At 34.4% G+C, this 52,899-nt stretch overlaps 3 protein-coding genes across 12 annotated transcripts in view; 2 read left to right on the forward strand and 1 right to left on the reverse strand.

Moving 5' to 3' along the window:
• The window catches only part of LOC125650329 (kelch domain-containing protein 2-like), a 28,128-nt gene extending 23,983 nt beyond the window's left edge, over window positions 1–4,145 (reverse strand). For 5 of the 8 annotated variants that reach the window (XM_056164951.1, XM_048878515.2, XM_048878512.2 and 2 more), the window contains exon 1: window positions 4,020–4,145. In XM_056164951.1, coding sequence (XP_056020926.1) covers window positions 4,020–4,127 — 108 coding nt within the window. In that variant the 5' untranslated portion in view covers window positions 4,128–4,145. The remainder of the gene's footprint in view (window positions 1–4,019) is intronic. The other 3 variants (XM_056164950.1, XM_056164952.1, XM_056164953.1) reach the window with 3 other exon arrangements.
• Window positions 4,146–14,656: 10,511 nt separating this feature from the next.
• LOC125651907 (ADP-dependent glucokinase-like) lies at window positions 14,657–20,768 on the forward strand. Its single transcript, XM_048880750.2, has 5 exons — window positions 14,657–15,178; window positions 16,278–16,468; window positions 16,563–16,659; window positions 16,807–16,943; window positions 17,232–20,768. The coding sequence occupies exons 1-5, from the start codon at window positions 14,847–14,849 to the stop codon at window positions 17,900–17,902; spliced, it is 1,428 nt and encodes a 475-aa protein (XP_048736707.1). The 5' UTR covers window positions 14,657–14,846; the 3' UTR covers window positions 17,903–20,768.
• Window positions 20,769–26,873: 6,105 nt separating this feature from the next.
• On the forward strand, window positions 26,874–50,730 carry LOC125650556 (WD repeat-containing protein 20-like). 3 transcript variants are annotated; one of them, XM_048878935.2, is made up of 5 exons: window positions 26,874–27,143; window positions 31,601–31,783; window positions 33,231–34,466; window positions 35,515–35,560; window positions 47,706–50,730. In XM_048878935.2, exons 1-5 carry the CDS (start codon window positions 26,898–26,900, stop codon window positions 47,723–47,725), a joined length of 1,731 nt encoding a protein of 576 aa, XP_048734892.1. In that variant the 5' UTR covers window positions 26,874–26,897; the 3' UTR covers window positions 47,726–50,730. The 3 variants fall into 3 exon arrangements, with proteins under 3 accessions (XP_048734892.1, XP_048734894.1, XP_048734895.1); XM_048878937.2 differs by lacking the exon at window positions 47,706–50,730 and adding an exon at window positions 37,705–39,660 and having other exon boundaries at window positions 35,515–35,578; XM_048878938.2 differs by lacking the exon at window positions 35,515–35,560.
• Window positions 50,731–52,899: the final 2,169 nt, after the last annotated feature.

The following is a 52,899-nucleotide window of genomic DNA, read 5'->3' on the forward strand; positions in this document are numbered from 1 at the left end:
TAATTTTTATGCCCCCGAGATCGAAGATCAGGAGGCATATTGTTTTTTTGTCCTGTCTGAAACTTTAACCTTGTTAATAGCGAGCGCAGCGAGCCAGCACAGAGCGCTGGCTCGTACTGCGAGCTCTAATGACTAGAGCGCGGGAAATAATCCGAGCTAAATCTCAACCTCTAACAAGAATTTTTTTTTGACGCCAATCCCAGAAGTCCCTCGTACAAAATGGCGGATGGTTCGATTCGTAAAATAATAATAAAAAAAATCTTTGAAGTATTACAAACCTTTCTTATTTGAAAGGAAAGGATGACAATCATATTCTCCCCCTTTCTTTTTCTTTTTAAAATATTGTCTAAAGAAATGTAAACAGTTACGTCACAACTACCAGGCTACGTCACAACACGCTCGTTGCATTTCCCGCTAAACTGATTCCTACATTGGCCAGAAGAGCAAGACAGTATTTAATCCTACGTATTGACAGTGAACCAGATCAGTTTTCCTTGTTTTCAATATAAATTTTTTGAAAATGTATTCAGATATGCTGCGCTCGCCCCAACGGTCACACCGTAATCATATTACTGAGCGAAGCTCGGACGGGCAGAAGGCCCGTCCGCGAAGCAAGGCTCTAAAGGTAACACGTATACGTAAAATAAAGAATGAGAAAATCTGTACAGATAATCTCTATATACATTCACTGAAAATTTTGTGATCCATATGGGCGCCGCCTTATGCTTTGTTCATTAGTTGCTTCTACAGTTATTCGTGTTTTAATTTTGAATGCCAAAAATACAAGACTGACATGCAATTTGTAATTCAAACACCCAGTTTGTTAAAAATGAATGGTATGATTATTATTGTTACAGTCTTTAGCCAATCATCAAACAGTAATACGACTAAATAGATGAACAAATTCATGAGTTTCTTTAAATAAAAATATACGGTATATTTACGCTTACTTTTTACCACTTTGAATTTATTGGTTAATTTTGTTTTGTTTCAACTGTCCTTTAAATTGCAAACGGGGTTTATTGTTGTTTATAATTGTTTGATTTGAAAGAGAAAAATGTTGAGGCTAAATGTGACGTCACAATGCATGATTTACGTCGGCTGGCGTTATATTCCCCGCTTTAAATGAATAGGCGGATCCTGTAGAACTGTTATCCTCGTATATTCCCCTTTAATATTTAGATGTTATTGGGCATTTAGTGCAAGGAAAATTTCATAAATAATATATATTTTGAAATGAATTATTGTTTATAATTGTTTGGTTTGAAAGACGAAGAAAAAAGTTGAGGCTACATCTGACGTCACTATGCATGGTTTACGTCGGCTGGTGCTATATTCTCCGCATTAAAGGAATAGGCGAATCCTGTAATTATCCTCATAGATATCCCCCTTTGATACTGGGCGTTTAGCGCAAGGGGAATTTCATAAATAATACATATTTTTAAATGAATTGTAATTTACTGTACTGAACAGAATTATGACTATCACTTGGGACACGCCAATGACCATATCATGCTTCACTCGGTCCAACGGTCACACCATATATATTAACTTTTGAACAGTAAGTGCTAGAGCTTTGATATTTCACATAAGTATTCCTTGTGATGAGACCTTTCTGTGGGTACCAACATTTTTTACCATGTGACCTTGACCTCAGACTTTGACTTACTTTTAAAAAATTTGACATTTGTCATAACTTCTAAATGGTAAATTTATATTAGAGCTTTCATATTGCACAATGAGCATTTCTTGTGACAAGATCTTTCTACTGGTACCAAGATATTTGTCCTTGTGACATTGGCCATCTTTAGAATTGGCCATTATCAGGGGAATTTGTGTTTCACAAACACATCTTGTTTCTTCCTGTCTTCTGTCTGTCTACTTATAGTCGGTTTAAGAGCTCTGTAGAGCTCATGTTATTTGTTACTATTGTATACAGTGCCGACTTTAAATGAAATTTACTTACTTACTTACAGTAAACTTATTTGGAGAAATAATACAACCAGAGTGTAGCTTTCAGGTAGTTACTTCGAGAAGTTTAAAGCATTTGGTAATGAAGTTGGGGGCTAATTTGTACCATCTTGAAAAGCTAGTGCTTTTCTTTCCTGCTCCAGTTATATAAATTTACAGAATTTTATATGTAGTGTTTCAATCTCCCAATCTTTGACAGTTTCATAAAGGTCTTTGTCTTTATTTTGCAATGTGGTCGAGAATGTACCCCATATTTCGGAACCATAGGTCACAATTGGCTTAAGGAAAGTCCGTGCTTTTACGTATCCGGTTTTAAATTTTAAACACCGACTAGAAAGTTTCAGTTATAACTTCTATGTCTGATGTTTGTAGTTTACGAACTGTACGAGTCAAATTTAGCATTCAAATGTGAATCTTAAATATATTTACCATGAATTATTATAGTATCAAGTCCTCACTAGCTCCAATGGTACAAAACAATGTAATATCTACATTGATCTCTAAAAGGCTCATAGCTTGCAATCTAAGCCTGAACAAGTTAAAAATCATACATAGGCGTGACCCTCACAGTGGAATTCAAACTGTTTTTAGTGAGTTTGTGTTTGGTTCAAAGAAACCCAGAATTATAAATCCTCAGAAAATTATCAGCAAAGTTGTTGAATATTTGAACTCTTCTTCACAAGTACTTTCAAGAAACAAAATTATTTGTACATAAGCTGTAGTTGCTAGAATATACACATATGTTACACTATATTTATTTTTTCTATTACTATGAGATAGCATGTAGGTATTTTTATGTATGATATGATTGATAGCCAAAAAAAAAAAAAAAGAATAACACACACACCAAAAAAATTGTGAGAAAAAGGAAGGGGTGAGGGTGCCCCCCCCCCCCCCCCCCCCCCCTCCTACTCCTTGTGGTCTAATTGTCTAATTGTCTGGGAGGACAAAATTTTCAGTATGCAGGGCCGTAAATTACATGGAGGCGGAGGAGGCAGCTGCCTCCTCCAACTTTTGAGCCAAAAAAAATTAAAATTTAAAGTTCATTAGAATTTATGTTGTTTCCAATAACTAAGAACATGATACCTCCCTTAAAAAGCATTCCAAATCTTTCTTTTAGAATGAGTTAGTCAAGTAACATCTTAGAAGGCCCTAGAATCAAGGATTTTGCACGAAACGTGTTCAGTGTGCACAAAATATGCTCAGACCCCCGCCTAATTTCCTGCCTCCTCCAAATTGAAGGTTAATTTACGGCCCTGGTATGTTTTACATATATATATATATATATATATTGTCATATTCTGTTAATCTTGATTTTAAGACTGTATTTGCTGTTACAATTTACTATTTTCAAAGTGTGCAAAGAATAATTGTAAAACTTAAATTTAAAAATGGGGGTTTACAAATTCAAGTAATCAAGAGACCATTTTGCAAAATATCTCTGGTCAACTATGGTAAAATATGTTTTTTTGTTAACCTTAGATATAATTTTAAATATTTTAAAAGAAAAACTGGCATGTAAACAATTTAGATTTGGAGAATTTTTCAAAATTGCGATATTCTGTGATTTTTTTCTGAAGGATGTGAGCAGATTAAACAGCAATTGTGTATGTTTTCAATTGAATATCTTTAAAAATTCTCTCAGTAAATGAATAGCTATTGGTTTTTATATATTATAACTTAATATGATGTGCTTTGGTGCATATTTTTAATAAAACATGATATCATGCATTCTTGTGTTAAAATTTGGCTTTTGCATTTGGGGGTATATGTGCTCTGTAGCACATAGTATAAAAATAAACCCGCAAAGGTATGTCTAATATGGGTTTTTTAGTTAGTTTATGAGTTGTTAAAGTTATTTAAATGAAAAAAAAATTTGATTGACAGAAATTTCTAATAGTATTTACCTACCTTAACTAAGTGATCAAATAAATGTAGTAATGTTTTGATTGCTTGAAGTTGATATAGTTGTATAGTTAATATCAAAATAAATGTCAAATTAAAAAATTTGAAACAAACAACAAGCAATGGCAATATTGAATACATACGTTATACCCTCCCCATACTATCATGTATTTGTCTGTACAAACAGCCACGTGTCCAATACGTTCTAAAGGAATTTTCACTAAAACTGTTCCGTCACTTTCAGTTGCCATTGTTTTGATAGTGAAAATTATTAGAGTATCGATCCCGATGCTAGTAGATGTCTGTAACACATTCGTCATTTTAAAGAATTTAAACAGTATGTATACATTTTTATCAACTTATTTACTTACGTTTCGACCTATAAACGTTTCGACGTATAATCGTTTCGACGTATAATAACGTTTCGACGTATAATAACGTTTCGACCTACATTGTATAATAACGTTTCGAACCAAGACCCTAAAATATATCGGTCGAATCCTCTCTCTCTCTCTCTCTCTCTCTCTCTCTCTCTCTCTCTCTCTCTTTTTTCTCTCTCTTTCACGCACACACAACATACATTCATATATGTTTATATAATTTATTTTGTTTTACATGTATGTGTATTTATGAATTAATTTTGGAATGACAGTTTTATATACACATGTATTTATGATGTTAATAAATATGTTTGCCACTTATGTTGTTAGTTACGGATATTTTTTTAAAAAAACAACAGATTTTTGTGAACTTTGAAAACAAATGCAATTATATATGCTTATTTCTTCACTGGAATTCATTATTATATTATTGATTAATCGTGGCTATAACTACAAAGAGAAGCATGCAATATCTATATAACTGCAATCAAACGTGACAAAATTGGCGGTAATTGGTGGACCTGATAGCGAGGCCTTTTTTTTTTTTTTAAAGGGCAGTGTTTGGAGTGGAGACGATAATGATGAGATCAAAGTATACACATCCTAATACATATGAAAGTCACCCCAAACAATCTTCGTTACACCCAAAGAGTTTGTGCAGGAATTGCGGTAAAGGGGGGGGGGGGGTGCAACTGAGTCTGGGGGCCGGTGTACCAGTGATAACTGTCGCTAGCGTTCAGGGTCGATCTAAAAATAGAATTACCTAGCGGTAGCCCTGCTGTTCGACGCTCGCATAAGTAGACCCATTAGGTAGTTGTAAACATTTTATATGGATGTAATCAGCAATTCAAATGAAGAATGGTGATGGAGAAAAACAAAACACAATAAAAAAAAATCTGAATTATTGATTTTGTTTTTAATCCCGAAAATGCTTTGATTTTTAATTCTAATTCTGAAATTCTAATCGGCATATGGACTTCATTTCATTTATGTACATATTTTAATGACAAGACGTGCATTTTGACTACTTCATTATTAAATTGTATAACTAGTGTAGCTCCTGCAACCCTGGTGGGGGTCCAGGGGGCGAACCCCTCGAAAGCTCCTGGATTTTACAGATTTTATAAGGCTTGAATTATGTCTCCTATGTAGTATTTAATTATTCTGACTATTTTCTGTAATTTTTGATAAGGTGAAATTAATAAAATGACGCAAATTTTAAGGGTTTTTGGGAAAAATGTAAGTTCTCTCAATAAAAGTAATTCAGTAAATCAAAAGATTGTCATTTATTCCTCCGAGAGTGGAAGAAATTGTTGCTTCTTTTCTTGTTTACATTTTTTAAACAAGAGACCACGATTTACCTTAAATTTGAACATTTTAGGCGGGGGGGGGGGGGGGGGGGGGGGGGGGGCTGCGCCACTGGTGTGGACACCTTTTTAAAAGAACTTTAGAAAAATAAAGTTTTCAGATTACTTTTTAAAACAAAAGATTGTATTAAAGAGAAGAACATTCATATCATAAAATTTCAAAATATTAGCACCCGATAAAATACGAGAAAAAAATTTGCTCAGTGGATTATATCTCTTTGTAATTTATGTTACCTACACTGTTTCGCAAATATATATATATATATATATATATATATATATATATATATATATATATATTAATTTGTTGTATTTTTACACTAAGAAAATAACTTGGTTTTTAAGAATTTAGATAAACGAAAAATTATATATTATTATCTCTAGAATAATCACGCAATTCCTTATTCTATGTAGAATAATTGTTTCAGTTCAAAGCATTTGAATTCTTTAAATGTAAACACAATTTCAGCTGCAATTACGAATTTTCATAGCCTACTTTTGACACACACACCCCCCCCCCCCCCCTGTAGAAAATCAAAGGCGATGACCATATGGGTTGTTTTTTTCATGCGTTTTATCACACTAATGTCAACTTTACCTTATGTCAAATTTGAATAAAGTCTCTATTGTAGAAACGAATTAGGTCCGTTATATTTGTTTTCTTGCAGATAACTGTGTAGTTTGCGATCCTCGATCTTGGGGGCATAAAAAGGATTAATATCAGAAAATAATTTTAGTCCTTGGGTGTGTCGAGAACTCGAGGGAGGTGCTGCAGTCCACAGCAGTAGAGGAGACAGTCACACCACCCAGACTCGTTATTCCAGAAGCAGTAAAGGAGACAGCCACACCACCCAGACTCATTATTCCAGAAGCAGTAAAGGAAACAGCCACACCACCCAGACTCGTTATTCCAGAATCAGTAGAGGAGACAGCCACACCACCCAAACTCGTGATTCCACAACAGTAGAGGAGACAGCCACACCACCCAGACTCGTGATTCCAGAAGCAGTAGGGGAGACAGTCACACCACCCAGACTCGTTATTCCAGAAACAGTAGAGGAGACAGCCACACCACCCAGACTCGTTATTCCACAACAGTAGAGGAGACAGCCACACCACCCAGACTTGTTATTCCAGAAGCAGTAGAGGGGACAGCCACACCACCCAGACTCATCATTCCAAAACAGTAGAGGAGACAGCCACACCACCCAGACTCGTTATTCCAGAGGCAGTAGGGGAGACAACCACACCACCCAGACTCGTTATTCCACAACAGTAGAGGAGACAGCCACACCACCCAGACTCGTTATTCCAGAAGCAGTAGAGGAGACAGCCACACCACCCAGACTCGTGATTCCAGAAGCAGTAGGGGAGACAGTCACACCAACCAAACTCGTTATTCCACAACAGTAGAGGAGACAGCCACACCACCCAGACTCGTTATTCCAGAAGCAGTAGAGGAGACAATCACACCACCCAGACTCGTTATTTGAGAAGCAGTAGAGGACACAGCCACACCACCCAGACTCGTTATTCCAAAAGCAGTAGAGGAGAGAGACACACCACCCAGACTCGTTATTCCACAACAGTAGAGAAGAGAACCACACCACCAAGACTCATGATTCCACAACAGTAGAGGAGACAGCCACACCACCCAGACTCGTTATTCCAGAAGCAGTAGAGGAGAGAGCCACACCACCCAGACTTGTGATTCCACAACAGTAGAGGAGACAGCCACACCACCCAAACTCATGATTCCACAACAGTAGAGGAGACAGCCACACCACCCAGACTCGTTATTCCACAACAGTAGAGGAGACAGCCACACCACCCAGACTTGTTATTCCAGAAGCAGTAGAGGGGACAGCCACACCACCCAGACTCGTGATTCCAGAAGCAGTAGGGGAGACAGTCACACCACCCAAACTCGTTATTCCACAACAGTAGAGGAGACAGCCACACCACCCAGACTCGTTATTCCAGAAGCAGTAGAGGAGACAATCACACCACCCAGACTCGTTATTCGAGAAGCAGTAGAGGACACAGCCACACCACCCAGACTCGTTATTCCACAGCAGTAGAGAAGACAGCCACACCACCCAGACTCATGATTCCACAGCAGTAGAGGAGACAACCACACCACCCAGACTCGTTATTCCACAACAGTAGAGGAGACAGCCACACCACCCACACTCGTTATTCCAGAAGCAGTAGAGGAGACATCCACACCACCCAGACTCATCGATCCAAAATTGGATCGAAACGTCCAAGGTCGAAACGTCTTTTGGGTCGAAATACCGATACCCAACAGAATGTGAACCAAAGTAAATAATTGAAAAATATGTCACGTGCAGAAAAAAGACCATCGCCTTGCCGAAGGCTCAGGTGAGCTTTTCTGATCAAAAGGAGAAGGTACACTAATATTTTGAAAACTCTTTGCTAAATTGACAGACATTAAACTTGGTACACTGGTTTATCTTGATTTTGAGGTCACATGGTCAAGGGTCAAACTGGACATAGGAAGATACCGTCCAATCAATATTTTAAAAACCCTTTGCTTGACAGATATAAAAATTGGTACACCCTGAGGAGTAGATGACCCCTGGTGATTTTGAGGTCAAATGGTCAAGGGCAATCTACTCTGGATATAGGAAGATATTGTCTCTGCTCAATATCTTGAAAACCCTTTGTTTGACATACATGTACATCAAACCTGGTACACTGGTACATCCTAGCTAAGAAGTAAATGACCCCTATTTTTGGTTCACATGGTCAAAAGCCAAGGGTCAAACTGGACTTAGTACATGTTTCACACCTTGAACAAAAGATTTTGTGTGACTTGGTACACCCGAAGTCCAAGCTTTATGGTTGGGTAAACGTGCCATTGTATTTATAATACAGGATATTGGAACTAGAAAATTTTGGAACACTTTAGAAAAAGAAGTTACTAAAGGTATGCGTCGCTTGGGCAACTCTTGTGCATACAAATTATAGTAATGACTAAAGACGATTCATTTCTGATACAAAAATATCTGCCTGGTTTGAAGATTATTTTCCAGAATGTTGCGAGTGAATGCCCTAGTACCAAAATATGAGTTATTGGATTAAATTTCTGATGTTTGGTAGCAGAGATAAAAAAAGAAAAAGTCTATTTCCTACACTGTATGCACTTATGTGGATATTTACTTTATGAGATTTTCTCGAGTCATTAAAACAACTGACCGCTATGAAATGATATAATTAATCACAATAAATTATCTATAAATCGATTTCCAGAAACCGATTATGACCCCCCCCCCCCCCACACACACACACACTTCTGCGCCTACAAGTCGGTTCACCTATAAGTCGGTTGTATAATTTTCATGTTATTTTGGAGGGAATTGCCATTGACCCATTTATAAGTCGGTCCAACTTTTTTCAAGAATCGGTTGACAATTTCAAATTAATGCTCTAATGTTTTTACCTGTGTTTCAAATAATATTTTGAGAAATGTGCCGATATTTGATGTATTCTCCCCCAACAAATCAATTTCATATCAATACTCTTATGTATTTATCTGTGTTCCAATAATGTTTTGGGATATGACATCGATATTTCACTTTTTATTCTCAACAAATTAAACAGTTACTATTCTGTTTATTTTGTCCATGTTTTTGTTGTTTAAAAAATACTAAGCTATACATTAAATTACACCACCCAAAAAAATACTAATCTTCTTAGAACACTCCTATAAGTCAGACATAGAGTTTTGGACCAAAATTTAACTCCCAAAAAATCCGACTTATAGGCGAGTATATACGGTATATCTGATAGTAAATAAGTAGCATGTGCTTGTTTACTGAAAAGTTGCCCAAGTTAACACTGAAAACGTGATCTCGTTAAACATACTAAATATTAAAACCAGGAACGGAATCGGAGACATAATAACATGGTTCCAATATTCCGTATTATTATACCAATAATTATCAATGATTGGCAACAATCAAGGAAGGGCGTCGCGCTTTCTGAATATGGTACGTGCTTCAGTTAGCAGAATTGGTATGGAACATTGAATATTAAATCAAAAACACAAAAATTTGGGTGGCTTGGGCAGATATGCTGATAGAGCGATATAAATCTATTTAAGATATATATACTCTCCCTCTCTCTCTCTCTGAGGTATCTAACTAACACTTCATGAAAATAGTATAAGATATATACTATAAATCTATTTAAGATATATCTACTCTCTCTCTCTCTCTCTCTCTCTCTCTCTGAGGTATCTAACTAACACTTCATGAAAATAGTATAAGATATGTACTCACCATCTTGTGTTTGTGATTCTTGTCACAAAGCAACACATGCAGCAATCTATCATTTGTGTAACAGGAAGGGAGAAAATGCAATGGACCAGACCGGGATTCGAACCCGGGCCCCCTGAATCTCTAGTCAGGTGCTCTACCAACTGAGCTAACTGGCCACCGGCGATCGAACCCTGCTGACCGCTACATTCCTCCCTCCTTAAATGTCTTCACACCTGAAGACATCAACCCAGGATCTTTATCCCCTGGCAGGCATTTTCACCTGTCAGTTCCAGGGGCTGGTCTACGGCACCAAATGTAACAGGAAGGGAGAAAATGCAACGGACCAGACCGGGATTCGAACACGGGCCCCCTGAATCTCTAGTCAGGTGCTCTACCAACTGAGTTAACTGGCCACCGGCGATCGAACCCGGCTGACCGATACATTTGAAACAAATTCAAAAGACACTTGGGACAGTTTTATATAAATTTTTCAGCATATCGGATCCGTTTTTGGTGGTAACCCAAATATTCTGTTTTCAAGATCACTTTCAAAAATGATATCTAGAAAATGTATGCATGGAAGTATTTTCTATCATGCCCGAAAATGTCCAAAGGAATAGTTTAAGTAAGTTCTTAACTCCATTGGTACTCCATTTGAAAAGACATGACAGACACTCTTGAAACATAGATGAAGATATATTGAATGTGTACAAAATCCTAATAATGTAAAACTTATACGGTACCAATTTTGATGCACCAGATGCGCATTTCGACAAATAATGTCTGTTCAGTATACTTGAAAACTACTCACTGTGTACCCTCACCTGGCTGTTGAATACAGTTAAACTCCCCTTGAGGGCACAAATTATCAATACAAAGTCACACCAATCAAGATAAATGCTGATGATCTTGATTAAAGGATAAAAATACAGAAGGGTTATAATAAATCAAATATAGAGACCACAAAGAGTTTTCATTTCTCATGTGAAACATGCACTAAGTATGTTCAACTTTCCCCCTGCCACTTGATTTGGTCCCTCATTCACTCAACACCTAATATTTTGGCACTTGAAAAAAGTTTACCAACATATATATACATGTAGTAATATATTGTCTCCTATATTTTAAGAATCTTTAGCGTAATTGACACCAAACATGGTACACTGGTACATCCAAAGGAGTAGATGACCCCTATTGATTTTGAGATCACATGGTCAAAGGCCAAGGGTCAGTCTACTCTGCTCAATATCTTTAATTGTTTTGATACTACATGTACTATTAACAAGATATATGATTATAATCTACTGATTACAAAGTCTCCCAATCGAAGTACTATAAAAGTAGCTTTTTCTGAGTACTCCTATTTTCCTCCCTTGACAAAATCAACTCTCTTTTAGCATCTCTCAGAATGTTGAATTTGCGACGTAAACTTTATCTTAAGTTACATACTGTATTTGAAGATATCATCAATTCAATTATTTTGTGCAATAATGGAATTGATGTGTGCATAAAATCAATTATTGGATTTGCTCTCATCAATTAATGCGCGCATCAATGAGATGGAATTATTGCTCGCAAACACTTTCCCCAGTTTCTTTGACGTTTGAAAAAAAATACAGGTTGTTGAACACAGAACAGAGGTTGTCTATTTACCTAGCTCCTGTACCAGACACAGTAGTAGCTTATATCCATACATGTACGGTGCTTTAGAATGTATATATGACACAACTCATGATGGCTTTGATACTTATATGACTTATAAAGTAAACTTTTATAACTCGTGGCTTTAAAAAGAATGTACTGGCTTAAAAAATAAAAGATGTACTGTTTCCGGTACTCCTGGTTGTAAAATTTCAAAAGGTCAAAGTCTCCTTTTCACTGTATACTGTAGATTTGAGCTTGCCTCTAACTTTTATACATGTATACTTGCTGGTGCATGTTTATCAGACTTCAAATTCTGATGACATTCAAGATTCATGTTGCTTTTCAAATTCAAAGGTCAAGGTCATTATCATACTAAATCCCTATTGCGGCCATTCAAAGCTTCATACTTATAAACTATATAAAATGCGTGCATGTTTTACTTCGTGAATACAAGCGTGCATAATTTTCCAAACTGCAACTCGGCCATACGCATCTTTGATCCATAATATTTTGAAATTATATAATTTACAGCTCTTTATATTATACTACTTTAAAAAAGATGTCTGGCTTGTGGACTTGTATATTTATGATTGACAACCACATGTATATATCTTTCATTGCATAGGAAACTTCCAGTCCTAATGTGTATCCAAAAAAATTGAAATTATGTAAATAATTTGTTAAAATGCTTACAATTTACATTTATATATATATTTACAGTTCTAGTAGTTTAGAAACTATTTTATGCCCCCGAGATCGAAGATCAGGGGCATATTGTTTTTGTCCCGTCTGTCATTCTGTAATTCTGTCTGAAACTTTAACCTTTCTAATAACTTTTGAAGAGTAAGTGTTAGAGCTTTGATATTTCTCATGAGTATTCCTTATAACAAGACCTTTCCGTGGGTATAAACACTTCTGACCCTGTGACCTTGACCTTGGAGTTTGACCTACTTTTGGAAAACTTTAACCTTGCTAATAACCTTTGAATTTTATTTGAGTATTCCTTTATGACAAGACCTTTCCGTGGGTATCAACATTTTTTTACCCTGTGACCTCCACCTTTGACCTACTTTTTAAAAACATTAACCTTGTCAATAACTTTTGAACAGTAAGAGCTAGAGCTTTGATATTTCATATGAGTATTTCTCGTGACAAGACCTTTCTGTTTGTACTAAACCCTTTGACCTTAACATTTGACCTACTTTTTTACCCTGTGACCTTGACCATGGCGTTTGACCTACTTTTTAAAAACTTTAACCTTGTCAATAACCTTTGAACAGTGAGAGCTAGAGCTTTGATATTTCATATGAGTATTTCTTGTGACAAGACCTTTGTGTGGATATCAATATTTTTACCCTGTGACCTTGACATTGGGGTTTGACCTACTTTTTGAAAAGTTTAACCTTGCTAATAACCTTTGAACAGTAAGTAATAGAGTTTTGATATTTCACATGAGTATTCCTTGTGACAAGGCCTTTCTGTTTGTACTAAACCCTTTGACCTTAACATTTGACCTACTTTTAAAAAGATTAACTTTGGTCATAACTTCTAAATGGTAAATATGAGAGCTTTCATATTGCACTTGAGCATTTCTTGTGACAAGATCTTTCTACTGGTACCAAGATATTTGTCTTTGTGACCTTGGCCATCTTCGGAATAGGCCATTATCGGGGGCATTTTGTGTTTCACAAACACATCTTGTTTTATACAAGTTTGGAGTGTTTACATGTCCATCTCATTATAACCTTTTCTGTGATACTGAAAATAGCGATGAAAACCCAGCATTGCAATTTACTTAACCCTGATCAGGCATCAGTCTGTATTATTAACTCAAAATCTCACATTGCAACAGTATTATATTCTTTATACAATCATAGTTCACTGTTCTGTATCGATGTTATTACTATTCAACAGTAATGCTTTTACAATTGTTAATTGTCCAGATACTGGTATATGCATAATATTCTAACATGTCTGAATTTGCAGCACTTCATGTTATATTGTTTCACTTGAGAAGACAGTTGTCTGGCTTGTGGACTTGTTTATTTATGTTGGACTGTAGCATGTAAATATTTTTCAATGCATAGAAACGTCTAGCCCAAATGTATGTCAAAAAATTGAAATTACTATGTTACCAATGTTGTTACAATGTTTACAATTTACATGTTCTTGTTTACAGTTTTAGTAGTTTAGGAAATTTTCTTTACTAAATAAAGAATTGGAGTGTTTACATGTCCACTTGATTTTAACCTTCCATGTGTTATTGACAGGTTGTATTGTGTAATTCCAAAGTATGCCATTACCAATTTTATCTTTAACATTTGGTTTCATTATGTTGGTCCATACAAAATAAGCTATTAAACATATACTGTCATATGTTAACCTATCATATGTTATCTTTCTGTTCTGTTGACAGTATGAAACTTTGTTCCATACCTTTATCTATATTTCTTTTCATTTACTTTATTATAGCATTCATGCTTTTTCACAAGAGTACAGCACCTGACTTAGCTATGAATAGCTGAAGAGCTAAGTGCACAAGTTAAAATGTCACTATAAGATACAAACCAAGAATATTGAGGTTTAATAAGGAAGGAACTATCTCTGCGACATGATAACCAAGACTATCGAGTTCTGGATCATATTGATTAAACAAAACTGGCCACAAGACTAGGAGGTCACAATACAAGCATAATTCCTTTAGATATTCGTTTTGGCCTCAAACCGTGACCATAAAATAGGAACAGACTTCAAGAAAATTTCGAGTTTGAACATTTCTTTTCTTATATCAAAAACACGAATAGGAAGTTGTACGTAAATCTGGATTTCAAGACCTTTGTCTGATTAAAGTATTTGTCTGGAGAGTTTTCACGTGAATTGTCATATTAACATAACTGCACCATTTCTGAAAGTTATGCATTGAATAATTTGACCCCGTCTTTCAGTACTTTGATTACTCTCTGTATGTCTAAGCTTTAATAATTCGTTCATGGTAGATTTGATAATAAACCTGAGATTTGTACTATCACTTGAAATTTGAATAGCTATAGGGCAATTGCGCAAAACCCGGAGATGTTACTTTTACAGTCTTTGTTTTATGTTTAGTATGTTGAAAACTGTTTCCGGTATGTAGTCAACGTTGGCAAACTCAGACAATCGTTATTTTCTTTCCTCTAAGCCTAAGGATATCTTACGTATCATAGAAACAGAGAGTCTAAAACTAGGTGATTCTCGAAAAAAAAATTCGTAAAGTATTTGACTTTGGATTAGAATTTCATTGCAGTTCCTACAAAATGTCTGTGAAAAATTTTACTGTATTTTCTGCACTAGTGATTATCTTTGCATACCTAGCAAAACTTTATTTTGATAAAAGCTTAACGAGTGGAGATAGAATGAACCACATTTTGTCAGGGCTTCTGAGAGCAGAGAAAGAAATTGAGGCCCCTAGAACCCGCGTAGCTTTAGGATTCGGGGGTTGCGAGGATTTGATAGTAGATGGAATGACATTTATAGACAAGTTTAAACTGGAAGCACCGGGTAATCCTACACATTATGATTTTGTGACAACAAAGGACGAGGTGTCTCAACTGTTTGGCTACTTTTTTCAACATGGTGCTGCTGCAGAGTATGTGCACTTTTCAATAAGATAGTTTTTGGACCTTGAAGTATGGAAATGAAATTTTACTTAATTGCATAAGACCTCATATATGACGTTCAGTCTGAATTACAGACAAGTTGCCCCATCAGCAAATCACCCCAACAAGTCACTCCCACTTTTTATCAAGTCACCCCCACCTAAAAACCAACTTGCCCCACCTTAAAGCTAACTACCCCTACCTGAAAATTAACTTGCCTTTAGACAACCAACTCAACCCAATGCCAACTTGCTCTCCAACCAATACCCTTGCCAATATTCTTTAATTCCACACTCACACTACAGATTGATACTTTATATGAAACTGCACATCTTATCACCAGCTCACTCTATGTCTTAATTTTGAGTACCAGTACATACTCTTTCTTGTTTTGTTTTTTTTAATTTGTATATCAAAAGTGTCACAAAAAGAAATCTTGGGTGTCTGGATGAGCTATATGTAGCATGAAAGGAAGTTAGTAATCCAGTTGAGGAAAGTTAGTTTTAAGTGGGGCAAGTTGATTTTAGTTGGGTGAAGGGTTTGAAACTAAACTTAACTTTTTACATCATCAGTCCTGCTGAATTGATTCTAGTAGGTACAATTTAAACTAGTCCAAAGAAAAAATTTCCAGTCCAAAGTTTTCCAGAATCGCAAGCTCGGTCCGTCTACACGCCAAAAAACTCGGTCGTCATATTTTCCCATTCAAATTATATAACCTATAAGTATTGACTGACATTTCACAAAATCATGAAAAATCAATAAAATGTTGTTTTGATGAAAAATGTATGAACCTTTGCTAACCATTGTAATTGTCTTTTGCCAATAAATATTTCTATTGTATTCAAGTACTGATTTAATAAAATGTATGCTGTTGAAATTTTTATTTCAATGTATACTATACAGCCCTGGTGCCTTTGCACTTCATTTGAAATAAAAGATACCTTTGTCACATTGTAGAGAAATAAAATTAATGGCGAATACATAAATTGTAGAAGGTTGTGCTACTTTACAATGCCTGTAATACTTTTATTAAAAACAACCTTTGAACCTTTCATGAAGTAAATGTAAAGAAGCAGTATGTTTTTGTAGGAGGTTTGTTAGCAACAACACATTATTTAAAGAAATGACTGATACAGCATTCTCCATGGCTAACCATAAATCCATCCTTGGAGGAAATGCTCCAGTCATGGCAAGGAGGATGGCAAATGAGGGAGCAGAGGTGCTACTGGGGGCAAGGTTTACCAAAGAACTCAGGCAAACTCTACCTGACACTGTCAAAGGTTTGAGATGATTTTAGAAATTTCTTGAAGCTTCTTAAATTTGCAATGAAGTGTACCAAGTGGTATACCATATCTGATCTCATTTTACTTGCAGTGGTTGGAGATGATTTGGATGTAAATGATATTCATCTGTTACTGGAATATAAATCAGGTGATAAATGGGGCAAGTTTACCTCTCCAAGGGCTAATAGGTATCTAACATAAGAATAATATTCCTTTATAGTTTTGTAGTATTAAATTGTTCGATTGGAGTATAAAACAAGGTATTGGTAAAAAAAGAAGTAAATTTGTACAAATATCACCAGTGACTGAAATCAAATCGTAAAATTTGATTTCAGGTTGATTGTACACAGCGATGAGAGCAATCCTTATATAGAAACTTTGGAGGGGCTGGAAGCTGAGATCCAGTCTTTTAAACCTTCAGCACTGGTTGTTGGAGGCTTGCAAATGCTGGACAACTTCCCTTTTCAAGAAGGTATAAAAATAAAAATTTTGAGGGAAATTTTTTAATTTTTCAAGTTCCACACTCTGCAGATAGTTAAGAAATATCCAGTGATTATGCTAGTTACATACACATACAAATTGTGAATAAACTTTAAAGCAATGGTTTACAAAGAATATTTTGAATTATCAACTTTATTGTCAAGTACCCTCTCTATGTTTGAGATTATTTTGTGTATGTGATTTAACAATTTCAGCATTAGAATTTTTTGATTTAAAAAGATTTATTTTTACTTTTTAAATTGAAAAATAATTATTTTAGGAGAAAGGATGGAAAGATTGACCAAACTGAAAAAATTGTTAGCATCAACACCAAAAAAAACAAGTATCCATTTTGAGCTGGCTTCATTTACGGATGAAGCATTGCTGAGAGAAATACGCGACAATGTTGTTTTGTACTCAGACTCCCTGGGTATGAATGAGCAAGAATTACCTAATTTGGTTAGTATTTTAACAAAGGGTAAAGTGACATTGGTAGCTGATGCTTATCCCAGAATTGCCTCAGTGTTGGACCAAATGAGACAGGTATACAACATTTTAAGTAAAACTGAAGAAGTGGAAGGAAGGAGAAAACTGACAAGGATTCATGTCCACACATTGGCATATCAAGCTATATTGACAACAAAAGGCAGTCAGTGGAAAAAAACGATGCATGCCACAGCCAAAGCTTCCCTGACAGCTTTCAGGCATGTCTGTGCCTCTAATTACATTGACACAGAAAAAGCCAGACTTATTATGGACGACTCATTTTCCACAAGCACTTACCAGTCTGCTCAACGGATACCACTTGAGGAAAACCGACCAGTTTCGTGTTGGGAGGAAAAGGATTATCAGATTTGTGTGGCTCCAGTTCTGGTGTGTACCAAAGTGGTTCAGACAGGTGGAGGTGGCGACAATATTTCATCCGCTGGTTTACTGGTTCAAGTGGAATGATGAGAGTGGAGAATGGAGATTGAATTTAAAATACAGTGGTGGAATAGCTTGATAGCTAAATGTTGAGATGGGAAATTTTAATTATTTTCTATGTATATATATATATATATATATTTATTTGTGTGTGTTAAATTTTCGGGACGAGCTGTCCTTTCTTCAGGACAAACGAAAAGAATTACATTATGTGGCCAATATTAACAGAGAATGATAACAGAACAACAAAAACTACATATAAATACACCTAGCACTACAACTACACTAAATCTACAAACGTATTTACGCCGCAGACTACATGTTTTTGGTTTTTAGGCTTGCCAGTCAATGTTAAAAGCGGAGCAAATGAGGACATACCCTATTCATCCAAAGAGCTGTATGATCCACACACACACACACATAAGCACTGAAAAGGCCACGACACTGTTGATTATTTAAAACTAAAATTTTCGACACAACCCACGTCTTTATCAAGAGACATATATTACATAAACAAATATCACACACCTTTATACACTGTCATGCCATTTGTTTTATACACTCAGAAAAGAGGTAGTTTATACCCATTACCAACACCCTTTGGGAGATTGGGGTAAGCGGGGGGTATTCTTAGTGAGCATTGCTCACAGTACCTCTTGTTATTGTTCATTTATATGAGTAAAATTTTGTTTATGTGGAATTTCTGGTGAAACCTGTATTGATTTGTTATAAGAATGTTGCATGTTTATATTTACAAAAAGGTTCCTTAGTTATTGTAAAATATACGTCTACAGGCACATGCTCCTTATATATTTCAACATGCAGTGTTGGTAAACAACATTAATATATGGAAAAATTTATTCTCTATGATTCTATGCTGCCTGTATTATTGATATAAAATTAATATATTTTAAGATAATGTTTTAACTGAGGATTATAGATAGACTTGTTAAATTGATGATTAGGCAGGAAAATGACTTCCTTATAACCGACAATTCCTTATATTAAACTGAGTTCATTACATGAAGAATTAAATTATTCCGTATAACTGAGATTTCTTTATAACCAAGTTCCTTATGAATGAGCTTTACTGCATTTGTTTATTATATCGTGTATTTCATTTGGTGCTTTTGGCGCATTTATAACTGCGGATTTATGTCGATTAACACCAAAATATATTATTGTTAATTTCTAAAAATAAAGTAAGTATGTAAGTCAATAAGTAAAAATAAAAGGTGTGTAAAAATGTGTGTAAATCAAATTGTATGTAAAAGAGATTCTGTTTAAGAAGTAAAGTTGTCAAAGCTTGTTTTGAGTTTCAGCTTTGATATCTTAACAAAATGTAATGATATCCATTTTCTCACGAACATGCAGCAGTTGTATGCATACATGAATCTTGATAAAATATAATATGTCTATTCTAATGACTCTGCTGGGAATTTTGGCAGAAATGTAAGTAGAATGTAAATTTAAGAATTAAGTTTCATTTTTGAAAATACATGAGGGTATGAACTGCACTGCTTCATGTCGGCTTACTTTTCTTGAAGCGCTAACACACTTCATGAAATATGCCATTGGGAACATAACAGCTGATGCCCTCATTTAAGTTATTTTCAAAAATGAAATTTATTTCTTACGTTTACAAGAGGTGTAAATTCCACTGTTGTTAGTTAATGATTGTTCATTGTAGGACCGTTTATCTGTGATTTATATGACTAGATTATGCATCTGTGATCTCAAATCTTGCATCCTGCAAAGCAAAGGGGTAAATTTAGCATTGACTAGCAATGAAAATTTCACAATCTTAACATTCCTGAAAATTATAATGATTAGAAGTCATCTAATTGTCAGGTATTGAATGAGCTGGTAAAGTTCAAGTTTACATTATTATTACTATGAAATTATCAGTAACATAATTACCATAGTCAGCTGAATGAAGTAACCTTTGATGAATTTTGAAAATAAACTTTCCCAAAGGAGTTTACAGCAATTGTGTGATGATGCATACAACTGAATTTGACCTGCAGTTGTCATGACATTAATTCCTACCATGCCACTTCAATTCAAATTCGTTTTAAAATCTTTATTCTATATAATGTACATTTTGGTACTGTTGGTATTTGGAGTATTTGGCTGATTTATCACAAAAAGTCATTCGAAATATTGGATTTTATTTTCAGTACAATTTTCATTATATGCAATGATAATTAAAATGAATGGAACTTTTGGTGAATTGTTGTCGTCCACCAAAATGCCAATATATTACCAGAGGTACCTGATATATACAGTATTTATATTTCTATGTTAATCAAATGATTACTTTGTCTGGTGTCTACTTAGTATGGACGTTCAATGAATCAACATGTGTGTTACACCAGCAATTATTACTACAGTTGAGTAGAGATACACTTCTGTCCCATTTTAATTGTCCTTTTTTCTTGATATACTTTATATAAATTTTTCATCTGTGATTGTTGTGATTTTTAGCAATTTCAATTATGATAGCATAATAATTTGAAAGAAATGAGCAAATTACCGGTAAATTAATGTTCAGGTTGAGCATGTTAATCATATATAGATGTAGCGATCTGTGATAATCATTTCATGCCATAGAACCACAATATGATGAGGAATATCTAATGCAGAATGCCACCACAATCCATATGAAATGCAAAGAAGTTTTCTGATTTTTGATAAATCTTGTTTTATAAATTTTAATGACCAGTACAAGTGTATAATGATTATGATGTGAATGTTCATGCACGGTCATTGTTCAATAATAACTCAAAAGTGTTCTGTAAATACATATCATCATACTTTATATCAGACCTATCAACAAATGTAATATTGTATTGTCATTCATTATGGAACAGTAAATTTTAATGATAGTGAATCTTGTTTATTAATGAACATATGGTTTTTAAAGCTCAAGTGGGCTTTCATGATCACTTTTTATATGCCTGTCAAAGACAGGGTGTATTATGGTATGGCATCATCCATCTGCTTGTGCGGACCTTGTAGACAAAATACAAAATGAACTGTAAGCTACAGGTCTTACAACTTGGTACATTTGATCACCATGATGAGAGGAAGATGCCTATTGTTTTTCAAAGTCAGAGGTCACACAGTCATAGTATCACTTAATAGGAAAACTTTGTAGGCAGAATACAGACCGAATTATTGGAGATAAGACCATCAGACTTGGTACACATACTCCTCATGCCAAGAGGAGAATGCCTATTGTTCTTCAAGGTCAAAGTCTAAAAAATATGCTCAGTAGAAAACATCGTAGGCAAGATACAGATTGAATTGTTGGGGCTAGGACCATCTAACTTGATACACCTTATGCGAAGTGGAGGATGCTTATTGTTTCTCAAGGTCAAAGGTTAAGGTCATAGTATCACTTAAAAGAAAAACCTTGTTTTCATTATGGATACAGATATTGCCCTGAAATTTAGTCACAAGCTTCCTCTCGGAGGAATATTAGTTCAGTTTGCATTTCAGCTGAATTGGCACTATGATCTATTTTAGGGGTAAAAGTATAGGTTAAATACTAATTATGTAACGGTAATGATCTTTGAATCTAGAAAATAATAGCATTCATCCTCATTAAGTGATATATTCTTCAAAGAAGTGTCATTGCTAAAGTTTAGATTAGATTTCACCGACCCACCCCAAATTAATTTCTTATCATGTGACAAAGTTATAATTACCTACTTCAGGTAAAAGAACCATGATAAAGCTAGCCTTTCTAGGGCCAGTTAAGACAGTAGGTCCAGTTAGCATTTCACAAATGCAATGAATGTGTGGCAGTCGGACAAATTAATCGTCGCCAATGGCCATAGAGCTCAGTTGGTAAAAAACCTGACTGGAGATCGATTCAGGGGGCCCAGGTTCAAATCCCAGTCTGGTTTTTTGCTTTTTAGCTCACCTGAGCAAATGTTGTCTCCGGGGATGTTTATAAACATTTCCTGTCCTTTACAATCGCCATGTCCATTCTCTCAAATTCTGATGGGAATGTATGCATCACATATATAGGATATGCAAGAGATCTCCTTTTGTACTTTGTTAGAAATGCCAAGAATAAGTATGGGGAAACATTTTGCTCATATAATGTTCATGCCCTTTGTCATCTTGCTGATGATTAGAAAATTTTGACATATCACTGAATGAAATTTTAGCATTTCCATTTGAAAACTACATGCAAAAGTTAAAGAAGAGTGTCAGAAAGGCACAGAATCCTACGGAGTTAGAGAAAACAAGATGTCAACAAATATCAAGAGAAACCCATCTACACGTAGCCACTAGGAAGAAGGATATAGCTGTTTTATGTTGAAAAACAATAGGATTGTCATCATAAGAGAGAAAAGAAATGACCAAATGTATGTTTATGACATGATAAGCAGAAGAAGCCTGACCAACTTCTTCACTAACCCATGCAATTCTAGCTTCTTAGATGTATACTTTGTTCCATCACGTAGAGTTGTGTATCAAAGAATGCTGGTTGAGCATGCTGACATAGAGAGGAAAATTGTTTATCTTCCTTATGAGGGGGGTCATGTTATGATTCCTATGCTTCATGGAATAGAGCGATTTTGTGAGAATGGAGATTTAAATAAACTAATTTGCAAATGTTACGGGTAGTCAACACTTTGGAAAACACATTTCATATATGTATACATGCATGTAAGTGAAAGGTGAAGATAACGAACAATGATCAATCTCATAATTTCTATAAGCAATACATAATACAGATATGGGCAAACACGGACCTCAGGACACACCAGAGGTGGGATCAGGTGTCTAGGAGGAGTAATCATCCCCTGTCGACCGATCACACCCTCCGTGAGCCCTATATCTCGATCAGGTAAACGGAGTTATCCGTAGTCAAAATCAGTGTGCCAAGAAGTCTAATAATTTGTAAACTTGGACTGATTCAAACTTAAAACATTTGATTTTGTAAGTGTGCATAGATATTTTTAATACATATTTGTTAAGTAATTAAATGTGCATGAGCCACGTTCATTGGTAACAAGATGTCTGTGAAATATTCTTCCAGAATGGAAAACATCTGGAGTAGAGCAGTTTGGAGAGAGGATGATCATGAGGAGGAGGGTATTATCCCAACATGTGTTTGAAAGACAAATATATGTCATGTGGCCTAAAGGAATAAATGTCCTGAAAGCCATGAAGGAAATGAGACGTCCTGAATTAAGACAATTGGCTAAAGTTTGAACTTGTCAAGCTGAAGTTCTCGTCAGGTATGAAATGTCAATATGATATATTTATTTTGATTTTCGAATCTCAAAGATTGCCACATTGCATGGAATCAGAGGACATACAACAGAAAATAATACCATCGCTAAAAATCTACATTGTATGATTCGCATTTTTTCCCCCCGATTATAAAATTACTTTCGGTTGTATTTTCTTAACCTTATTCAGAAAGCTGTTCGTCTGTCTGTCCACAACCCAGTGTTATGATTTCGTCTCAGCAATAAACCTTCGTATTTGGTGAACTACAAATGGCAGAAACATTTTGATAAATTTTTAATAGGATTCATCATTCATGCAGAACTTGTCATACACGTGTCTTTGTTTTCTTTGCAAAAAAGAAAAGAGAGTGTGAAAAATATGATCTAACGACGACAGAGGAGTTCACTTCAAGTGAGGAGGAGGATGAACCAGCAAGGCGTTATAGAAAGAGGAAGAATTCTGATGATTTTGTGACAGGTTAGATGTAATTGTCTTTACCATCCACAAATAAAAGTACTGGTGGATACCCCATGTCAACTGAGAGTGAGTGTCAAGTCGTTCATTATTTTGTAGAACTTGAACATAATGTATCTTTCTATCTTAATGCTAATGGTGGTTATAGATTTTGTAAACACTTTATAATGATTAATTCAGTGGTATTCTCATCTCTCATGAGTGTCATTGAAATCAGGATTTCAGAGAAAAGTCATACAGTTACTCTTAGAAATAAGAGACATTGCTAGATGAGGAGACTTGGGTGGGCCATCAGGGAGCGAGGATCCGTTTGTGATCCAAGAATATGATGATATGGAAGAGTTTCTCACCTTCAATGATTCATTGAAGGATGTAGAATTACAAGCCAAAATGGTTGATTTTTATTATGTTATGAGTTATAATGTTATAAAATATTTTAGGATATTCTTACTAATATACAAAAAAAAACTTTAAAAAATAACAACTTATTTCTCACCTTCATTGATTCATTGAAGGACGTAGAATTACAAGCCAAAATGGTTGGTTTTTATTATGTTATGAGTTATAATGTTATAAAATATTTTAGGATATTCTTACTAGTAAAATTTAAAAAAAAAACTTTAAAAAAATAACAACTTATTTTTATTGATATTTTAGAAACTCAATCGAAAGGAATAAAAGAAAATCTTCATGCTAAACTTTCTTTGAATTTGAATAATTTCAACAGAATATACGAGTATTTGTTTGGTTTTAGAAAGCTAGAATGAGGACAATGGAGGAATGACTGCAGGAGACGTACATGTCAAAAATGCTATATAAAAGTGTGAAAGGATAGAGAATTAAATTGTTAAACAGAAATGCCAATTTAAAATATCTATAACCTCCTCCCCAATTCTTGTTGCATAAGCACATACTAATTTGAGATTATTTAATTTGTGGTTCATTTATTATTATTCATTCTTTTTTGTAGATGCATGACAAATGCACTTATGGCGAAAATGAACATGAAGGGGGAAAAGGGGAAATTTGCATTTGTTTCTACAAATGTATGCAAACTGATCAAAGGTACACATAATCAGAATTAAAATCAAATTTTATAAATTTAAAGTTCAGCATAGTCAGTGAAACATCTTACTGTTCATAAAAAGGAAGAAGGTACCTACTAAATCAATTTATTGTACAACCATTTGAAATATTGTGTGTTTAATTTATTTCATATGATACAATTTTAAGAGAGCATCATTCAGAGCCGCCGCGATACCACAGAAACAAAGATATATGATGAAATGGGACGTTTTTTAAAGTATGCACCTGGACGTATTGGTGGAGGTGGAAAAGGAAAGGAGTGATGGTAAATGAATATAAGATGAAATATTAAAAAATATATGTATCTGTGGAACACGTTTGAATAATTTTCATTTGAATATCATGTATCTTGATCGGAGCCATTCTTGGCACACTAATTTTGATTACAGATTACTCTGTTTGCCTGCATGATCAAGAATATAGGGCTCACAGCCGGTGTGACCGGTCAACAGGGGATGCTTACTCCTCCTAGACACTGATCCCACTTCTGGTATATCCAGGGGTCAATGTTTGCCCAATTCTCTATTTTGTATTGCTTATAGGTGTTATGAGATGGATCACTGTTCGTAATCTTCACCTTTCATTAGTTAGATGCATATTTAATCGCAAACGTACATGTATTCAAGGACACTTGAAAATATTATTTGAATATATATAAATGAAAACTTGTTTATATTGCAATTTGCCTTCCTTGCAAAGGTTTAGCCAAATATGAAGTAAAGTTTGACTTACTGCAGTACCATAAATCATGTAGATAAACATTGGAATTCAAATGTCTCGAGATTTGATCTTTTTTACAGCTGCAATTCCAGAAGACTGGGATGAAGGAAAACTTTTTTTAGAGAAAACGTTTCTTGTGAACTATTTGTCCATTTCAACTTTTTTCCATCTTATAGAAATCTTCACGAGAACAGCAGTAACCAATCAGTTGTGCGAACTTGTGGCTTATGGTTCACTTTTGGACAAATCATGGTTTATTTTGCCTTTAATAAGGACTTATTTTGCAGTGTGAGAGTTGCTTTTGTTACACATATCGGTATGTCTTTTTATCATGATTAATTCTTGAATAAATGTAATTGCTATTGATCTCAATTTTGTGTAATGTTATGATTAACAGTCACAATACAAAGGGTATTTGTCAATTCTGTTCACCTATCTTGCCAGAAAGTTATTTCATTGATTGGAAGTGTAGGGGAATGTATTTAGACATTGACATCAAGTAATTCATTTTCGAACATAGAAGTGCAATGATAATTTTTGGAAGTTTTCTTCAGTCATTTAATATCTTATTACATCATAAGGTTTAAAGTCAATGTATTTTCAACCTGTTTACAATGTTGCTTCAACCAAATATCTTTAGAATGACATCGAAATTTCATGATGTTTCAACGTTATATGCAACCAATATTCAATGTTGAAGAGCAATGTTGATACCTGACATTGCTTCACCTTTCATACACAGCGTTTATTTAACGTTGAAAAGTGACATTGATATATGTCGTTGATCGAAACACCGTTGATATTTGACGTTGCTTCACCTTGCATATACAACCAAAATTCAATGTTTATTCAACGTTGGAAAACAATGTTGCAACAACGTTGATATGTGACATTGCTTCACCTTTCATATAAAACCAAAATTCAACGTTGAAAAACGTTGACTCAACGTTGAAAAGCAACGTTTACTCAACGCTGAAAAGCAACGTTTATTCAACAATAAAAAGCAACGTTGATATCTGACGTTGAAACAACGTTGATATCTGACGTTGCTTCATCTTTCATATGAAACCCAAAATTCAACGTTGATTCAACGTTAGAGAGTGACGTTGTTTCAACGTTCATTCTACGTTGAAGTGCCTGCTGGGTTGTATAGGGTCAAGTCACATAATTCAGGACAGCTAATAATGGTAATAATGGATGAAAATGAAGTAACACCTTTAAGTGCGTGCTGTACCCCTTATGTACAGTATAAATGTTTTACTTGTAATTATTAGTATAATATGAGCCTCACAGAAATCATTGACAAGCAAGCTTGATATTCTGCATGTTCTGATTTGTCTTTCATCATGTGAACAATTAAAATTGAAAGGCAGCATACCGAGTTTTCACCAGATCAACACGTGTTTTTGTTTTTAACGGAAGCCATATACCGAACCTGCGCATTGTGATCGTATCCGGGCACCTGTCAACCTCAAAACTCACAAACATGGCGTCGCAGAGTGAGGGTGGAGGAAAAGACGAAATAAAAGAAGAGTTTACAACTCGAGAAGGAACTTATAAATTAATGCAATGGTCCGAATACACTAAACCCACTCGTGTGCCATTCAATGGACAATCAAACACTCCCGTCAGGGCCTCATTCATTAATGTTGGTGATGATTCTTCGCCTGACAGAATATGTTTTAACATTGGAAGAGAACTTTACTTTTATGTTTATAAAGGAGTTAAAAAGGTACACAGATAATATATACAAATCTTTTTTAAAAGTCATGTTATCTCGATGCTCACTGCTTTATTGATGCTTTCGCATTGAATCTTCGCGTTAGCAAACTAATTGCATTGCCAAATGCATGAAATTGCGAATGTAAACAAACAATATGTAATGTTTATTTTTGGATATTAAGAGTTATTATGTGTTGTAATATGAATTCTATATTGATGTGATTTTTCTTTAATGTTTATAGTGTATGGAGTTTGTTTACACTTATATGTAAACATGGTCTTTAACTTTTGCTTAGATAATGTTTGCAGGGGCTGACATATCGATACCCAGGACCAGTGTTTTTTGCTGAACGCAAGTAAATTTTTTACTGGTATTTGCCTGGGGTAAAATTAATTTTTAACAAATCAAAAAGTAGATTTTTGTATGTCATTTGATCCACTCTGATTGCAAGTCACAACTCCTTGTGACGACCACATATTACATTTATGAACTCAGAACCAAGGTAATACTTACTTAAGGTTCCATTTCTGATTCCGCTTCCAGTGATGTTTGATTTGTGGTCGTCGTACAGTAGTTCTTGATTCTTCCAATGTTTGTCTAATCTATTCTTGAAGGTGTTGACAGTTGGTAGATTGACTATCGACTTGGGTAAGTTGTTCCATGTTTTTGCCACTCTTATGGCAAACAAGTTTTTCCGCAGTTCAGTTCTTGCTCTTTGTGGATATATTCTTCAAGCTGTTTTCCTGTGCCCCTGTTCTAGTTGACACATCTTTCCAAAGTTTTACGAACAGTGTTGTCTCTCAATCATACTTCCCATTGAAAATTTTGGAAAGTTCGATCATATCTTCATGTGCTCTTCTGAATCTAAGCGTTGGAAGTTTAAGTTTTTTAGTCTTTCAGAGTAAGTCAAGTCCTTGAACCCTGGTATTTATTGTGTGGCCCTTCTTTCTACATTTTCAATCTTATCAGGAGCTTTATCTTATACAGATGCCAAACTGAGCTTGCAAATTCCAAATGTGTACAGACCAAGGTCTTGTATCAAGGTACAAATGTTATTACATCAAGAAAGTGAAAAGTCCATCTTAGTATTGCAAACATAGAGTTTGCTTTATTGGCTTTTTCACTGACATGTCTGTCAAAGTTGAGTTCAGAGTCAATAATAACACCAATGTCTTTCTCTTCTTTTACATTTTGTAGCGGATTTGTTTTTATTGTGTATGTTGTATCTGGTTCTGGTCTAGGTTTACCAATATACATGTACTTACATTTTTCTGGATGAAATTTAAGTAGCCAGGTTTCATGCTCTAAAAGAATGTTTTGGCCAGTCGGGCAACCTCTAAAATGACTAAAGAGGTGATTTATATGCTTTTTTGAATTGTAAACTACTCTTATTGTCACGGATAACCGTGCTAGAATGTGAAAATGATAAAGTCACAGAAAACAATTTACATATTTATTTGGTATACAAATATTTAAGTTTCTGGTCCCGGTTTTATGGCGTTGAGCATAAAGTTCCTCAAAATGTTTCTGGCTTAAACACGGATCCACTACACTGATGACTGCTGTCATATGTGGATATCACACATGTCGATGCTCCCCAGTGTTTGGTTTCGATACTGTGGTTACTTGGTACACGTGTATTTGGTACACACTACAAGGTAGCACCTACGACAATAAAGTCATACTATATAAACGTACACATACACAGGTTTTCAGGTTGAAACCTTACTTTACATTATCCATGGATATATATATCATACACTGTTATACATATAAGTTACTTCATATTATAACAAGATACACAAAAACTCTAGCAATTCTATGCATACGAGTTACACAATGTTTCTTACAACGAAACAATCATGGCCAGTACTACACGCTGTAACTTTACAAACACGACTATATAGTGAACACGTTTTTGAAAAAGGAAACCGGTATTGAAACAAGCACAAAACACAAAGTATGAATAAAGATACTTGGAAGCTTTAGGACCTTTTAACAAAGAAAATACTCTATAAAAATTGTTACATAAAACTCACCTCAGAACAAGCCGAACACGGGCAACATTTACAACAATGCCAAAGTGTCTACAATAAAGTTATTCTATAATTGATGACAACATTCTGGTTGAAGCGTGCTCATATCAATGCATCCTTCTCGCTGGACAGCTCAGTTCCTACTGAGAGCACGGACTGGAGGTTTTTATGCTCCAATAGATTGAGATTTAATAAAGGGGTATTTACAATTTAAAAGAGGTCCTAAGCAGGATAAAGCTACGTTTGATTTGACAAAACTGAACTAAAATGAACATGCAAATAGATTTTAATGTGACACTTATAACATTGTATGTTTGGATTAAGAATGCCAGAGACCCATTCACGCATCATTTTGGTCACATAATTTATATGAATTTATAGTAATTTGTAACAATTTCAGTGTTGTATGTATTGTTATAAAATGTTGAAATCCATAAATGGGCAAGTGAAGTTTTAGCTGTCTTTGAAGTAATTGGGATAGACTAGAGTAGAGAGCGAGAGGTCTTGTCATTATAAAAATTTTGAATCTATTTCGCATGATTCAGGTGTTATATCTTTGAACTTTTACATTGCCACCTCAAGATTTTAATATCAATGAATCCACACCACATTTTCCCACTCCATGTGCAGCAGGACACGCCTTCAAACATTTAATAAATCCCCATTCAATCTGAAAACTCGGCTTTGATTAAGTTGCAAGTCAATTTGAACCATGTTGATTTAGTGTATTTGTCCATGTTTCTAATTGTTTTTGGTCTTCATGTTATCTTTCACAAATTGTGAGAAAATTATTATTATTTTAGACGCAAAACGAGTTCTTGTGTGTTGAAAATTAATTGTAGTACCTTAGATTTAGTACTGTAATCAGACCTTTATTATTATAATTTTTAAAAACTGAACTATTTAACTGAAAAAATATTTATGGGCAAATAGATACTTGTACAGAAGTTGTTGTGTATAAATGTAAAGTGAAAATATTGAAACATTGACTTATAACATGTTTGTGTATACAGGGAAATTTTATTGAAGGCATGTTTTCAGTTCAAATGGGGCTTAAATAAATGTTTGGAAGTATGTTGACACAAGTGTATTGGAAAACATTTTAAGGGCAAGTGGATTTTTTTGAAACTCTAATCAATTTGTCAGCCCCTGGTTTATATGGGAAATGGAATGATCTTATATAAATGGAATGTGATTCTGGAAATCAATGGTCATTCTTTGCAATTTTATATGCCCATCATAGATGGGTTATATTGTGGTATTGTGCTGTTCATAAGGTAAGAAATGAGAAGTTCTTGTGATTGGCAGTTTGTAGCAGGGTTACACTAGAAGAAATTATGATCTATGCAAAGGGTTTTGCTTCAATACCATATGGAACGTACATGAAGAGTTCTAGAAAGCAGGGGTATATGATCTATGAATATTCACCCACCTCTCTTCTGAGATCTTTCTTTCAGGAATTATCTTTACAAAGTTCTACAGAAAACCCCATGTAGTTGTTCATACCATGACCCCTAGATTCTGGATGGGGCCATGACAAGGTTTTATTGGAAAATTTTTCTATGTAATGACGATTCATGTTTGTTCAAATTATAATTCTCAAGGCCAGGATGTGGTCACGAGGGTTTAAAGTTGTACTTAGAAATATGTATAAAAGGCTTCTCAAGAACCACAGAGTTAAATTGATAAGAAAGCATGAATTCCCAGTAAAGTGTAGATTTTAAGGTTGTTCACACCCTTACACTGGGTGGGACCACATTAAACGTTGGAAGTTTTACATTGGAAAATTCCTGAAAAAATCTTCTCAAGAACCAAATGGCAAATTTTTTTCAAATTGATATGCAAGCATCCTCATGTAAGGTAGATTGAAGTTTGTACACATCATGAACCCTGGGTTGTAAATGGAATTGGAAGAAGGAGCATCATTGGGATTTAAAGTTTCAAATGGGAGATGCTGCAGCTCAGGTGAGCAATGTGGCCCCTGGGCCTCTTGTTAATGATTGCTATAAATGGAAATAAAGTACCGATTAAAATTGGCATACTCGCTGAATGGAATAAGTAACTCAAAATTTTTAATTTGATCAATTGGTGATGTTTCTTTTTTGTAAGTTACACGAGATAATGGCCAACTCATGAATAATACCTCTGGCATCTCTAAATGTATTTATTTGATCTTCAACAAAGAGTAAATAGCAATTATCATTTCTTTCAGCCTTCCAATGAATTAGGATTTGTGTAGAACTGCTATTATTGTTAATTTCATTATTGTAACTTACAATGACCACACTTACTCATTGTTATGTTGTAAAGAACTGCATTCTTCTATTCATATGAAAATATTATCTGTTCATCTATGAACATTATACTGTAAAAATTTAGCTGTGAAAAATGACTAATTTGCTATTTGATGTTCACTTTATCTTTATTTAGGCTGCAGATCTTACAAAACCAGTTGACAAGAGACTGTACAAAGGCACGTTCCCAACATGCCATGACTTCAACAAAATGTTGGTGAGCAGCGAGTCTGTGCGGCTGTTGGTTGGATTCACTGCAGGACAGATACAGCTGATTGACCCTATCAAAAAAGAGCTGGGCAAGCTTTTCAATGAGGAGGTAATATTCTCACTGTTTTTAACTTACCTGAACCAAAGATCTGATGATCCGTGCCTGTCAACAAGATATGATCCAACTTTTCGGATTAAGTTCAGTAGTAATGATAAATTTATTATATACCCTCTTGCACATATTAAATCCACATAAATAATATACTGAATGTAATCCAAATTATCAAAAATACAGACATACAGTAAAATTTTATTTTGTGTACACAGTTTTGTTTGTGACACTGTCAATATTTCCCACAAAAAATGTTGCGTTGATGCATTATGATGTTATCAGTTTCAGAGGATACTGATACGGAATCAGAAAACCACAGTGTGGTGAACCGGAAAACCGGATCACACTCTGATTTTTTAATTAATAAAACGAAACATTGATGGGTGTATAATAAAATTTAATATTGCTACACAATTTATTCTGTATCGGAGGTAACAGTTATCTTTTTTGGAATTATGAAGTTGCTAAAATTAGCTTTAGCTTATACCCATTTTTATGAAAAAATGGCTGAATTTGTGTTTTAGCTAAAAATTCCACTTATATGGTACTTGTAATGAAATGAAACATGTTTTGAAAGAGATATATTGATGTCAGTTGTTGTACCAAGGTTAACTTGCTTCTGTCCCCTGCACATTCATCTGTTTATGATTATGATCAATAAACATTTAACGGGGTGTATCGTGTGCTATGATGGTGCACTTCATTGTCCAATAGCAGAATGTGACTTATTGTTAAGCTATTTATTAATGTTCCAAACTAATGAGTCTTCCAAGTATTAACAGTGTGACTCATACAAAACCCAGTAGACTCTATAGGAGTTCAGAATCTAATGTCTTGTAAACTCTCATTCAACTGAAATTCAGTTTGAACAATCTGGTCATCTCTTGTAACATGGTAACAATATTTCACTGGCCATCACAGGTCAGTCACACTTTTACAAATTTCATGAAAAAATCTTAAACATTGAAATTAAAACCACTATATCTTCATTTTTTTAATGTGCAATTTTTAAAAGAAATCTGTTTGCAACCTTACCGGTATATCCAGGTTTAATTTACCCAATTTTGTTTTTTTGACATTTTTTCTTAAGAAACTTCAAATGTGGGTAGTTCGTTATGGATAGGTAAAATTTCAAAATTATTGACCCATTAAGCGAATCCAGTCTGTACTCAGAAAGGAAGAAAAAATGTTATATCTAATTATGGCTGTTGCAATAAATTCTGTTGTACTCACCATAGTATTACATATTAAACAGTACAATGAGGTAGTTTATGACTCATTAGTTTGGAACACCACAGAAACCTGTAAATTTGGTGTAAAGAATATCAAAAGGAGGGACCTTTGAAGAAAATATACTTTTCTGCTTGCTCTTAAGAAATCCGTATTCTGATGGTTTTTATTATCATTTGAAATTGATTGTTATATTTTTTTCCCCAATTTTCAGAGATTGATAGACAAATCCAAGGTTACCTGTATAAAATGGATTCCAGGCCAGCCAAATCAGTTTCTAGTGTCACATGCTAGTGGACAGCTGTATGTGTACAATGAGGAGCTCCCCTGTGGGCCTACTCCACCCACGTATCAACCATTCAAACAGGGAGATGGCTACTCCATACACACATGTAAAACAAAAAGTACACGCAATCCATTATACCGATGGGTGATTGGACAAGGTGCAATAAATGAATTTGCGTTCTCTCCATGTGCTAGGTATTTGGCAGTTGTAAGTCAGGATGGATTCCTGCGAGTCTTTCACTATGATTCAATGGAGCTTGTTGGGTCAATGAGAAGTTATTTTGGGGGTCTATTGTGTGTGTGCTGGTCACCTGATTCCAAGTTTATTGTGATTGGAGGAGAAGATGATTTGGTAACTGTTTGGTCTTTCTATGAGAAAAGGGTTGTGTGTCGAGGACAAGGGCATAGGTCATGGGTCAATGTTGTAGCCTTTGACCCATACACCTCAATCATCAATAGTGACGACAGTGAATTGCATAATGGTACCAAGTTGGAAGATGTTAAATCGACTGTTGCGAATGGCAACCAGTCTAATCATCAGAGAAATTCAGCTGACCTTTCCCAGAATTCTCTGCAGAGTTCTGGGTCATGTATTACAACTTACAGGTTTGGATCAGTGGGTCAAGACACAATGTTGTGCTTGTGGGATTTAACAGAAGATGTGATAAAACAACCAGTAAGTACCAGAACCAGGACCAGTATACTAATATCCAATCCAAACTCGGTATCTGCAACATTACCTCGATGTAACAATGTCCAAAAAACAAACTTGCTTGTAGGCAATGATGTTTCTATGGATGGAAATGCCCATCCTGTTGGAAATTCTGTGATGGCTAATTCAACACATCGCTTTGCAACCCTTTCATTGGGAGAAAGGAAAGAAATTACTGAAAAGAAGGAACACAAAAGAAATTTTAGTTTATCTAGTAAATCTAGTGAGAAAAACAATGTGCTAAAATCAAATCATATGAAACACATAGATGAATCAATTAAAGTGTTAGGAACATCATCTTGTCCTCGCTTAGATGAAGTACCATTACTAGAACCATTAGTGTGCAAGAGAATCACTAGTGAACGATTAACGGAATTAGCATTCCGAGAGGAATGCATCGTCACTGCCTGCCAGGAAGGAGTTGTGAACACATGGGCCCGTCCCGGCAAAGTGGTGAGTAAGCAGCGGTTAGAAGTGGGTGTGGCTCTGGTGTGGGTACTTAAGCTTATGGCTTGTTAGAATTCTTTAAAGGTTTAGAATACTGATGTATATTTCAAATATGTAAAGTGCAAGTGTGCCTAGTATGAAGTTCTGTATTAGATATACTGCTGATGCAATTTCTAAAAAAAATAATACAAATTTTATCCTCGAATATTCGCAATTAAAATATTAATTGTATATATGTAAGAGTATAATAACGATAAGGAATTCTTTCTAATGCTGCATAAATATCCCAGTACAATGAAGGTTTGGATTCAAATCAAATATGTTTACATAACAATTAATACTGGTTATAAATTTTGTGGAACTTATATCGGCCTTTAAAATCTAGAAGATGAATTTACCCATGTTACCAGACTTTAGTTGGTAAAGATGAAATTGAAAAATTATCATTGGGCTGCAAGGTCATGCGAATACTTTAATTCTGATAACGTCTTTAATCATAGTACATGATGCAGAAATCCAATGTATCATGCATGTTATATAAACATATAGTAGTACATGTCCTTTTCAGGAAATATATATTTCTTACTGAATGTGTGCAAGAACTGATTTTATGTCACCCTCTTGCAATTCAACAGACGATCCAAATATAAATGAGTAATCATTTTGTATTTAAACACATGTAAATGCACGTAGATTTAGAGATGTGTGTACTCGTAGAAAGTATAAAAAGAATAAATTGTATGTATACACACAGATTACAGGATGAAATTTAAAACACTTTAAAATATCTTTACCATCTGTAATTTGAGTTTTATGTCTGGATTTGATCAAATACCAGTACATGAACAGCTTCTACATCTTGTATGATACCGTAATTGTACATTCTATAAGAGTGTAATCGAGATGCTTTAGAATCATAGCATTTTTTTCTTCATTTTTGGTATTCTTAGTACATGTAGTTTCAATGTATTTCACGGGTGTGGCTAGTCGGACACTCTGCATGACTCATATAATGCATATTTCAAATTGCTTGATCACCTGACCTTTTTTGTAGGCCCTGACACAGCATACAGCTCTTAGTCCACAGACTTCAACTGGAGGTACTATTGTTTAATTCTGTAAGTTCCCAGCTTGGGTGCACTAACATTATGGCATACTGGAATTCCATAAAATTACGTGTTCTGTATTTATTATAAGCAATAGCATGCAATTTCTTTAGGCACAGTACTAGTTTAAGAGTACTTTTTGGGTCGGCTCGTGATAGGGAGTAGATCTTTGCTATCACTGGCACTGCACTTTGGATTTTGAGCACAAACCTTTGTTGATATTAGGGGTGAAACGATACAGTACCTTCTTGATTCGATTTTCGATACTTTAGTCTCGATTCGATGGTTTTTGATTCGATACAATAGCATGTACCGAATTCTTTATAATGCTAAGATTTTTTACGTTTCATTGTATTTATTGCTCTCTGCAAATAAATTCTACATAATGTAAAAACGTTTAACATAAAGCAACACACTTATCACTTGTCCTAAATCCGAAATGTCGCCATACCCAAGATTTATACATTGGGGGTGCATTTTTCAACTCAACTGCGTCCATTTTGATACAGCAAAGTTTACTCGTATGTTGATTGGGCAATTTTCAATTCCACTGGCTAATCAGAAACCTTGTTATCAAAAGCAATGTGTGCTATGATTTTAGAACCATATCGAACCGAAACAGACCCCGAATAAATTGAACATTGAATCGAGACCACTACATCGCGATTCGGCCACATTGCGATGCATCGTTTCACCCCTAGTTGATACATACGCAAAATTATGCAAATAGTTCTTAATCTCTTGTCATTGAAATTTCGGCAAAATAAAGGAAATATTGTGCATATCAAAGTGGTTGGTTTAAACAAAGTATTGGTTATTGTGTTCTTGCATTTAAAAGCAGTGTTACCTAATTGCAATAATATTTTCTTTATCATTTGGTTTGGAGACAATGTGAACGCACATGAATACATTATGTAATACATTGTTCAGTCTCTACCTAGAGATATCGTTCCTTACCCTCACAACAACAGTGTTATTCTACATGGAAATCCATTGTTCTAACAGAATTCTGACGAAAATATATCTGAAATGAATTAACGAATTCTATATTTGCTTTGTTTAAATAAATAAACAACGAACGAGTTAACATCATTTACATTTACACGGTACATTTTTGTGGGAATACTTCATATAATGAGAGCGAAGGAAGTCAAGAGGTGATCAAGATATTTGAAGAGTTCAAGAGAATAATTTGTATCGATACCTGCTATAAACTGTGTCCGGCCTGTTACTAATTTGTTTTTTGCAGTAGGCTTTTGATACTTGGCATACAAGTACTGATAAACGATCAACTTGTGAAGATGTGCTGGGTACCATGGATAGTGACCTTTGATCTTGAACTTTTATGTTCACACAATTTTTTAAGCTTTTATAGGTAAATTCCTCTAACCGATGTGTTGTGTTCCTAGTTTGTGACGTTGCATTTCCATAGATATCTAGTTAAGCATAATTCGCATGTTTTACCATACTTTAAAGATTCAGAATTAAAGCTTATAGGACGGTTCTGTATACACCCACCCCTTGTTGGAAATCGTGGGCGAGTCGATTCTGAAAAATATTCTTTCATTGGTTTCCAGGAATAAAGATTCACACAACTGTGCAAAGTTAAATATTGTAGGGTTATTATGTTGTTTAAATCCAACAATTAACTTGATGAGGGTTGTTTTCTAAAACATTAATTTCACATTTTTTTTACTTTAAGATTACATCCAAATGTCAGACACTTTGAAACATATATTGAAATATTTCATAATTGGTCACTATTAGATGATTTAAAAGTTATGTGTCTCATGCAACTGAAACATCTTGAAAATTTGTGGATAGATTGCTATAAAATGATAGCTACTGACCTTATGTGTACTAGATTTGATTCAGTATTTACCCATTTTATTATTTTGAACATAAAGTTAAAGGATTCAAAGTTTTCATTTCTTCAGAAAAAAATCTCAATTTTATTTAACTGAAATCTCTGTGAAGAATTCTGGTATGTCATATTTGCCTTTAACAATTTCCTTTCTCTACTAACCCATACAGTGTGGTGTTTTTTAACCAATAGAGTATTTTTCTGATGAGTGAGATTTCTTTTGGAAATTATTTCTCAGGAAATCATTCCCCTAATTCTTTTATTTCATATTTAGATCATAGCAACAATGTTCAGGATTTTCAATACTGTGACACTTGGTGTGAATGGAAGTCGTTTGTTTTAAGGACATGTGCAACATTTCTAACATTTTCTCTAAAAAAAAAAAAAAAAAAAAATAAAAATTCATTTTGTATTTTTTGTTTTGTTTTATAATAATATTACCATTGTATATTGGCCTGGGTTGCTCAGTGTTTAGATCACCTAACTAGTAATGAAGGGTATTGGGTTCGATACCCGATTGTTCCAAAGATTTTTCTCTCCTTTCCTTCAGTAATGTCCATTTATACAACTTACTGTAAATACAAAAAGAGTTGACTTTAAATTTCATTTGGAACAACCAGGAACTATCAAAATGTGCTAACTTTAAAACAGGCATGGTAATATAACTTTTGTAGAAATGAAATAGAATGCAAGTGAATTGTACGTGAAATGTCGCTGAAAATTATGTTAATGAGAAATGTCATACATGTTCTTAAAGAGACATGAATTTTTCAATGTTCCAATTTAGAATTGCAGGGGAGGGGTGAACATATAGTAAGGGAAAAGTAACAGCTTCAAGTCATGTATGAGATTAACTAAACCACTTTTGGCAGAATAGCTGAGATCTATGTTGTAATGGGACTGAGTGTAATGATCTTTGCCATTTAGCTCCTCTTAAAATAGGACTTCTGTGATAAAGTTTGACATGTATAAAGAACATTTGGACAAAGTTGGGGGGCATTTTGTCAGATGTGGATTTCATTGACCATATATGAATCCATAATAGGTCAGTAACAAAGCACTAATGATCCTTGACCTGAACTTTAGGTTTAACCCCTTTAAACCTAAAGTTCAGGTCAAGGACACAATTTTGGTACCAAAAAATTATTATTAAGATATTTAATTAGTAATATGATAATATTTAATTCGTGTAAAACATAGTAACAAACCTTATTTCAGAAACTGAAGCAAAAATGTATTTGAGACATCTAACATTTTCATTTTCAAAACAAGGCACAAGCCCTGTTTATATGTTTGCATGTTACGTAACTCAAACTATTTGTTGATGGATTTGGTGAAAAATAGCTTTTACAACAAAAAATTTCTGGTATATTTTATTTGCACTTGCTCCCTAAATTGATTTATCATTAATGTATGTCGACATGTGGAATGCCTTTAACACTCTTTTTAAAAATCTTGTTGTTCTGTGTTTTCCTGGCTATGACAAGCAAGTTGACCAACACAATTTTGGAAGTCAAGTTTTATGTAAAAGTATTTTTAATCCACTTACTCATAAAAGACCTTATTTCTATAACAAAAAACTGTCAATTTCAATTGATTAAAAATTGTGTCCATGCCTTTATAAAGAATCAAGGCCATTACAGAGGCATGTTGTGGCCTATGTATAAAGTTTATCATTGCATTTTGATCTTTCATTCTTTTATTTGCTACTGAAACAGTTGGATGGTAGGAAAAAATCCTATGGATTTTGTCAATTGGTCAGAGTTTCAGAATTGCCATTAACAGCTAATAAATCTATAGCACTTGAATTAGATGTAGTAAACCAAGGAAAAAGAAGAGTCCTCTTGATATTTGAGCCCATGCAAATTTTATGAACACCACATAAAAAAGATTTTTTGTCTTTCAATATCACATCATTACAGAGACAGTGGATAGATGGATTCTTTGTCTTTCAATATCTCATCATTACAGAGACTGTGGATAGCTGAATTCTTGTCTTTCAATATCTCATCATTACAGAGACTGTGGATAGCTGGATTCTTTGTCTTTCATTATCTCATCATAGTGGATAGCTGAATTCTTTGTCTTTCAATATCTCATCATTACAGAGACAGTGGATAGCTGAATTCTTTGTATTTCAATATCTCATCACTACAGAGACTGTGGATAGCTGGATTCTTTGTCTTTCAATATCTCATCATTACAGAGACAGTGGATAGCTGGATTCTTTGTATTTCAATATCTCATCATTACAGAGACTGTGGATAGCTGGATTCTTTGTCTTTCAATATCTCATCATCACAGAGACAGTAAAGACTGGATTCTTTGTCTTTCAATATCTCATCATAGTGGATAGCTGGATTCTTGTCTTTCAATATCTCATCATAGTGGATAGCTGGATTCTTTATCTTTCAATATCTCATTATTACAGAGGCAGTGGATAGCTGAATTCTTTGTATTTCAATATCTCATCATCACAGAGACAGTAAAGACTGGATTCTTTGTCTTTCAATATATCATCATAGTGGATAGCTGGATTCTTGTCTTTCAATATCTCATCATAGTGGATAGCTGGATTCTTTATCTTTCAATATCTCATTATTACAGAGACAGTGGATAGCTGGATTCTTGTCTTTCAATATCTCATCATTACAGAGACTGGATAGCTGAATTTATTGTCTTTAAATATTTCATCATAGTGGATAGCTGGATTCTTGTCTTTCAATATCTCATCATTACAGAGACTGTGGATTGCTGGATTCTTGTCTTTCAATATCTCATCATTACAGAGACTGTGGATAGCTGGATTCTTTGTCTTTCAATATCTCATCATTACAGAGACAGTGGATAGCTAAATTCTTTGTATTTCAATATCTCATCATTACAGAGACAGTAATTGGCTGGATTCTTGTCTTTCAATATCTCATCATTACAGAGACAGTGGGTAGCTGGATTCTTTGTCTTTCAATATCTCATCATTACAGAGACAGTGGGTAGCTGGATTCTTTGTCTTTCAATATCTCATCATTACAGAGACAGTGGGTAGCTGGATTCTTTGTCTTTCAATATCTCATCATTACAGAGACTGTGGATAGCTGGATTCTTTGTCTTTCAATATCTCATCATTACAGAGACAGTAATTGGCTGGATTCTTAAGAGTCTTTCAATATCTCATCATTACAGAAACAGTGGATAGCTGGATTCTTTATCTTTCAATATCTCATCATTACAGAGACAGTGGATAGCTGGATTCTTGTCTTTCAATATCTCATCATAGTGGATAGCTGGATTCTTGTCTTTCAATATCTCATCATTACAGAGACAGTGGATTGCTGGATTCTTGTCTTTCAATATCTCATCATAGTGGATAGCTGAATTCTTTGTCTTTCAATATCTCATCATTACAGAGACTGTGGATAGTTGGATTCTTGTCTTTCAGTATCACATCATTACAGAAACTGTGGATAGCTGGATTCTTTGGTGCAGAATATATACAGTCAAACCTGTATTAAGAGACCGTCTAACAGAGAATGGAAAAAATGTCACATATGACAGGTGTTCTCTTAATACAGGTTGTTTATTTTCCGCAGTAAATGCATTTCACAAATAATAATACAGAAATAGTTTGTACAATGGAGAAAATAACTGTACATGTACTTGGGATTCATTATTAAGAATATCAAGTATGGTTAATTAATAGTTGTAAAATAAAATTAATAATACATTGTAGTTAAAAATCTAAGTTACAATGTGTTGTATTATAATTTATTATTGATCAAAAATTACATTTAATGCATTTCACATTACATGAGATTTAAATCTCATATATGAAATGGATGTAAATTTTCTAAAACATGAGGTAGCTCACTACACCAACGCTTATACTCATTATGACACTATGTCACAAGATGGCGATTTATCGCAATTCACCTTTGAATTAGAACGCTTTGGCCGATATAGTATTGCGTTGTGTGACGACACAATTGAATCTGTTTGTAATACAATTGCGAAATGCAACAGAAACTCTCATTGGTCCATATGTATAAGTCCGCGCAAATTCCCTTATACGGGAGTAGTCAGCATTAGAAAACATGACGGCCAGATGCTAGATGGAAAAAAAACTTCAAAGGGAGAAAGAGAAAAAGTTGTATTCTTGTGTTGTTGTTTCATAAATTTAATATAAAAAAAATCCTAACATATTTTCCTACTATACTTGTGTCCGAACATACCTTCAAATATTTATTAAAGCCCCATACGACCCCAAAACTCGATCACAGCTTTTGATGATTTCGTTCGTAGACGTAGACATGTTAGGTAGCCAGTCAATTCGAATCCCGGTTCATTTCCATATTGGCACAATAGCGTCTAGATGTGTACTAATACCCCACAAATATTTTAGCTAAATTGTTTAAATAATATACCACCCCAGTCCTATTAAATGATAATTATTCAAATAGCTAAACTCACGGCAGTGCGGCTTTCATTAGTCACGAGCGGCCGCGCCGGCCGATCTCCATCTAATGGGCTTATGTAGCATTTTCGTTCATCTAGAGCTTATTTTACCTTTTCAAAAACTGGTACAAAAATGTTTTAATTTCTATTAATTATTCGTGTTGATAATAAATGAAGAGCGAATACATAACTTACAACCGATTTTATGAATAAGATACCAATAACAAGAGTTCGAATTGACCAGCTACCTAACATGGCTACGTCAACAAACGAAATCATTTGAAGCTGCGAGTTTTCGGGTGGTGTGTGGCTTTAATGAATATTTGAAGGTATGTTTTGACGCAAGTATATAGTAGGAAAATATGTTAAAGATTTTTTTATATTGAGTTTATGAGACAGCAACACAAGAATACACCGATTTCAGGCCTCAACCGTCCGCAGCTTTTTGTGACCCGTAAATCGAAGGTTTTTATAAGAGGTGGATATTTTCAGAGAGCTATGTACAGTTCTCCAGCTACACTGAATCCGCTCGAGAAAGTGGGCGGGCTGTAATCGGCCAATGAAAACTCTTGTTGTATTACATCAAACATGTCATTCAAATTGTTCAATCGTCTCATTCAATTGTGTCGTCACACAACGCAATACTACATCGGGTAAAGCGTTCTAATTCAAAGGTGAATTGCGATAAATGTTTTGTGAAATTATTTGTATCGATTGATTTGTTTGTCTATCATCGTAGCTCAGTGGTTAAAAGCATTGGGCTGGTGAACCGCAGATCACGAGTTCAAATCCGCCATAGTCTTTTGTACATATGTGTTGAAATAATTTTTTTAAAATCATGTTTTTATCCAAATTTGCATATTTTCTGTCGTTTTGGCATATATACTTATTATATATCATCAAATCTGTTATGATTAAACCAATTCATACTGATTTGAGAAACTATTTCAGGGTGTAGTGAGCCACCTTAAAAACATTTTGTTGTAAAGAGTATTTATGTATAGCCTATTTGTAACTTTTAAAAAAAATGCAATGCCTGTCTGGTTTTAAGAAAGCAAGTGATGAAGTGTTGCATCTTCTTTTGTACAATAATGCTGGAAATGTGTTATTTAATATTCTAAGACATTTAATAAATCACAATATCCGTTGTGCTCAACAAATCTAAGTTTTGAACTCGGATGTGTCATACTTGGGTCAAATCAAAGTGACTGTGAGCTGCTAGTTCCGGGCATGATTCTAGAAACTTTAGGTATCTCTTACAGGAAAATCGCGAATGCTCCATTTAATTTTCAGTCCCAAGGCTAATTTTCCACACTGTTGAAGATAGGTAATGTTATACTGGGTTGGAGATATCTTGTCTGGTCTACCCCACACATCTCAAAGTCTGTCAAAATTCACACCTTCGAAAGCAACGTCCTTGATTCCCTCATCCTTGATTTTGTTACATAAATAACAACTCGGGTTTTGTTAATTAACCCCACACGACCCTGCATGTTGATTACACGTTAACCAATGGATAACTTGGTTATAATAATTGATTCAGAGTGCCGACTAGACAAGATCACTGCTGAACTATTACCCATGCATTTTAAAACAAAAGTGTTAGGGGCGATAATTCCCAGAATAGTCATGCTCGACCGAAATCGAAAGTAGGAATTGCGTTGTAATCAAAAAGTGTACAGTCATGAAATAAAAGTAAAATTTCGTGAAATTACCGGTACACAAAAAGGTTTTAAAAATCGTGGTCATTGGTCGCATCAGACTGGTGGTCATTTAATACAGGGTAAATGCGTGGGGGAGGGGGGGGGGGTGTGTTGGTGTTACGGTCACATATGACAGCGAATTGCTTTACACAGTGGGTCATTTTGACTGTAGTACCTTATGTAGCTCACCCAAACATTAGACTCCAGTGAACTTTTCTAACCAAAATACACATGTATGTACATTGTGTGTGGTTAGCAATTAGAATTTTTGTCATTAACTCCTCTTCTCTAGAATTAATGAATCAATTTCAACCAAACTTGTCACAATGTGCCCTAGAAAAATGTTGAAAATTGGCAGGGATGTGTTTGGGTTTTTTTCAACAACAAAAACCCAACATCAAACACTGCATGAACACGTCTATTATAATGAAGATTCAAGTTAGCTCAAACCATGACTCCATGGAATAAGATGATTTTCTTGGAACCATGAAGGTATATTATTTGTCTGATTGGAATGCTTGCATCCTCATGTAGTTTTGATATAAAGTTTTACATGAGAAAACACAACTGTTTTAAGTAATTAGCAATGTGACCCATGGGGCCCTTGTTTTTCAGAACTGACTTCCACTGGCAATATGGTTAAAAAGTCCGTTTATGCATTCTCATATGTTTGTGTGCTCATAGGTTGTCAGAACTAGCATACAAAATTTAAGACATGCATGTATTTCATAACCACTGTTTACCAAACTCACAGTATTACTACATTGCTGATAGAACAGAGTTCCTATTGATTTTCAAGATATAGTAGGTCAAGGTTATTGGATGAGAAATTTGTCATGTGCAAAATGTTGAGAGTATTATATATTGATTGCTTTTCTGTGACACTTTGAAATAGATAATATGGCTCCAGTCAATTGTGGTGACGTAATTTGTGACATCATAATGAATTGTGTGTTTATCTTAGAATAAGGAACACACATTTTCAGGAAACTAATCTTCTGTTCACAAATTGATTAATTCTGAATTTGATGGAAAAAACAGGCAGAGTAATGTTTAATGTGCCTACCTCATTAATAGATGCATTGTGAGAAAGCACCCATCAAGACTCTAATACATAATACTATATATAGCTCTAGCACATACACTATATAGCTATAGCACATACACTATATAGCTCTAACACATACACTATATAGCTCTAACACATACACTATATAGCTCTAGCACATACACTATATAGCTCTAACACATACACTATATAGCTATAGCACATACACTGTATAGCTCTAACACATACACTATATAGCTATAACACATACACTATATAGCTCTAGCACATACACTATATAGCTTTAGCACATACACTATATAGCTCTAACACATACACTATATAGCTATAACACATACACTATATAGCTATAACACATACACTATATAGCTATAACACATACACTATATAGCTATAGCACATACACTATATAGCTATAACACATACACTATATACAGTGAAACTTCTCCAAACCGGCCTCTCAGAAAACAGGTTTTCCCTGAATATCGGCCGATTTTCAAAGTCCTGGCAGTAATCCTTACAAAGAAAATCTTACAAAACCGGCCACCCCTGTAAACCGGACATTGGCCACTTTTTAAAGTACATGCCACAAGATTTTCACCCCCCTACGCCACACAGGGTTTTCAGTCAAATACTCGGCATATCATGATTTTGTGTTGTTGTTTTTCAGTCGAATATTGAGTCCCATTCAAAGATAATGTTTCTGGTCAAAAAAACTTTGGAGTTTATGCAGTAGGAGTGGAGATTTCTCATTAAATACACCGAAAAATATACCCGGCGCCTACCCTACTTGTATATTGTCGAAGTGTTTGGGTATTTCCAAAGAGTTCTAAACTCCCCAGTTGCTAATGCTAGCTTGCCAATAACCACTGTCTTCTGTGCAATACTTTTGGCTATCTAGATTTATTTTGATTAAACACAATCAGTCTTTGAATACTTATTGACCTACTTTCTTCGCTTCGAATTCACATCCCCGCGCTACACCGATCACGGTCCCCGCATGTGGCATTGTACACGCATGTGGCATTGTACACGGTGTACTGGAGGTGTGAAAAACACCAGTGGCCTCCCTAATTTCTATTGTTTACCTGTGCATCATGGGTATTAAGTGACACTTGGCCAATCCAAGCAACCCTTCCAAATTCTGTACATAGTGTAAAAAACAGTTCATATTGAATGAATGAGTATCAAACGCCATATTGTTGCACCATACTATCACATGGATATAAGCGGTAGTTGATAAAGAACAAACCCATGACTGTTAATGATAATTATTAAATAATAAATTAATTTTCTTGGTTTCCATAGACTTAAAATTCCTAAGAAATATTCAAATTACAATTTCATATTTACTACTGTACTTTTTAAAATCGTCAAAAACTTTTTTTTAATGATATAAGTGATGAACGTAAACAGAGTGTTTATAGGTAAGAGGAATTCCAATAATAATAGGCTTCTGTGTTTTCTTTAAGTATCCTGTTATAGATATTCAGTTTAAAATTAGATGATTTCAGTGAGAATTTATAATTACCTGCAGGTTCAAACGGACTAATTTGATATCTACCGATAATTTATCATAGATCACCAGAACAAAGTGAACAGTACCTACTTTAATAATATTGAGATAAAATGTCTCTAAATGATAAATTCTCGGTAAATCGGCCATCCCTATAAACCGGCCGTTTTTATCGGTCCGAAAGCCGGCCGGTTTAGAGAAGTTTCACAGTAGCTCTAACACATAAACTATTTAGCTATAGCTCATACACTATTTAGCTATAGCACTGATATGTGGACACTGTTAACATTGTCTTTATTATTCTGTTAGCGTTCACTTTTTAATAATTTAGTACTTCTCTGCATCTGCTTCATATGTGTACATAGCTGTAGTATATTACAGGTAGTATATTTACAGTAAAATTAAGAAATTTGGGTAGGCTGCAGGTTTTCCTACAATGCTTGCAACCATTATCTCTCCAATGATGACAACAATTTATTCATGCATTCCTATTAACATCAGCCAGGTCACTGTAGCTCAGTGGTTACTGTGTTTGTTTCATGATCAGAAGGTCATGTGTTCAAGCCCTGCTCATACCATGACTGTGCAGAATGTAAAATGTAAATATAGGTAGCAATCGCTCCTTTGTCAAACTCAGCATTTAGAAGCACAAGTAGAAGGTTCTCTGGATATGACCTATAAAATATAAGTTTTGTGTTGCAGCAGGTGTTGGCATATATATTAAAGAATCCTCACTGCTATGGCCTCGAGTACCAAGCATAGGTCTAAATATGTGGTACTTCATCTACAGATAAGCTGGTGATGTATCAGTATTATTGAAAACTTCTAGAAGGATTGTAAAATAAACAAAATATTTTCTTCAAAGTCAACCATTCTTACTGCAAATTGTTTCTAGTTTTATGGTAATCAATGTATGATAATGAATTCAAGATAGAACAGTAAAAGCAGCAGTCGCATGATTTTTTTTGAGTTGACGGAAAGGCAAAACTCGATTTTGATTACTCTGTTTTATCTACATATAGGTTTGTGTGAAGATAAACTCAAAAATTTATAAAAACCCTTATCTTTAGTTATTTAAACAAATATATTATTATTTAGAACAAGAAAAATTGACAACTGTTGATTCTAATGTTTCATCTCATGACTGAGATCATGGTCAGGAAGCATTACATGTACATCTGTAAGCTACGATGTCCTAGCATTTAAATGTTTGCTTATTGGTATTCATATGTTCCTGTACTAGCCCATTAAGCATAATGGATACTTTATATGGATAATTGATAATCCATAAAATTATTAGGATAAAGATATTTATGTAAAACATAAAAAGAAATTACTAGGTTTTATATGTCAGATAGATACCCGGTAGTACATTGATTCATTTTATAGTTATATTAAGGCAATGAAATGTATAGTTGTAAAAAATCTGCTGAGGTTAAAGTCTAGTCTTTGTTATCAGTGTGACTTGGAGATAAAAATAACACTGATGTAAACTTGTAAAGTTACTGATACATATTTTTGGTTTGTCTTTACAGAAATGTACCCTGTACAGTGAAGACCTGATGATGACCCCTCTGTGACCCCTGCTCTACTGCATCATCACCCAACTCTTGCTGTGCCATTGGAGGGCAGAAAACCAGTCCAAAGAACCAGTCTTAACCTCCTGGTGGTCATTACTTCCTCACATATCAAGATCCCAATCAACTGACCACATCATCTTGGATGCTTCCAGTCATCACCATACTCACAACATTCTTGACCTTGCATTATCTCAATCCAGCTCTAACTGCAGCTAAAGAAAATAACCGTATTGCAGAATTTCCAGTGCTATATGTCTGTTTACTTTTAGGTTTTGCATTTTAAAACATCTATAGTGACCAAAACTCTTGCATGTATATTATGTGAGCAAAAAGAAATTTTTAGCAGATTTTGAATTTTTTTGCTTGAGTCTTTTAATTTTATCACAGGAGATGCATGATGTTTTTCTGAATTAATAATCCTGCAACAAAATGCCTTATTTATATCAGTGAGAGTCAAGCCTTTTGTGTCAGAATTAAACTACGAATGAGATGCATTTTGTTAAAAGGGGGTACAAATGAGTTCAAATTATTCCATATTTACTTGGCATTTAAATTTTCTCTGTAAATTATTTCTTACGGAGTACATTTACAGAGACAGAATATCACTACATGTATGTTTTTGTTTCATTGATATTTCTAATTGTCAAATTTTATAGTTTATGTGAAGAACACATTTTCAGATATATTAATTTATGGACTGCTACCCTTCATATTAAAAGCAAAATTGTGCTTTGATGATCCCTTCATCATCAAACCTTGAAAATGCTTGATGACTGATTATAAAACTATAGTATTTAATTATTGATAATGTTTTATAATAGTGTGTTGTTCGGTTTTGTTTTTGTTATATGAATTCAAAGTTAAATAAGTAAATAAGGTCAAGATCTAGTAATTACTCATTTTAAATGTTGTAAATTCTTTTCTCAATGCCATTTTATTTTACTTTTTGTAAGATTAGCGCTTTCAGCAAGGCTTCAGAAAAATGTCAGCAAATCTATGCTTTATACTGTCTGCACTCCGTAATTGGTGTGAAAATCCTGCATAAATTAAGATTAAATATTTCTGGAGTGCCTAAATATTTTTATTAGAAGATGTGATTAATATTGATTGAATTGAAAAAAATTAAATTCTATGCGATTCAGTTGATACCTTAAAGAATGAAAAAAGACATCACAAAAAGCCTGCCTTTTAAATAACCTTTTTAGTGACTTGTACTTGATCCTGGTCCTAATAGCACTAAGTTCACCAAATTATTAGGAAATTTGGTTAGAAAATTATAAAATAACTTTTATTGTTCTTCATCTTGTTATTGATTATCATGTACAATGTGTGCTCAAAGATAGCACCCCTTGCACATCAGTCATTATTTTATTACAAAAGCAAACTTCCTCCTTGTTAGCTGATTTACTTAGATTTTACTCTACCTAAAGTAGGAAATGTAGAAGTTTCATATAGACATTTTGATAAAAGAATAAAGAGATAAAATAAGGAATTTAGTGGAAATAAGGTATGTTTCCTTTTCAAGAAAATTGTATCTGGTAGTATAGGATGTGTCTCAATTGTGTCAAATTTATAAGTTAACATTTCATTAGGGTATGAACTGCAAGTTGACATCACACATGGAACTCTATTAGCATCTAAAACTCAACTCAAGTTGTTTTTTTTGTGTTCATATGAAAGTGTTTCTGTCACAGGAAATAATTTTTAAAATAGTTACTGTAGTGAAGAATAAATAGTTTACAAAGGTGGTCTTTTGTGGGTATAAAAAATTGTATTGTAATCAGATTATATAGTATGTAATCCATATATATATGTACACAATTTTAAAACATTTATCAGTTTATTATATTCCAGATTATATCTGATAAAGAGAAATCCTCTCCCTCTTCCGTAGTGCAATACAATATTTTATATACTTTTAAGAAAAAGTGCTTCAATTTAGAGACCAAAACGATGTTCTTTCACATATAGTGATTATTCCCTCATAAATACAGTGTAGTTTGGATGTAGTTTGGAAATTTTTAGTGTGAGAAGTAAATTAATATTTGAAATTTATACTTCTAAAAAGAAGAACAATACTTTTTCAAGGATGAAAGAGATATATAGATATCTCTATGTGAGTGTGTGTGTTCTATAGACAAATCTGGGTGTCTCAAGTTTTAAGCAACGAGTTGTAGAAATAGCACACATCATAGCTTTTAATCATTATAAACGTATACAGAGCGGGTGTTGATTTTTCAATGAATCTTTTAGCGTCAGTTCTTGTTTATTTGTTGTTTCTGAAATGTTGACTGTGATAACCATTGTATATATTAAAAGGGCCATATTGTTGGAAGTGCTTGTTGGAATATGTTGGTGATTCTGTGTGGTTCAGTATTTTTAATATTTAAGTCACAGGTGATAAATTATGAGATATTAAGTCCATATCTATTACTAGTATTTAAGAATACATGAATTGATAAAAGCAAGTTGAATTTAATTAAGATATCCATCATGCCTGATTGAACAGAGTATGGAGCTCTTCAATAGTTGGAAGGGAGAAATATATACAAGTTAGATATTTGAAATGGGTATTTGATTTCATAAGATGCAGTTCACATTTAAACTGTCATATAAAGTTGTCAGGACACATCATGGACTACGGTAGTTAATCTCTGAAAAGTTTGCAGATTAGAAGGCAGTATATTTTCTCTTTCAAAATTATTTTATATACTTTCTAGTATTTCACTCGATGTGCTTTTGATTTTTGCTTTATTGACTTAATGTCCAAAGTTATTTTTCTATCAGAAGTGAAGAGATGTTGATGGTTAATGACTAGATGGAGATTTTGTATCCATTTATATGCGAAGACTTTCCCTACAACTCCCTACTCTGAAGTGGGTCATTTCTCTAATTGTAATGAATGGTCTTTCAGATTTGTTAACATTTAGTCACTTATTCTTTTCAACAAATTAAAAAAAAAAAGAAATATATCAATGTTTTTTGAGTTTGTTGTTTTTCTGTAAAATTGTAATACATGTGTATACTATTATTTTGAGCCTCTGTTGACACTTAAATTCACTCAGCGACACAGTAATAAACTTAATTATAGATAGTGACTTAATATGGAAACGTTTTATCACGGGCTCATATTTATTGGACATCCTTTTGAATGTTTGTGCACATTGTTTCCAACTATTACAATTGCAAACTTTTGTAATAAAGGAAAAGAGAAAATTTGTTGACTGAATCGGGGAATTGAATTTGGGACCTCTACATTATTGATCGGCAGTCCAATCGCAGCCACCCAGGCTGAAGCCCACGGTCCATATATCCCTTACTACAGTTCCTTCCCTCATCACACAACCCAGATTCTTTTGCCCCTGACAAGGACTTCCGCCTGAAGTGCAGGGATGGTCAACAGCACCAAATGTAATTTAGGAAAGGAGAAAATCAATAGCTGGACCAGGAATGGAACCCAGGGACCCTGCATTATAAGTCAGGCGAGCTACCCAATACGTACTACCTATAGATACCGTTACACAGGCACAGCGAGATCATAAGATGTCTACAGTCTCAAACATTTACATCATACTCCTCTTTATCTGATGTTTTATGCTAGTGTTTATATGATATATGAACAGCTTAAAGGTTTAGAAAGCATTGGAAATGGAGGCAAACCTTGATTTGCATCAATTTGGATATTGAGGGAAATCTAGATTTTCATTTTTTGTACTTGATCAGAGTCCAGTGACATTTTGGGACGAATATTGTGATGCACAAATCTTTTAATTTCTATGAAATTGTCCTTGTTTCGACATTTCAATACCAGTGTAAATATTCTTCTTGTGTTTGATTAAAATTGTACACAAACATATTGGTTTGACTCCTGGAGCTATAGTGGAGCATATAGTAATCATATTGATATGCAAGCATCAATCCTAATGTAGATTGATTGAAATTTGAGTACATGATCTTGATTCTGTAGGACAACAGGGGTTTAAAGTTTTAGATGGGAATGCAAGCATCCTCATTTAATATAAATTCAAGTTTGTTCACACCTTGACCTTCGAGTTCAAGGTGCACTCGGGAGAGGGCATTTACATGGGTAAAATATGGTAGGTCAGGTGAGCAATGTACTCTATGAGCCTCTTGTCACCGGTTTTATTACTGGCTATGCAAGTCGTGTAATATCTACATTTTCAATGTATTTGCTGAAGATGTCTTTAACAATGTGATGCAGTGATGTGGATATATATAAATATAGTATATCTCGTTCAATGGTTGGGAATTTTAACAGAAATATCTGTTGAAAATAGAATGTAATTTCATTTTTTAAAATGATATACATGTATATATAGGAGGGCATGAACTGCAAATGCTTCTCGTCGGCTAACACAGTCATAAAGTATGCTGGGCTGAAGTGCTGCAGTTCTGCTCTCGTGTGTAATTTTCAAAAATGAAATTTCTAAAATGACAACTGTAACAAAACCTCTGATTCATATCTTGAATATCAGACATATGATACGTATCTATTGGGTAATAGACACAAAACATCTTTTTTAGCATTAGACACAACACATATTTACATGCCGGTTTGGAGATACGTCCAAGTTATTTCCCTTTTGAGAACCCTTGTACATAGTAAGGTGCAAAACAATTTGTTTTACATGCGGAAGGGGGACAAATATTCATCACTACATAAAAGAAAGAGCTCAAAAAGTCTCATATGCAGTACCCAGGCCGACACCCACAGTCCATATAGCCCTTAAATTACTGCTACACATTTATCAACATGGACTATGTATGCAAACAGTATTTTTTTTTTGCATCTCCACCCCCACTCCAAAATATTGGGAAAAACCCTAATTTTATTTAAATACATTTGTTTGTACAATGTATATGCCCTCCTCCCCAAAATTAAAGTCCGTGTTAAAAAACCTTGGTAACCTTTAAACCTGAAAACAAATAGGGACCCTCTATTAGTAATTATTAGTTATGCATTGTTAGCGTGATGACTAATTAATAAATGCTTGTGTTATCCGTTGGTCAACAATTTCTATATGCATGCAAACAAGAGGCCCATGGGCCACATCGCTCACCTGAGTCACATTGGCCCTGCCATTGTTCAGCTGTTGTGATTTTTAAATGATTTTATTGTCAATCTTTA

Source organism: Ostrea edulis, chromosome 5 (assembly GCF_947568905.1).
Source record: "Ostrea edulis chromosome 5, xbOstEdul1.1, whole genome shotgun sequence".
Classification (NCBI taxonomy): domain Eukaryota; kingdom Metazoa; phylum Mollusca; class Bivalvia; order Ostreida; family Ostreidae; genus Ostrea; species Ostrea edulis.

What these genes read in the sequence shown, in the direction of transcription:
- LOC125650556 (XM_048878935.2), top strand. Translation starts at nt 26,898, where the DNA reads ATGGCGTCGCAGAGTGAGGGTGGAGGAAAAGACGAAATAAAAGAAGAG. An exon ending in TTTATAAAGGAGTTAAAAAG is followed by an intron (nt 27,144 to 31,600) that starts GTACACAGATAA and finishes ATCTTTATTTAG; the next exon opens with GCTGCAGATCTTACAAAACC. An exon ending in TCCACAGACTTCAACTGGAG is followed by an intron (nt 35,561 to 47,705) that starts GTACTATTGTTT and finishes TTGTCTTTACAG; the next exon opens with AAATGTACCCTGTACAGTGA.
- LOC125651907 (XM_048880750.2), top strand. Translation starts at nt 14,847, where the DNA reads ATGTCTGTGAAAAATTTTACTGTATTTTCTGCACTAGTGATTATCTTT. An exon ending in ACCTCTCCAAGGGCTAATAG is followed by an intron (nt 16,660 to 16,806) that starts GTATCTAACATA and finishes ATTTGATTTCAG; the next exon opens with GTTGATTGTACACAGCGATG. An exon ending in CAACTTCCCTTTTCAAGAAG is followed by an intron (nt 16,944 to 17,231) that starts GTATAAAAATAA and finishes TAATTATTTTAG; the next exon opens with GAGAAAGGATGGAAAGATTG.